The sequence below is a fragment of the Nelumbo lutea genome, chromosome 6 (genome assembly GCF_056320005.1).
Source record: "Nelumbo lutea isolate HS-2025 chromosome 6, American lotus-T2T, whole genome shotgun sequence".
In the NCBI taxonomy this organism is placed as follows: domain Eukaryota; kingdom Viridiplantae; phylum Streptophyta; class Magnoliopsida; order Proteales; family Nelumbonaceae; genus Nelumbo; species Nelumbo lutea.
Window position 1 is genome coordinate 31,638,500 of NC_142689.1, and position 72,089 is coordinate 31,710,588.

At 38.0% G+C, this 72,089-nt stretch overlaps 3 protein-coding genes across 3 annotated transcripts; 1 reads left to right on the forward strand and 2 right to left on the reverse strand.

Annotated features, from left to right (window-relative positions):
* The first annotated feature begins 14,861 nt into the window (after positions 1-14,861).
* LOC148848354 (Hyaluronan / mRNA binding family) lies at positions 14,862-19,668 on the forward strand. Its single transcript, XM_088952285.1, has 7 exons — positions 14,862-15,604; positions 16,492-16,789; positions 16,912-16,977; positions 17,137-17,263; positions 18,041-18,199; positions 18,302-18,358; positions 19,294-19,668. The coding sequence occupies exons 1-7, from the start codon at positions 15,421-15,423 to the stop codon at positions 19,477-19,479; spliced, it is 1,077 nt and encodes a 358-aa protein (XP_088808411.1). The 5' UTR covers positions 14,862-15,420; the 3' UTR covers positions 19,480-19,668.
* A 1,436-nt stretch (positions 19,669-21,104) lies between these two features.
* On the reverse strand, positions 21,105-29,122 carry LOC148848355 (GTP-binding protein YPTM2-like). The gene is made up of 8 exons (XM_088952615.1): positions 29,028-29,122; positions 27,530-27,602; positions 22,885-22,932; positions 22,755-22,802; positions 22,167-22,238; positions 21,912-22,067; positions 21,697-21,800; positions 21,105-21,447 (listed from the first exon to the last, which is right to left on the reverse strand). The coding sequence occupies exons 1-8, from the start codon at positions 29,039-29,041 to the stop codon at positions 21,351-21,353; spliced, it is 612 nt and encodes a 203-aa protein (XP_088808741.1). The 5' UTR covers positions 29,042-29,122; the 3' UTR covers positions 21,105-21,350.
* Positions 29,123-46,487: 17,365 nt separating this feature from the next.
* CTF2A (FAD/NAD(P)-binding oxidoreductase family protein) lies at positions 46,488-54,036 on the reverse strand. Its single transcript, XM_088952286.1, has 6 exons — positions 53,643-54,036; positions 53,354-53,500; positions 49,303-49,368; positions 48,979-49,141; positions 47,887-48,115; positions 46,488-47,285 (listed from the first exon to the last, which is right to left on the reverse strand). Exons 1-6 carry the CDS (start codon positions 53,885-53,887, stop codon positions 46,750-46,752), a joined length of 1,386 nt encoding a protein of 461 aa, XP_088808412.1. The 5' UTR covers positions 53,888-54,036; the 3' UTR covers positions 46,488-46,749.
* Positions 54,037-72,089: the final 18,053 nt, after the last annotated feature.

Here is a 72,089-nt window from a genome sequence, read left to right on the forward strand (position 1 = left end):
ATCTCAACTGGTTAACAAATCGTTATTTATTTTGAAATCCATCCACGCACACAGATCAATGTATTCACCAAAATTCCCCTTAATTAATAAATATTTTAAACTATTTTAGACCGTTCCAATTCAATGTCTGGACCATCCAATCTATTCATATTCGTTTTAATTTAAATTAGTTTCAAACCAAACCCCGTCTATTAACACTTACGCTATTATCTTATATGAATATGGGCGATCACTTAAGCATTGCAGGTAAATGATAGTATTGAATTGGGAAAGAAGCTAGACTCTTATTTATTTCTGAAGGTGTAGTAGTGTACTTAGATTCATGCGCTTCATTAGAGACAATCCCTGTAATAGTTTGACTTGAGTATGCCTTTTGTAATTAATTGGTTGAACCATTGCAGTTCACTTGTCCAACTGTGACATCACCATAATGTCATACATAAACTAATTAAGGATCAAGAGAAAGGAAAGGTAGAATAATAAAGATATCATCGGTCATGAAAAGCAAGTGAAGTAATTAACAGTTACCAGGTCTATATGACAATTCCTCACAACAAACTCTAATCATGGGATACAATTCTGTAAGAGTTGGGCCCCAATCTCCCACCGTATCATGGAATCCTTTTTTACAAAACATACATTCCTTTAGAGTGTGTTTGGTTTGAAGGAAAAATTGTATAGGTTTTTCTACTTTTTCCTTCATTTTCTTACTTTTTTTTTTTTCAAATCAAGCATGGCTTTAATACTTCGAAATAAGAGTAGACATACAATGTCCCACCACAGCCAAAGGCTGACTCAACAAATTCATATGGTCATCTCAAGATTAAGGGGAATTTCAGTGCAAACATTGATGACGTGTGTGGGTAGGTGCCTAGGGGGACTTTTGTTATCTGTCAAATATACAAAATCAATAACCAAATCCGATTTTATTTAGGGATAAGTGGATTGTAATCCACCTCGAAAATCTGAAATTGCAGCCCCTTCTAATCTACTAGTAGCTCTTCCTCCCTATAAACTGCATCCGGTCGATGGATTTGGCATCAATATAATTCACGGTCAGGATTCAATCCACTCCTAGAAATCTTAACTCCAACCTAAGAGTGGACTGAACTATAAAAAATTAAAAACCCCTTTCATTTAAATAACTAAACATTTGATTTGATTCGAATTTGAATTTGTGAAGAAAAAGTAGAAGAAGAAGAAGACCCGTTTATCATGGAGAATCGGAGATTCCAAGTCCATGTAATGGCAATTCATATCTATTTCTTGGTGGAGATTCAAAATCTCAAATTCCACCTAACTGTTGAGTGAATATTTGATTCCAACCTCCTACTCCTTTCTCCAACATATAAATGAAAATGCATAAGAGAAAGACCCCCAAGACCAAAATGCAATAGATGCACATCGACATACAACTATGGGGTTGAGTTACCATTTTATGATTGCATGTAAATGCTTAAAGGCATGCCCAGATCAATGTGGATGCAAAATCCGAGTGGTGGCTCAGTTGGTATGTAAATTGGGTAGTCCTAGAGGATATACAATTTCAAGCCCAGCTATCGGCTCCCACCATACCTTTGAGAAGAGATTTTAGATTATTGTTGAAAAATGTTATTCTATGCAAGTTTCAAAGTATCGATATGTATACTACCGTATCGTATCTTTTGGTCTCGATACACCTATTTATAGGTGTTTGGGGACCCTGGTTTATTTCAGTAAAAAAAACCATTAAAAAACATCTTTAAAAATCACATTTTGAAAAATAACTAAAAAAAAACCCATTGAGTGTGTATTTTTAAGTATTGATACGCCCTTGTCGATACACTGGAGCATATCGATACTTTGAACCATGGTTCTATGCCAAGAAAAAAAATGAAATACAACCCTTTTGGAGGCACAAGGTGATGATTCAATACCAAAAAAATTAATGTTGATAAAGGATTATATTATATATTAATGTAATATTTACCAATATATATAATAAATTTTGATATATAAATGTATAATTAAATATATATATTTAATATGTTTATAACATATTAAATTATATAATATATATTAAATAAATTAATATTATATATAATTAATGGTGCACGATCTGGTTGCTCCCAATTAGATGGCAGCTCAGACACTAGTTGCTTGGCTGGCCAGTCGAACTACAAGGCATGAAGGATCAGAGAACTTGGAGTGGCTAACCCGGCGTGGTCGCTCCGCTGAAAACTTGAGAGTATGAGAGCTAGTAAGCATTAAATCGCGTGTACCTTGTACTGTTGGGGTTGGTACCTTTATACAGATGGGATGTCATGCACCTCACGAAACACCTCTGAGATCCTCAGTGCATGCTGTTAGGAGTCCATTTGCACTAGGAAGTGGATATCGTGCTTAGCCGATAAGGCTTATCATGTCCTTCCAATCCGAGCAGGATGAGGATAAGACCTACGGTCATGCAGCGTGATCCCGAAGAACTTAGAGACAGTTGGCTTGCTTCTAGAAGTTTGCTACATGTCACCTCGGTAAGTTGGGCTACCACGAGCTGCTCGGTCCTTGATCTTGTCAAGGTGCCTTGATTTGTTGATGTGGCACAAGGTTTCAAATCATCGTCCAATTAGTAGGTCGCATCCACATGTCCTCTCAAGAGCAGGTTGGATCAAATCACCCCTCAATAATTGCCCCCCACTCCTCATGCCAAGAGTCCTAACCTGGTGCAAGGAGTTAATGATGAGGCTGGGTTGATTTGGCCCAGTTTATTCTTGGTTCGATGTCCGGTCCTATGGTTAGACTACGATGACCCAATTGGATCGATTGTAAAACTAGGTCACGTATCGAGAACGTGCAGATGTCACATGGATTACAAACTCCGTGGATGTCAAAATGTGCGCTCAACCAATTTCGGCCTCGATAGTTGTGTAGTCAATTTTTATGAGTCGTTGGATTGTGTTGATTTAGACCGTGCAAGATTGACTACAATGGTTATAAATAGGAGGCCTTAGGGGTCCCATGTCACCTTGTCTTATTTTGGATTCTGCGATTTGGAGCTCGCACGCTTGATTCCAGGTCAATGGCTTTTGTTTTGTTTCTGAGGTCATTTTCTACTCTTGCCTTAGGTAAGCCTCCTTCTTTCGCCTTCGTTTGAGTTCGTCTTCTTCATTTCCATTATGTCTAGTAGTAGCATAGGTAGCCTGCTCGACATGAGTAGTGAGTCCGATGGGGCCGAGATGGGCACCTCGGTCCAGAATGTAGAGTTTGGCCTGGCCGAGATGGCCACATCCACCCGCAACCCAGAGTCGAGCCCATCCGAGGAGGGCACCTTGATTAAGGAGAGAAGATTCTGGTAAAAAAGCTTCAACCTTACGTCGTGTTCATCCTACTCGGATTCTAGATTGCTTAGGCCCTTCTGTTTTAAAATCGGAGAGGACTGAGGCGTTGGTCGCCCACTATAAATTCCCCGAGTACTTTGGTTACAACCTGCCCTTAGAAAATTTCCCTTGGTAGCACAACAATGATGAGACCACTGTCTTCGAGGAATAGCTGATCGTCGGGCTCTGGCTTCCTCTACATCCCTTTATCGTTGAAGTCCTCAACTTCTTTGGTGTCACCATAGACCAACTTCACCCGAACTAAGTTCGCACTATGGTCGGCACCGTCTCCTTGTTTCATGACCGCGGCCTCCTCTTGGACCTTGATACTTTCACCTCCCTTTGCTTTATAAAGAAGAACCATGCCGGCTCCAAAGGGGTCGACAAGTTTAGTTATTACATAACTTACCGGCCTAGGTACAAGTTGCTCCACAACTACCCTTCCGAAGTGTTGGCTTGGAAGACTAACTACCCTTCCAAAGTCCTAGCTTGGAAGACTAGGTACTTCACTATGATTGTTGAAGGGAGTGTCCTTTCCAAACTCAATGGAGAACCGTCATTAGTAACCCTGGAGATCTCCTTAGTAGGAAGATGAAAAAGAGGATGCGGAAATTAGTCAAACTCAACTTGGACATGGACAATTATCTGACTGAGGACAAGCTTGTCAATGTCAGGTTAAGTCCTTCGGGTAGGTCGCCACCTTGGTATACGCACACACTTTCCTTTTACATTCCTTCAACTAATTTGGTGCTTGCTTTTTGTAGGTATTAGGTCGAGCGCTCCAATGGCTATCCTCTTCACTGGCATGAGGAAGAGGAAGAAGAGAAAGACGTCATGGGATGACTTTCCCCGGGCACCTTCCACCGAATCGGTTGCTCCTACTCAACCTGAAGACCCTCCAATCATCAACTTGGTCGAGGAGGACTAAGAGAGGAGTTAGTTGCCTCACCGACTTGAGTCAGTCCTGCCATCCCGACCTTGGACCATCCATCCTAGAGCTAGCTCCTTCGGAGAAGGCACCAAATTGGTCCCAAGCATCATGAACAACCAAACCAATCTGATAAAAAGCAAGGAGGTGGCCCTTCCTGAGGAGATTATCAAGTTTGTTGAGCTGCCTTATGTTCAAGCGGGTGCCAAGGCAGCGGGCATCGTTATGATGGTATACTCTGAAACTTGATACTTGATTTCTGCTCGTTTTGTCTTCTATACTTAGCAAATTTTTCCTCTTTTCTACTGGTGAACTCCATGATCCACACCCTCATGTAGCAGCTTGATCATTACACTGTGAGAGCAAGGGTTGCCGAGACAAAGGCTGAGCGAGATGAGGATACAATCATAGAGTGTCAGACCAAGATGTTGAAGCACGTTGATTCTATTCGAGAATTGGAAGCCGTGGTACTAGCAAGGAAGGAGTGGATCAAGCAACTAGAGGAGGAGACCGAAGAGCTGAAGGTCGCTTAGGCCGAGCGCGAGGCCGCTCTTACTCAAGGCATTAAGGATGCTGGAGTTGCTGCTGTCAAAGCTTATCAAGTCTCCCCAGAGTACAACAAGATGAAGGAGAAGCTCGGTATTGATGCCTTCCAAAAGGGTTTCAAGCTCTGCTGCTGGGTGACCAAGTGCAAGTTTCTTGAACTCGACCTCGAAGTCACCACTTATGTTGGGGTTACCACCGAGATGGTATTGAAGGCTGCCAAAGAACTAGACTTTTGATGAGGAGGTGACAAAGAGCTCAACGAGGGAGCAATGGAGAAAGACCCGGATGTCACAGCCGACGAGGCCATGGAGGCTGATGAGGTTGCTGCAATAGACAAAGTTGTAGCAACCGATCTAGTTGGGACTCTAGAAATGTTGAAGGTAGGGGCGAGGAGCCCCTATGAAGATTTTCTGCCTCTTTTCTTGGACCTCCCTTGTACATACTGTATATACCGGGCCTCTGAGCTCAGTTCAATAGACTATCTCCCTTTTTTGTTTTTTTCTTTTTTTGAAGAATGTATCAGGCATTTCTTTTGGAAAAGCAATGAATATCTTTTTTGTTGTCACTTCGTGTACAATAACCTAACTTGCAAAATTTTCTAAGTGTGGGTTACCCCGAGGTGCTAAGCTGATGAGCTAGGCACAATAAGGAATGACCCACAGTCAATGTAAGTCGAGGTGAACAGGCACTATAGGGTATGGACCCAACCTTCCTGTGCACCGATGAAGCGTGAGTTGAGTTCGCCTATGCTGCCCAGTTTTATTTCTTTTTGGCACCAAGGTTGCTATTGACTCAACACCGTGGCCCTTAGGCTTTGGGAAAGACTCATAGTCCACTCTCTAAGGCATCCTTTAGTCGATATGCGGCCTGACCTATTTGCCTAAGCGAGTGGTCATTTAGACATAGAAAATATTTTGCAGATGCTTGACTCTTAAGCTCACATATAGTATCTTCTCAAATTTTTGACGTTCCAGGCATGAGGCACTTTCCCCCCCTTCCAACGTCTGAAGCTCATTCGTCCCTTCGCCAAATACTCATCTCACCCTATATGGACCTTCATAGTTTGGCCCGAGCTTACCTATGTAGGGCTCAGGTACCATCACCTTCTTGAGCACAAGGTCACCAACTCGAAATTGGTGTCGCTTGACTCGAGCATTGTAATACCGAGCTACCTGTTGTTGGTAGGCTACAGTCCAAATGTAGACTAGGTCGCGTACCTCTTCGACCAAATCAAGGTTCATGTGCAACTCATCATTGTTGGCCTCCTCGTCGTACGCCTCCAGCCATAAGGTTGGTACTTCGAACTTGGCGGGGATGATAGCCTCCGTCTCGCCCATCACAATCTTGATGGTGGTCCTGTAGGCCCACAGGACACTGGGTAGCTTGTCGAGCCACAAACCCTTAGCTTGCGCTAAGCGAGCTTTCAGTCTGTGAAGAATAGCCTTGTTCGTCATTTCAGCCCGTCCACTCGCTTGGGGGTGTGCCACCAACGTGAAGTTCTATTGGATCACCATCTCGGTTCTCAAGTTTTGGAACTTGATGTCCTCGAATTGCTTCCCGTTGTTTGAGATCAGCACATTTGGTAGTCCGAATCGGCACACTATGCTCTTCCAGAAAATGTTCTGCACGTTCCAGGTTGTGATCATCACCAAAGGCTTAGCTTCCACCCATTTCGTAAAGTAATCGACTACTACGAATAGAAATCTTCTTTTCCCGGTTGCCGTGGGAATGGATCAAGGATATATACTAGGCAAAAGGCCACAGGCTGGTTAGATACTTCAGACCGGTTGCAGGTTGATGAAGGATGTTGGTGTGCCTCTAGCAGTTGTCGCACTTCTTCATAAGCTCAAGTGCATCCGCTTTCATCACGGGCTAGTAGTATCCTTGCCTTAGCGCTTTTTGGGCGAGCACCCTGCCCCCCCAGGTGTCCTCCCCAAAGACCTTTGTGGATCTCATGTAGCACACGGTCTGCTTCAGAAGGCTATAAGAAATGCATGTAGGGAAGTGTAAAGGACATCCTATACAATCGCCCGTCGATAGGGACAAACTGAGCTGATTGACGCTTTACCCTCCGAGCTGCATTGTGGTCTGTTGGTAGGATCTCGTGGAGCAGATAATCAACAAGTGGGTCGACCTAGCTCGGTTCTATTTGCAATACGGGAGTGACCTCTTCTACCCCCCCCCCCCCCAAGAATGCTAGGTCAAGGTAGGTCTTCTATATACACTGTCCTCATAGTGTTGTCGCTTGTACTTGCCAATTTTGAGAGTGCATCGGCCTCGATGTTCCCCAACCTCGGTACTTTCTGGATGAACCAAGAGTGGAAGGTGGACAAGAGTTCCCTCAGATTGGCAAATAAGCCATCATGGCGGGTTCCCAAGCCTCATACTCACCATTTACCCGATTCACAACCAACTAGAAATCGTTGCATACCAAGACGTGCTTCGCATCGACTTCATTAGTGAATGTTAGGCTGGCAATCAATGTTCATACTCCGCTTCATTATTCAATGCGTCGAACCTGAACTGGAGAGCATACTCCAACTTCACTCCGCTTGGCCCACATAGTATCAGTTCGGCACCACTTCCTCGCTGATTAGATGATCCATCAACGTGGAGGATCTAGGGCTCCTCGTCCCAGGTCAGGTTTTCCCTGAGCATTGGTTGACGCTTCGACGTGTTGGTCGGCTTAGCCACCTCAAGGGTCGGCATGCTGAACATGCACTCCATGACGAAATCTGCCAATACTTGAGCTTTGATAGATGGGTGTGGGTCAAACCGAATGCCGTACTCACTCAGCTCGATGGCTCATTTCGTCAGTTTGCCTGAGACCTCAGGCTTTTGTAGGACGTGCTTCAATGGACTGTCGATGAGGGCGACGAAGTATGGGCTTGGAAATACGGGCGTAGCTTTCGAGCGGCAATGATTAGGGCGTGGGCCAACTTCTCAATGTCGGGGTACCCTATCAGCTACCTGCAAAACTTTACTTATATAGTAGACATGCCTTTTGACCCAGTCTACTTCTCGGATTAGTACCGAGCTGACCACCTCATCACTTGTAAAGAGGTACAACCTGAGCTCGTCTCCTGGTTCAAGTCGGGTTAAAACCGATTTAAGGTGATTACCTGACCAGTTAGTCTCTATACTTCCTTTATGTTCTAGGGTGGTCTCATATCTAGTATACCCTTTATTTTTTTCGGGTTGGCCTTGATGCTGCGCTGGTTTATTATGTAGCTGAGGAATTTTTTCGACATGGCCCCAATGACATACTTATTCGGGTTGAGCTTCATGTTACACTTTCTTAGAATTTGAAAAACTAAATTTAAATCATCAATCAAAGAAGTAGAGAATTGGGTCTTCACTACCATGTTGTCTACATAACACTTAACTTTATTCCAATAATTGTTTCAAAAATTTTATTTACAAAACGTTGGAAGGTCACTTCAGCGTTTTCAACCCAAAGGGCATTACTTTATAGCAGTATAGCCCGAGTTCAATTACAAAGGCAGTCTTGTCCTGGTCAGTTAAGTCCATTCTAATCTGGTTGTAGTCGGAGTAAGCATCCATGAAGCTCCGCAACTTGTACCCTGAGTACGCATCTACTAGGTGATCTATTCTAGGAAGGGGGAAGCTATCCTTAGGGTAGGATTTGTTGAGGTTGGTGTAGTTAATGCACATGCACAACTTGTTGGATTTCTTCACGAGCATAGGGTTGGCTACCTAGCTCAGGTACTGGACCTCTCTAACGAAGTCTACTGCGAGGACCTCCTCATCTACTACCCTCTACCATTCTAGGGCAAGGATGTTTTTTTTTTGTCTAACTGGCCTAACTAAGGGGTCCACGTTTAACTTGTGAGTTATTATACTAGGGTCTATGTCAGGCATCTCTACACCCGACCAAGCAAAAACATCAAAATTACTTGGTAAAAAACTCACCAAATGTGACCGATGCAGTTCGTTTAGGTGAGCACCGATCCGAAGGGTCTTCATCAGCTCGGCATCTGAGACCAGCACCGTTATTGTCTCCTCCATGGGCACAACTTGCTCCTCGGTGTGCTCGGGAGGTTTCTCCAGTTTGACATCATCTACTAACTTTACCTTGCCATTCAGTGCGGCCACATAGCACTTTCGTGACTCTAGTTGGTCGCCTCATACTACCCCTACTTTATAGCTCGTCAGGAACTTCATTGACAAGTAGTAGGTCGACACCGCCGCATGTAGGACATGCAAAATGGGCCGACTTGAAATTGCGTTGTAGGGGGATGGAGTTGCAATCACCAAGAACGTGTGCTCGAACCACACCATGTTGGGCCAAGTCCCTACTAGGACTAGAACTATAACTCTACCGAGTGGCTTCACCACATCTCCACTAAACCCAACCAGGATGGCTGCAAGTCTTTCCGCTCAAGCTTCAGCTTGTTGAATGCCTCTAAGAATAAGATATCTGCAAAGCTGCTCTAATCAACTTGTATCCACTTCACCTCGAAGTTGTTGATCACCATATTGACCATGAGCGTGTCGTGTAGGTACTAGATCTCGTGAGCTTCATCATCGGTGAAGTAAATCACCTCCTCAACGTGAAGGCGCTTCGGCGGGTTCTCTTCCTCATGTGTGAGCTCCCAAACTGATGCCTTCCCCATTGCCATACTGCACCCTGCAACAATAGATCCTCTGGTGATCATGTTGATCACCTCGTGGATCGGCCTGACCTACAGTGGTGGTGGTTGCCGAGGTGGTTGCTGATCGTTCCGCCTACTTGGCTCTGGTGCATCTCTCTATTGGTTGGTCAACAAGTTGGTCCGCTAATTCCCTGTCTCCGTACTTGATGAAATGCTTCAGGTACCCTCAGCAAATCAACTCCTCGATTTCATCCTCGAGGTTGCAACAACCTTCAGTGTTGTGCCCAACATTGCGGTGGAAGTGATAGTATAGGTTGGGGTTTCTGGTTGTCGGGTCTCCTCGCATCCTGGGTGGCCACTTGACATAGCAAAGTGTCTTTTATCGCCATCAGAATATCACCCCGCTTCGCTTTTAGGGCTGCATAGTTGGACCTTTGAATGTGAGGTGTCCTAAATTGCCAATCTGACCTAAAACCCCGAGGTGGTGACTTCTTTAGCAACTTGCTTCGCCTACGTAGGGACTTGCTTTGCTTTGGTGACTTGCTCTTTCGTTGCCGATGCTTGCTGTTGTTGTTACCTTCATCTTGTCTCTTCTTCTTCTTGCCTTGGTGTAGCTCTAACTGGGACCCAAGGGCTTCCTCTACCTTGGTGAATTTGTCGGCATCATCGAGGAACTTCTCCATAGTCTTTGGAGGGTTAAACCCATGATCCCAATGAAAATCGGTATGGTGAACCCCCTTTTGGGCCGTAGTGAGCTGCAAGGTGTGGTCGAGGTCAGGTATTTGCAAACTTTCTACATTGAATCTCTTGATGTAACTTCTAATAGACTCGTTCTCCCATTGGACCATGTTCAAAAGGCTTGTCGCGGACTTTAGGCACTTCTTACTTGTGATAAAGTGAGTGGTGAGTAGGTCCACAAATTGTGCCCAACTCTTGATCAATCCCGGTGGTAAGTTCCTATACAACAATTTGGCCATGTCTTTGAATGTTATCGATAAGGCCATGCGTAGCCTTGCTTCATCTACTTCGATAAGTAAAATTAGGGACTGGAATCTATCAACGTGGTCGTTGGGGTTAGAGTTCCCATCATATGTCTCCAAGGCGAGCATCTTAAAGCCTCTCGGCCGTAGGGCTGAGATGATTTCTACGGTGAGGGGGAAGGCTAGTTCAACAAGCCAAGAGCCGGCTATGCAGCCACTGAGCTCACTTCTTCCCTCCCCTTTTCTCTTGCTACTGGTATACTGCTTTTAGCCGAGGTGCAACGTGCTCTGTGATGATGCCGCTTCCTTGCTGCATCTTGGTTAGTGTTGTTGACTTCAGTCTTGGCCTGAGTTTCACCCTATTATTCTCTCCATCTTGAACATTGTCGTGAGGAAGAAGCTAGTCTCTATTGCTAGCATTCTCGCAAGGATGATGCTGACTGTTGCGGGGGTTAGAGGGGTCTCAAACTAAGTATGCGCCTCTTACCTCGGGATGGTGGTTACTGACCTGATGCTCCTCAATATAGTGTTGTTGTTGATCATTCTTGCTTTTGAAGGTTGTTCTGGGGGCGATTTCGCTAGTCCACCACTTGGCGAGGTGGTGTGTGCCAACCTATTGCTAGGTCCCGATGTGGGGTTTGGCCCCGAGGAGGGGTGGGGACCTGATATGGCCTCGCATCCCGGGGAGGAGACTAGCGCCCTTTTTGTTGGTTCTATGTTTGGTTCTGATTCTGTGGAAGAGGAGGAACTGTTGTTGATAGTATTGCTAGTATTGATAGTGCTAAAACTATTGAATCTGTTGCATCTGGATCTGCTTGATTCACACACTCTACATCAGCTCATGGAACTGTTACGCTTTGACCTTGGGAGGAACCATGAAAGGTAATGGGACTGGGAAGGCGGCACTCACATGAGGCAGAGGTGCGCTAATCGATTGGGTGTTGAAGGTCTGGTTGTAGATTGTTTGTACGCCCAAAATGGTGAGGGGGATGGTGAACTGGCCAATCGTCACTGAGGGGGTCTCAGGGTTCAGTGCGGGTTGGTCGTGCCCCCCAGTAACACCCATGTCTATGCACTTGTCGATGTTGCTTGATGATGCCATTAAGTATTGGAGAAAGTAAAGAAGTAAAGTTGGAACTTAACTTTTGGGTAGCGTTTTCCACAAACGGTGCTAATTGATGGTGTGTGATCTGGTTGTTCCTAGTTGGATGGTAGCTCAGACATCGGTTGCTTAGTTGGCTGGTCGAACTGCAAGACATGAAGGATTAGAGAACCTAGGGTGGCTAACCCAGCGCAGTTGTTCCGATGTTTAAGTTAGTAATTGGTTGTGTGTGAGCTGAAAGCTTGAGAGTATGAGAGCTAGTAAGCAGTAAATTGCATGTACCTTGTACTGTTGGGGTTGGTACCTTTGTATAGATGGAATGTCGTGCACCTCACGAAACACCTTCGAGATCCTCAACGTGTGCTGTTAGGAGTCCGTTTTGCACCAAGAGGTGGATATCGTGCTTAGACGATTAAGACAAGACCTATAGTCGTACAGTGTGATCCCGAAGAGCTCGGAGATAGTTGGCTTGCTTCTAGAAGTTTGCTACATGTCACCTTGGTAAGTTGGGCTACCATGAACTGTTCGGTCCTCGGTCTTGTCGAGGTGACCCGAGGTGCCCTGACTTGTCAAGGTGGCACAAGATGTCAAATCATCGTCCAATCAGCAGGTTGCATCCACGTATCCTCTCATGAGCAGGTCAAGTAAAATCACCCCTCATCAATAATATTTTCATTAGGTTTATTATAATCGGATCCATCGGGTTAGACCTTATTGTCTTATGAATTAATCAGTTCAGTTCTGGGTTTAAAATTATACACCCTTTCAAGTTTGTTTTAGTTCCAGGTTCTTAATATTTCTTGTAAAGTCGGTTCTAATTCTAGCAGGATGCAATCCATTGGTAGCCCTATGTTCAAGACATTCCAATTCAAGCGATATTGCTAATGAATTATTCAAATTATGTCAAATCTCAAATTCGAATTCTGAGTTTCAAATACGATTTAGTTAAAACAGCTTAACCCATCACCCATCTAAGTTTATAGGTTTGTTTAACCTGAATCATTTATTTGCAAAAATCCTTAACTCAACCGATGTCCAATGACCCAATGATTAGATCAGCATGTAATGGGTTGCAAAAAACCTTAACCCATCACCCATCTAAGTTTCATCTTCTTAAAATTTTTCTATCATTAATAATAATTTTCGTTTATCATAATTGATATATCATTTTTACACAAACTTCTATAATTTATCTTTTTACATTTTTATCTTTTAATTGTATAATTAATAATCAAAAAATTTAAGAAAATGAGAATCATGTCCAACCCATAACATGCTGATCTAATCATTGCGGTAATGAAAATTATATATTATTAATGATAATATTAATATCCTAGAAAATGAACCATAATTTTTATTTTGGGTAAATTTCTTAACCTACTTTTATGATTTAGTTAATTGACTAAATGTACCATTACTGTTTGAAAATTGACTGATACTACCCTTACTATTTCTAACAATTAACTAATACTTTTCTTACCGTTAACATCTGTTATTATTCTGTCTAAACCCGTATATATGTAAGACTACATGGTATTTAAAATTCTTTTAAAACCTAATATTACTCCTCCCTCGTCCCAATTCCCATGGAACTATAGAAATCAGCATTCCTGAGAACTTAAAAACAAAACTATTTTCTGCAATCTATATAAGTTCCTGGAGAACTTAAACAAATCTCCCTTATAAACAAAACCCGTAGGCCTCAAGATATGGAAATGGAAATTGTAGTGCACAAGCGGTACGGCCCTGGAAACAGAACTATTTTCTACAAAATCTAGCTAACTCTAAAACACCTGCTTTCCTTCATCCATAGAAGGCCTCCTTCTCAGTTTGCCGCTTTCCTTCAATCCCATCTCTGGAGCACCCGCTTTCCTTCAATACATAGAAAACCTCTTTCTCAGTTTGCCGCTTTCTATCAATTATATCTCTGAAACACCCGCATTACGATTTTCATTTTCTGCTAAACCCCCATTCAGCAACGATCATGAACTCTTTCTCATTTTGCCACTGCTGAAAGGGGGCTAAGCGTACACACAGATCTCCCTTATAAACAAAACCCGCAATGTAGGCCTTGAGATTTGGAAATGGAAATTGAAGTCCATGAGTGGTGCGGCCTTGGAAGCAGAACTATTTTCTTAAAAATCTGGCTACCTATCTCTGAAACACCCGCTTTTCTTCGATCCAATAGAAGGCCGAAAAGGAACAAAGTTTTTTAGAATTTTATTGTTTCAAAAGTTGATTTGAGAAACCCAATTGAAAATTCTTAAAGTGTCAACCAATTCTTGGAGCTCCAACAGGGTTTGATGAACCAACTTTTTTTTTTCCTTTTCCTGTTTTATTTTGAAAATTTGGAGAAGACTTTAGGGTAAAATAGTCTTGTTTGTCTTTATGTGAACTGGTGCTAAGAGTGAGGGAAATATTAGTCAATTGCCAAAAACAGTAGGGAAAGCGTATTTTCAAAGAATAAGGATACACTTAATCAATTAGCTAAATCATAAGGGTAGTTTAAAAAATTTACCTTTTATTTTATTTTTTTACATTTTATCTTTTAATTGTATAAAATTTATGATTTGTTTTCTACGATATTAGTATCAAATGTTGGGTCATGATCCGGTTGTCTCATTAGTCAATATTGCAACATCCATTTATTTATTTAAACAGTTGGTAATTAAAAACATCGGGTAAAATGTAAATTAGTATTTAGGGATGTCAATTAATCGGGCTAAATGGTAAATTTGGCTTGACCGACCCTATAGGGTCAGGTTAAGGTTTTGATTCTTTAACCTGGGTTAAGTTTGGGTTTTGGCTCTCCCAGTCCACCCGGACATGATACTCCTAACATAGACATAAGTATTCTTGTAACATTTTGATTTCTAACTAAAATAGTCTTAAAGTTTAAGTTTTCTTTACAGGTTGATTTTGATTTTCTTGTTATTATTCTTCTTAAAAAAAAATGATATGTTAAAATATATAAAACAAAATCCTAACTTAAATTAATAGCTTTTTGAGTTTCAAAATATTTTACAAAAATACAATCGAAATGGTAAGTGTTGGATGGGATGATCGGGTCAAAAAAATTATACATTTTTTTGGTGAAGACGGATCAGGTTTAGGTTTGGACATTGGAGGGTTGGGTTGAGGTTGAGACAAACTCGTGCCAAACCCAACCCACTGACATCCCTACTTGTACATTGGGTCTAATATTACTTTAACATCCAAACTTAAAAGAAGTGGAAGTGGCATTATAGTAACTGAAAAAGGATTATAATGCATAAAATGAACAGTAACGCCCAATCGGAGTGATATTTACATGAATTGACATTTTAAAACCAAGTACAGGATACAAATATGAAACATTTTCCCCAACGAGATGCTACTGATCGTGAGGTTGATATTTAACCACCAGCGGAATGCTACGGTTTACGGTTTAGATTTTATCTACTGGCTATGATCAGTTGAAGAAAGCGATCTATAAAATTAAACGGCTCTGATCGATCTCTTCTGGAATCTGGATAATCGTACAATGGCATCTTCATAATTTCCCCCCAGAAGAGGAGGCAAAATTGGATAAAAATATCAGGTGAAGCATTTCATTTCACACATAAATCCACAAGGAGGAGAGAGAGGGAGCGATAAATAGCGGCTTGAGATTAGGTTTTATCAATTCTCTCTCTCATTTCTTAGCTCCCCACTTTCACTACTCTATCGTTCTTTCCTGTATTGCGGCTAGGGTTTCTGGCTGCCTCATTTCTAAAAGAAAAACCCTAAAACGAGGTCTTGGTGATTGTCTGCTACGGATCTGTATCGATGGAGTTGATGAACAACTAGGGTTTTGCGGTTCCTATCGCAGTTTCAGTCTCTGTGAGTTGGGGTTGTTCTCCGTCGGGACATAATGGCAACCGCTAACCCTTTTGACTTGTTGGGAGATGATGACAACGACGACCCGTCGCTGCTGATCGCTGCCCAGCAGCAGAAGGTGGCCGCGAAAAAAGCCCTAGCTCCGACGCAAGCCGCCGCCCCCCAGCAGCCCAAGCAGGCTAAGCTGCCCACCAAGCCCCTCCCACCAACTCAGGCTGGTAACTTTTCTTCATTCATCCTCTCACCGCCGTCTGTGGTATATGAAGCTATTTTTCTTTCTTGCTGTTTGTTTATTCAATCGAGTAGGTTTATTGGCGTCTTATGTGGATTCCCCTTGCTGTTTACTTCCGTGGTTCGTACGATACACATTAGAGTGGAAGCAACGCGTGGCTGTTATTGTTATATGGAGAGTTTTGGGAGAACACTTGGAGATGATTATGTATTTATTTATGCTGACAAGAGTCGCAGCATCAGAATTTGTTCTCATCGTTGGTGTCTTATTTATTCTAATTCCTCTCTTTGACTTGGTTTAGAGGCAGTATCCACCTATTCTAGTCCGATTCAGAAGCGTCTCATTGTGGGTTATTGTTTTTAGATTTTGTTTCATATGTTAGTGATCATTTATTTTTATCTTCTGTTCGACTGGGATAAACGAAGATGTAAACTTGTATATATGTATATTAATGTTTATAGCTCTGGCCAAAGAAGTTGAGCCAGTTGTTTAGTTCTCCGTGATTGGAACCAGAAAATACTGAGCTCTCCTGTTAGGTTCTTTTTTTTTTTAAATTTTTTTATCACGGTTTCATCCTTGGGTTCTATAGAGCCAGTATTTCGTTATTGCGCAATCTCTTCGTCCTCTACTAGTAGCTAGGCTTTTCATGTCCTTGGAAGAGTTTAAGTAGGCAGTTTCTTGCTTAGATCTTAATGCCATTTTAAGTTTCATTATTGTGTCTTTATCTTACACAATGAGCTGGTATCGGAAGTTGGCAATTTAGCATGCTGATATTGTGTTGAAATAATTTCTTCTATGAATATCGCATACCTGTATATCCGTGGCTGTGCATACATGTTTTATTTCTCTTATTTTCCTTTTTTTTTTGAGTAGTAAGGGAGTCTAAGAACGAATCTTCTCGCGGAGGCCGGGGTGGTGGACGTGGCCGAGGTGGTGGTCGTGGATTCAATAGAGACTCCAATAATGAGAATGCATTTAATAACAATGGAGTCTCTGGTGGATATGGTGCTCCCGAAGATGGAGATACTGCAAAATCCTCAGAAAGGCGTGCCTACGGTGGACCACGGGGTCCTTACCGCGGTGGTCGGCGAGGTGGATTCAGTAATGGAGAAGAGGGTGAGGGGGAGCGCCCTAGGAGGGTATTTGAACGTCGTAGTGGGACTGGACGCGGGTGAATATTCCTTTTACATGTTTTACATATTTCTGTATTAGTAGAGCATGCGCAATCTTTGTCTTCTCGATGTTTCTTTGTGTTTGTCCTCATTTGTTTTTCAAATGTCGTCATGCTTGCAGAAATGAGATTAAACGTGAAGGAGCTGGTCGTGGGAATTGGGGAAGGCAAGCTGATGAACTTGTTCAGTAAGTCTTTTAATTTCATCATCAGCTTACTTTCATGGTTCTGGATATCTCTGTAATGCCATCCCCTCACCCTGTTTGAGTTACACTTTTCGTTTTTCTTGTTTTCATCCTTTTTCCGTTGATTGTCTCTTATTTCCTTTTATATTTTCCCCGATTTAGGGAGACTGAGGAACTTTCAATTGAGAAGACTGCAATAACTGAGAAGCCAGTGGGAGAAGAAGAAGCTGGTGATGCCAACAAGGAGAATCCCACAAATGAACCAGAAGAGAAGGAGCCTGAAGATAAGGTGAATGATTTCTGTTACCTTAGTAAAATTGATTTTGTTGGAATGGTGGATGACTTTTGTTATCTTTTTCAACAGATTTTTTATCATCATATTAGATTAGTAGATATCTTTTTTTTCCCTTGCAAACCAACTCCAAACTACTTTATAATGCATGGTTTTCCTTACAAACCAACTCCAAACTAATTTTGAGTCTAGGATACAGAAATATATTCCTGTGCTGAAAATGTTAACATTCTTTTTCAACAAGGGCCTATAGATTTGAAGTTGGTAAATATTTCCTACAAGTGTTGCACATTTTGTAAATGCCTGGTGTCTATTATTCCATGTATATATTTTGTAAGTAATGCAAAATTCCAACAGGCATAAGAAATATGAAAAATTGTTTTGGGTAATTTACTTGTGTTCTGAACTAATATAGTATGATGTGTTTGAAATATAACACTCTCCAGTTGCTGATGAAAAACATGCATGACAGTACGTTATTATTTGGGATATTACCAAATTCCTGTCATCTATTTTTTTGTGGTCTCTTCAAACCCGCCCTTAAAATGGTCAGGGGGAATGAGCGAATAATGTGTTAACTGAACCTTTCTAATCATTATTAGTTTATAGGCCTTTTTTTTTCACTTAATATTAACAGGTGAGAGTAATCCATTTTTCTTTTATAATCAATAGTTCTCTTGTTTCTTGGTTTGCCTTTCTTTTTAAGTGAACCTAGCCTCTTGTTCATTTTGCATGGTATAATAGGTAATCATGATCTTTGTTTTTTGCTGATAGGAGATGACACTTGACGAATACGAGAAGGTACTGGAAGAGAAGCGCAAGGCTTTGCAAGCACTGAAGACTGAGGAGCGAAAGGTTAATCTCGACAAAGATTTTGAATCCATGCAGCAACTTGCAAACAAAAAAGGAAATGATGATGTCTTCATTAAATTGGTGAAGCCTTCTACAACCACTTATATGTTTTGTTCCACTCTTAAAATATAACCAGGTTGAAAGCTAATGTATTAATTTGTTTGTCACTTGATTTCATTTTAGGGCTCGGATAAGGACAAAAGGAAGGATAATACTGACAAAGAGGAGAGAGCCAAAAAGGTAAACCCGTTTCTATATTGTTACTTCTGTATTCTTCTTCTTTTCTAATGTGCTTGAGGAGTTGTGGTCAAATTTTTATCTTAGATAAAGTTGATTTGTCCAGCTTAATATGGCTTACTTGAAACTAGCCTCTGGTTCATTCTCCAGGGGGGGCATTAATGAAGTCCCTCAAGTTGCTGAATATTAGGTTGACAGTGTTTTTTGGGGTACAACAATTTTAGGTTAACAGTATATTTGGGGCATTAATGAACTCCCTCGAGTTGCTGAATAAAGTCCAAGGGGCCCAGATTCTCGGCTACTGTTACTCTTTTTAATCTTATTTTTCATTACGTACATTTCATTATTATAGGTTGGTTATCAATTTAATGAGAATGGATTTGCTGTATTTGATAACTGTTTTACGGGATGTTGGATCATATGGGCCATGCTAGCCATAAAGTGCATATGGTCCACAATTACTCAATCTCTTGTATCTATGGTTGTGGTGCAAAATGGTTGGTCCCACAGCATGTAAAACTGCTATCAAGTTACAGCTAATCCGCTCTCTAATAGGGATTGGCTATACCATGTAATAGTATGTGTTGTAGGATTTGATCATACTAGTCTGACTGTTCTAGGTTTTGAACTTCTGATTCACAAGATTTTATTAATTCCTTTTTTCCATTTAGATAAGATAGTTATCACGGAGTGCATCAGAAAATTTAGGGTTTTTTGAATACTAAGATATCCCTTTACATGGGAGAGACGAAATTCAACCCGTCTAATGGATTATTGCTAGATGTTTCTCAAGCATTTGAATCTTGAGTTATGGGTTCTAATTGACCTGTTAAAATGCGACTTTTATCTTGTTGAAGTTATCTAAGAGTATACTATCGCAAAAGATTCAATCCTCTTTATCATATTGATGGACTTATTACTCAAATTTGTTGATGCAGTCTGTGAGCATAAATGAATTCCTTAAGCCCGCGGAAGGGGAGAAGTACTATAATCCTGGAGGCCGAGGCCGTGGCCGTGGTGGACGAGGGTCTAAAGGTGGATTTGGTGGAGGCAACATGACGAGCAATGTAATGGCTCCTTCAATTGGAGATCCCGGGCAATTCCCAACCTTAGGCGGAAAGTGATTTTTTATTCTCTACATTCCATTCAGTCTCTATCTGCCTTTGTTTTGGGGTCTTCTGTTTTGATCTACGAGGAGTTGGTGAGTGACACAGTATAACAGGAATAACGAGTTTTTGCTGTACGAAAAGATTCCTTGAACGTTTTTTTAATTGTAAATTTTAGGTGTTTTAACGAGTTCATTTACTGTGTTATCTACTTTTCTTCATATGATGATTTGGAATTCTTGATGCCCCCAACTTTTGATATCTAGCGCAAATTGGGTATTGGCGAGGAGAAAATGAGATGTCATCTCTTGCTATGAGCTCCGGTGGTCGGTCGGTCTAAGGCGTTCCGAAATGGTCAGTCATAAGGGGATGTTGAAAGTTGATTACGCTCTCCTTCGCCTTCGGGTATTTATTACTTTGTCCATCAAACCCATATCCAAAGATTGAAATCCTCTTGGCTCAGTCCCAGCATGAGATTTTAGATGTATATTGACCTTATGGGTTTAGAAGATTATCCTTTCCTATCACACGAGGTTATTTACTTGTGACAGTCGTAGAGACCGATAAGTTTCTCCCCACGTGATTATTTTACTGTACTGTTGGTCATATTTTCCAACTCGAGTTCTCCAGGTCGTACGTCGTATGGAAGGAAGCTATAAGCCTGGAACACTTGCAGGGGGAACACCGGAACAGAACCGGCCCAAAGGATGGATCTCTTAATTAAACGGTTTACCTACCTTAGCCTCAAGTTGGATATGCACCCCTAGATGGATAAACATGGATAATGGTTGAAAATCTGCATCTTCCTATGTCTTTATGCATACGCAAAAGAAAGTGATAAATAATGTTCAAGGAATATGCTTGGATGTGCATGCGTATATATTGTTGTGGAAGGAACTAAAATAAATAAAAAACCATTAATTTGAAGATTAACTAATTATTTTACTTATTAATATTTTTTATTTGATTTATATTATCATATATCGTAATTAATAAGAAAGGTTGATGAAAATGGCTTAAAAGTTGATACTTAAATCATACGTAACTTTGAAAAAATGGGCCCCAGTAACTGACTTGTTAACCATGCAAGTATGCAACATTTGAAGGTGTTTAGTTTAGTTGTATTTTGAATCACCTCAAAAGAACTTTTTTATGTTTAATAAAAACCATACGAATATCACCAAAAGAGATCAACATGAAGAATAAAGTTACGAATATTCTATTTCTATCACAAGGAATGGATTGTACGCTTCTAGTTCTAGTAGGTGCTCAATGAAGGGCAAGTTTTATGGTATAAAAAGGTTTGCAACCTACTGGGATTAATAACTTGGCTGGATTTATTTTACTTGGTTGCATTGTTAACGCTTGACACTAATGAGACGTGTAGTCACCACGTTGTCAAATGATTGGGTCTAGTTGTCATGCTGCCTCTCATCCTGGTAACCACATTTAATATAATTTTTTTTTTCACTATTTTGTGCTTTTGTTTTCATATCAGGAAATCCGTTTCTTCTATCCTGATCTTAAGACAAGCCACAAAAGCCAAGCCACAGGTCGACGAGCCCAACCACTAGTGATTGGCATCCACCCATGTGCCATACATATTAGGCCGTGCCATGTAAGGTTTCCAAAAGATGATATAATGATAGAAAGATGCAACACAGAAAAGAAATAACTGCAACTAATATTTCTGATTTGTACATGCCTTCTTAGAATCAAGTAGTTGAAAAGAATGGATTTTACCAACAATCTGAAGCAACCAAAATGAAAAGCAAATCATGATAAAGCGGGTTGGGAGTGATCAGTCGTTTAGAATTCAAGTAGAAAGAAAAGACAACTACTTTTACATGCCATTGAGCAGGGAACACAGTACCAATAAATACTTGAATCTAAGAGGAGCAGCATCCAGTCTTCTGAGCAACAGGTTGTCCTTGGAGCTGCACCACTGGAGGCCTGGCATTGTTCATGGCCGGTTGGCTTGCCATCCTGCAGTAACCAAAACCAAACAGGAAATGAAATATATAGGTAGCTGATACAAGGTCATCCACATAAACAAATGCAACTGAAAGACCCAGCTGATGCTGGACTAGAAGTGAGAAGTCACACCGACGGATGATAATCATAATACTCGCGAGAATGCAAATCAGTGTACCAATTTCATATACCCCCCTACCCCCCCGCCCTATTTGATATGTGATATTATTCCAATGCATAGAAAGCAAGTATAAGCAGTACCTATTCTTGATTTCAGCAGCCATAGCCATGAAGGCTTGTTCCACATTAGTTGCATTTTTCGCACTGGTTTCCATGAATGGTATCCCAATTTCATCAGCAAAGGCCTAAAACAACAGAGAAAATATGAAGAAACCATTTTTCACATCTCCAAGAAGAACAGGAGTTGCTTCAACAGAAAAGTAGTCACCTAAAAGCATGGGAATTATCAGTAATACCTTAGCTGTCTCATAAGAGACAACTTTGTTTGCTGTAAGGTCGCACTTGTTCCCAACCAGAAGCTTGTTGACGTTTTCACTAGCATAGCGGTCAATTTCATTCAACCATTGTTTGACATTGTTAAAGCTCTCTTGATCTGTTACATCATATACCACCTGCCCAAGAAACAACCAAGTTTGAGATAATTGAATTGCAATGACAAGTAGAGAGAGGGACTATGCAAACAAAGGAAAAAGAAGTGGGAAATGACTGACTATAATTCCATGAGCACCACGGTAGTAGCTGCTAGTTATTGTCCTGAAACGTTCTTGCCCAGCGGTGTCCCACTGCAAATAAGGTTCATTACATGATCATGCCATGAATTCCAGAGGGACAAGCAGAAGCTATCCACCCTTTCAATGGAAAACACACCACAAATGTGAATTAAAATAAAAGGCTCTATCTAGGATAACCCTAATAAAAAACACTGGCTCAACAATATTTCATGGGGAGGGCTGTGCAATAAAATTATCTGGGGCAAAAACAAAACAAGGTTGGCTGATCATTAGACCCAGGACCAGAAATTCTCCTCAATCTTGAGCAGTTGGATCCTTTCAAGGTAATCTATTGAAATTTAGTTCCATACTTTCAATATTTCTCTTATCCCACAGCAAGGGCAGAACCAGGATTGATGAACATTTCTCAAATAAAGTTCAGAACCATTAATTAAAAACAAACAATATCATATAAGTCTTCTAGGCCATAAGGAACACAACTATTTGGTATGTGCTACACTGCTTACAGCCATTGTCATATAAGCAACCAAGAATAGATAATGCATCTAAAATTTTAACTATACTCACAATTTGAAGCTTAATTGTCTTCCCGTCCTGCTCCACAGTACGTATTTTCTATAAATAAAAGATGGAAGTACAATTTAGCACCACGCACCTATGTAACAAGGAAGATTTAGTACTAGTAATAATCACTTACAAAGTCAACTCCAATGGTGCTGATGTAACTCTCAAGATATGAATCATCCTGTTTGAATGATCAAAGAGGAAAAAGATGATTGAAGAGCAATGAAATTTAATTCCATAGGAATAGTCACAGTAGCTCATATTTAAAAATGCATAGACAACATAAAAAGAAATCTTCAACCAATGAGGCAAAGATGCCACTACAGACAGAGTTAGCATCAATTAAAAATAAATAAAGACAAGCCACACCCATGCCTAAATTGTATTAAAACCATCAATTTTAGTTTTACTCAAATTAACATGTCTGGCATGAACAATTATCAGGATATATATATATATATATATTTACATTAAATAGATTTCAAATTCCAGATACATATCTTGACAAATCCTCTTTCCACAACCATAGGATAATACTGATGTTGTTCCACCCCCCCACCCAATCAAAAATAACAAAATAAGGAAAAGAAAGAGACAATAAACACCACAGAAACAGAGAAAAAAACACAAACCACAACCTTCCAAAGACACTCAAGAGCACATTTGGAGTCAGCCCACTAAACCTCTAAGTGTAAATTATATTGTTTATACATTCACACATAATATATACATATGTATATAATTTTTAAAAAAATTTTGTATATAAATATAATACTCAACACAAATACACATACACAAGCTTTTTTTTTTTGTATTTTTTCTGCATTTAAGAATGCAATTTATTCTTTCATCGCAAATTCATATATTTGTTTCTTTGTTAAACATTGTTTTAATATGTATCCTATGATTTTGAAATTTTATTTGCTATTTTGCTTTGTGCCTGAACCTTCCCTTTATCTAAATCAAATAACCCGTTTACTTAATTTGCATACTTCCTAGTTTATCCATACATATGGATATAATTTATTTCTTTACTCAATTTATATATTTACTTTTTATTAAATGGAAGTTCTTTTTAACATGATATTGTTTTGTTTTTTACATTTATATCCTTTTTGTCTAATAAAATAATATTTTTACTTAATTTGCATTTAATCTAGTCTATTTTTTAATGTATACTAATTTGTAATTTTTTAAATGAATATTTCTCATCATATTCAACTTCCTTATCAGAACTAAAGGGCTTGTAAGTGTCAGTGGATAAAAAGGAGTTTGAAAATTTTGTTTGATTTTATTCTATTAATAATTTCTATTTTATTTATTTTTATTTTTTGATTTAAAAAAACCATAACTACCAATTTTAGTTTGTAGATTCATCGGTCCCATTTTCAAGTGTCATGGATGAATATATGCAAGATCTTTTTAGTCCAGCCAAATAAACAATCAAATTTTCTTAAATTTTGGAGAATATCATAGACTAATATGCTTTTAATAATTTTTTTTCTGAAGTATAAGGTTGTATAGATGAGGCATGCGCCTCATCCAATCTGAGACCTAAGCCTCTCACTATGTATTCAACGAGGTTGAGGCAAGGCAGTTTGGCTTTGCCTCACCTCATGGAGTACATCTCACTGCCTTCTAAAACACTGCCTACTGCTTCCACTCTAATGAAGCTTGGAACATACATCAGTCAAAACCCCCCCCAAAGAGTGGGAAATGCCCTTGTGACTGGGAAACACCTCAAATCTCTGAAGGCCTTGGTTTCCCCAATGAGCAATCAGCAAAATTAAACTTGATTGTGTCTTCAGGAATCAACAGAGCTGAAACAGAACCTCTCCACTCTCTAATTGAAATCTCCAAACTCCTTTGTGGTCTTCAGCCAATGAGCCACCCTGTTAGTAACAAGATCAATTGATACCTTTTTGTTTTTGTTTTTTTTTTTCGTTTTATTTTTGAAACTGCAAGGTAAAGTATTTCATTATAAGCCAAAACATGATACAAGGGTAACCCCTGTACAATGAGATTCTGTACAAGGAAAAACCAAACTGACCCAATTACAATAAGCCCAATAACAAACGAAAAAATCTTACAGGTTCCTGACAAAAAAGAAAATCCTGATAAAAAAAAGAATTTATGTCAGATTTTGAATATAGAGTGATTTGCCAATCAAGAAAACACAATGCCAAATACTTTTTTGAACACCTCTTCTTTTGAACCCTGCCTCCCCATGATAATTCTGCTATTTCTTTCACATCACACTGCCCAGAAGACTGCTGTAGGGATGATGCTCCAAGCTAACTCTGGCAGCCTTGCTTAATCTCCTTAAAAACCGGGAAGCACATCTTAACCCCGAACACATCCAACATTCTTCCCCAAATCCAGTACACAAAATGCAACAAAAGATGCTTAGAGGATTCCACACTTCTATTGCACATGATACAACCCACATCCGCCACCTCTAAACCTCTTCTGACTAAGTTGTCCCTTGTCAGAATCTTATCAAGCAGCACTGACCAAACAAAGAAAGCCAATTTAGATGGCAATTTCTGATCCAAATCCTGTCACTTGGGAAGTTAGATGCATCTTCCCTTGTCAAACTGTTGTAGAAAGAGTTAAACAAAAAATTCACCTGATTTCTCTAAGATCCACTTGCTTATGTCTTCCCTTGCACCATTTGTCCTTAGTATACAAATTCTGTAACAAACCGATCAAGGAACTCACCTCCCAATCATTTAGGTTCCTCTGGAACTGAGGATTCCAAACACAACACCCATTCTGCCTTTCCATACATTCAGCCATTGTTGCACTATTGTTTATTATTATTTTTTGATAAATATTGTTGCACTCTTGTTCACAGCAATCTCATAAACTGAGGATGAATTTTCTGAATTGCCTTCCAGAAAAGGACCCTTTGTCCATTACCAACATCATATTTTACACCCATTCATAAAGGACCCTTTGTCCGTTTAGTTTGTAGTCAGAATTGGAATTGGAATCAAATCCTTCAGAATAGGAACCAGAATGGTCTGTTCCCATAGCCTGTTTAATTCAAACGGGAAAAGGAATCAGCTGGAATGAAATCTCATTCCCAAGGGAGGGGGCAGGTATGACGATTCCCTCAAATGGGGGAATGCCCTTCAACCAGGAATGGGAATGGGATCCTGATTCCGTCCAACCAAACAGTTGGAATAGGAATGGGCCATTCCAATTCTGATTCCACACCCCTATTCCCACAAACCAAATGGGCCCTTACATCTTCTCTCCCAATCTCTTCTACTAGAGCCATACTTGGGAACAATTAGCCTCCTCTACAAACTTTTCGGCTGCTCTTTAAACCTCCACAACTATTTCCCTAACAGGGCATCCCCAGACCCCTTTAGCATTGGATTTGCAAATTGTCTTGCAATTTACCATTTGAGAGGTACTGTCTTCCAGGAGGCCAACTTTCTATCAACTTTTTCAATAATAGGCTCCCAAATGACTTTAGATTTGCATTTATCAACCATTCGCATACCAAAATATTTGGTCGGAATTCGGAAGTTTACCAACTCTACATCCCCAACCAGGCACCAGCTGTCCATTCCTCTAGATCAACAAATACTTCTAACGAGTGCTCCTTTCTAATGAACACTTTTGCATTTCTTTCTTCCCAAACCAACCACAGAATTGGCTCTCACACCTATAATGCTCAGATATGGATACAGACTTGGACATGGACATGGGAAATGGGAAAACAACCGTTTCTTAAAATTCTGGACATGGGTGTCTGTTGGTTGGGGCTTCTTCTATCATTTGTGGGCTGGTTTGGCTTTATTTTGCTCTTTGGGGCTGGGTGATCTCTCATCACCTTTGTTGTATTTCCTCTTCTTTCTTAAATAAATTTCATTTTTTATTTATCTTAAAAAACACCAACACTACTGATTTGAAGATTTTCAGGGTTGACCTCCAAAAAGGCATTGCAGGGAATCTGGAAACCTGTAGAATTTCAGGAAAAATCAATGGTTTTAGTGGTATCTGGACATTTTTTTTGGAGGGGAGGGGATTGGAGTGGTAGTAGTCCTTTTAACTCATTCTTTGGATAAATGTCCTTGCTCAATAAGATTACTGAGAGTTGTGCACTTGAAGCTCTGTGCTTGGAGGTCAATCTTTCATAAGTTGATCTTTAGTAAATCACATATCATGAATTTGATCTAGAAGGTAGAAACTACTTGTAAAACCATAAAAATAACAACTTTCCAAAACTTATTTACATGAAGGGCCTCTTAGTTGATTCCATGTACATATTTTGTTTCTTTTTATGCATTTTACTTTGAGGCATCAAAACCAGCAATATCTTTGGTAGGTAGCACTGGACAATGAAAATGTTTATTGTTACATCAAACGTTGACATGTATGGTCATTTCCAACACTTAATAAAAATAAAACGATAACAACTAAAGCCTGTAGTTATATAACCAAGTGCATATTATAGACACGATTGTAGCACACAGTTGTGATTAATTTAGTAATGTATTTAAAATAAAATGAAATGTAATACCAAGTCAAAACTATTTCATTGATGACAATTTCAGAAGTATCTGGTTGGAAACATGAAATTTTTGCTAGGAACACCATTGCTGATATTTACTAACATGAAATATGGGAGATTGGGTACAGATATTGCTTGAGAGGATGGCTCATGAAGACCAACTTATTGGGAAAAGAACAAATTTTCTATACTTTACAAAAACCCTATTGAATTAAAGAAAAGAAAACTAGATTGCATTTTTTGAACTTACAGCAAATCTCAGAAGGAGACATGATTTGCCAACACCAGAATCTCCGATGAGCAAAAGTTTGAATAGGTAATCACTACAAAAGAGACCAGCAGAAAAGATAGGCTTCATTATAAGTCATAATTTAGTTGCAGCAGGCAAAGACACGTGCTGTCTAGTAAAATAAACTTGCAAAACAGTAATAATAAAGTAAGTCCATTCTATACAGTTTATATTTTCTTTGGACAGTTCAAGGGTGTATTGATCATTACATAGGAATTTCTTGTCATTCTTTATAACCTTTAAAGGTGTATGACCGTATGGCCAATGTAGGTTGTTAAATAGACTGGAACAAAACTTAAAAGCAGCAACTTAGTTTCTATGGAGTAGCTCAATTATGATTTCATTCACAATACCCTTAAGTATATGCACAATCTGAAAAAGTAGCCCTTATGTAAATATACTGCAGGCATGCCCATGCATTACTGCTTTGGGACATGCACTTTTCAGACTAGTTGAGTGGCCTGTGCAAAAGGAAGGTGAGAGAGGTGTTGGTATAAATAAATTAGAATTTTTGCATGGTGATCTGGTCATAAAGCCAAGGTAAGTGTTGACTTCACATCTACGTTATTGCAACATGCATTCCCAATCCAAAGTAGGGAAATAAACATATACACACGTAACCAAGCCATGTATGAAAGAATGCATAGAGTAACACGATTCCAAACAAGATTTTTACCTTTAACAAAATCGTCTTCAACTTTTCAAAATATTATTGAAAGAAGTAATCGGCCCTTCTATTGGACCCAAAGAATCCTATACTCAAATACCTTGGTTTGGATACCAAATGGATTATAAACCTAGAATAGCAACACCGAACTCTCACGAAGCTTGTGAGAGTCCCAGACCATATTCCCCATCCCAACACCTAATCTGATTAGCAAAAAACCAAGATGATAGTAATCATGTGGTGATTAGACCTTATGCAACCAGAAATCTTAAGGGCATCAAGTTACAAAATTCAAATTCCCATGAACAGTGTGCTAATTGTGTTCCCATAAGCAATTCATCTAATTATTATTGGTGAAAAGACAAACAAAAAACGAGAACAACAACATACTAGCACAAGTTATCTGGAATCTCATGGAATAAGCAAAATGAAGTCATGCACATGAATATACAGTTCAGACAAATTAACCTCACTAGCTACTCCAAAAACCATCAATCAAAACCAAACACGGGATCTGAACACCTGGATCTAGGTATTAACGTCAGATCGCCACTTAACCGAAAATAACAAAAATTAATGATAAATAGGCCAAATTTCATAACAAAAAAAAAAAATAATAATCATAATGATAAGTCTACCCTGGGTTAGAAAGAAATCGTCACAGATCTAGTAAAATTTAACAAAGCTCCTCAGAAGCCCATTAAGAGGATCCAACCTTGAACAAACGTGAACAGTTCTGAGGTAAAATAGATGCTGGACAAGTTTTCAGAATTGAGGATTACTAGAACTTACTATTCCGGATTCATGATTGTATATCGCTGAGACCGACCAAGCTATACCGACAACGGCGATTTTGATGGGCTTCTGTGGCTTTTCGCCAGGAAATCAAACGTAACTTTGGATTCTTCACCGGGAAAAAAAATGTGAATGCGAAGAAGAAGATTCAAAAAAAAGGGAAGTTTGAACAGAACACGAAATGGAGAAAAGAAGAAAAGAAATTAACGAGGCGAGAAATCCGAACTCCGAATAGCCAAAAAGCTAGAGAACGGGCGAGGCCGAATGGGAGGAAGTACAATTGCCATTTTACCCCTAAACGCGTGTTCAATTTGTAGTTTGACTTTCTCATAGAACTACTTGAACGCGAAGTGGAAAGTACGTAAAATTGTAATTTTATATTATTCTTTTGGCGGGTTTTTGTCTTATAAGTTTTCCTGGGTGGGCAATCGGAATTATGCATGGTAAAGCGTCTTAGAAACGGCCACGTGTTTGGCAAAAGACTCAAATTCAATTATTCGTGAGTTTGATTTTTTTTGGGGTAAATTGATGAAACGTCTCCTATACTTTCTATAGTTGCGATTCAGTACCCTGATTTATGCTAGTAGCACTGTTCACCCCCTGAGCTTTCTGACATTTTTGCATCTACACCTCCTCCTTTATCTTATGCTGACAGAAGTGGGCAAAATTACCAAGATACCCAACTTTGACCGCTTAAATGGTAAATTGGCTTTTAAATTTGCCATTCCCTATTACATTCACCATAAAATTCATAAAATCTGTCTTTTTTTTTGCAAATTCATAAAATCTGTCTTTTTCTTTTTTTTTTCCTTTTTTTAACTTGAGATATATAATTATTTTTTGAAAATTTTATCATTTTATGTATTTTCTACAATTCTAATTTTTATGGTTGAAATATATTTTTGAAAATATCACTTTTTATGTTTTTTAATTTTGAAAATTTGGCCTTTATGTTAGTATAATTTTATAAATCTTTATTAATTTTTTTGTGTCTCCTACATTTTTTTTTGTGTGTTTCGAGAAAAATATTGAGTGTGGTGGACATATGGTTCAAAGTGGGTAGGCTGAGGTGGGTGTGGGTCAGGGTGGGTTGTAACCCACTATTCAAGTAGGATGCAATGACTCTTTTCAAGGTATTTTGGTGAGTATAAAATCTCATGTTTTCATCAAGGGCAATCTTGACATTTAAAAATGTTGAGATGGTGACATCAACAATTTTTGTTAACATTTTAACATTGATTTCATGGAGGGGTGTAGATACAACAATGTCAAAAAGTTGAGGGTAGCTTTCAGCAATTTATGCTTTTTTTGAGAAATAATTTACCCAAACTCTGATTTTATTTTTGAGTAATTACTTGTACCTCGCCTCTAGTTTTCAGTTAAGTATCAGATTTACATTTTAACTTGTACCCCTTTGACCACAAAAATGTAAAAGGTTTGTTAATAGAAAAAGACCAAATAAAGATAGAAATATATATTTTATGAAAAGGCCTATAATAATAAAATATTAATTTCCCTTCTAAAACACATATTTTGACAAGATATAAATATCCCAAATTATAAATATATATTATTATAAAGCGGATACTTCCCTTGATTTTGGTGCAATCATTAGTTGGTGACCGTTGATCTCAAGCTTAGATGAAAGAGGAAGGATGCATCAAGTTTGGCAATTGGTACTAAAACTTTTGTTAAATTCTCGTGATCAAGGATCTTGATATATTTTCTCATGTTCCTTTGGAGTGCCTCGACACTCGATAAAACGAAATGATAAAATATAATAAATGTAATTGACCCCATATAATTGGAATAAGGCTTATGATGATGAAGATGATGATAATGAGTAGTTGAATAGCACATGTAACTTTTGCATGTATAAATGGATTAAAGAAAAGGTGATCTAGACATGATGCTAAGGTAACATATCTGCATTATACACAAAAATTTAATTCATTAATATTTTTGGAACCTGGTTTCAACTTTTCATTCCTATCTTTATGTGATGGAAGAAAAATGTACTTTAAAAATATAAATTAGTTTATTTATCAGTATAATATGCAAGAAGGAGCCAAAGAAGATTAAATTTGCTTTTTTAAAAACATTTAAATGTCATGAAGGCACATTCCATCACTAAAACTAATGATGTGTGAATTGAGGGTGGAATGAATAACAACCCAAAGCTAGGGGGTGGGGGGCGATTAATATGTAAACTTGTTTATAATAAAATTTAAGGTAGCCACTATTCCACCTATAGTAAGGTGGCGTTTGATAAATCTGAAAAGTTAAAAAAAAATATTAAGTGTCTGAAATCTGAAACGAGCTATGATGATTTTCTACTTTTTAGATGTTCTGAATAGATAAGGCTGTTTATGTTAGATAAACCATTCAACATTTGAAATTCAATGATTTTATTATTTTACCCCCAAAATAGACTATCTGATAATTTTGAGTTCAATCTGTACTATTTCATATTAAATAGTTTATGAAATTCAAAATAATATGAATAAAAAATAATAACTAACACATTTAAAATTATTAAAAATAATTGATAACTAATAAAAAATATTAAGGTAATTAATACTTAATAAAAATTAAAATAATTAATAATTAAAAAATAATTAATGACTACAAAAATAATTATTTAGTAATAAAAATAATTAATAATTAGTAATTTACACAAATAAAACTTTAAATAATTTAAAAAAGTAATTACTAATTAAAAAATAACACAATTAAAGTTAATAAAGATAACGAATGAATAATAAAAAATAATTAATCGGTTTTGGGCATTGTTCATCATCGTTCTTGTTGCGAAGGCCGAACTAAGGTGGTGGTATTCCTATTCCCCCCTCCTCTCTCCAGTTATTCTCCCTCTAAACTCTCTCTCTCTCTCTCTCCCTCTCTCTCTATTACCCTTTTCTCTCCTTCTTCTTCTTCTTCCAAACACCCAGATATGTTGTTCGCCTTCTTCCTCTTATCACTGAACAGAGAACGGCGGGGAACTACGGTGGTAGCTCCATCAATTTGCTTCTATCGGCTAATCCTAGCAACACTAGTTTGCTCTTCTTGGAGTCGCACCTACAAGGGAGGATGTTCGAAGCTGAGGTGGATCAGTTTTGGGCACTATTGATCATCGTTCTCATTGCGAAGGCCAAACATGGGTGACAGTATTCCCCCTTCATCTCTCCGGTTATTCTCCCTCTAAACTCTCTTTATTTCCCCTCTCTCCCCTTCTTCTTCTTCTTCTTCTTTCAAATGCCTAGATATGTTGTTCGTCTTCTTCCTCTTATCACCAAATAGAGAGTGGTCGGGAACTATGACGGTAGCTACGGTCAGTTTGCTTCTATCAGTCGATCCCAACAACAGGGAGGATGTTCGAAGCTGAGGCCTATCTTTGTCTTTTAGTGCCGTCTGAAATGCATATGACCGTGTTAAGAGGTTGACTGACCTCTTTTGATTCAGATTTTAAATGGAGTTTCAGACCCATATTCAAACCGGATTCCAAATGTGCGTAACTCTTTTCAGAGGTCTAGAAAGAGTTATAAAGCACACCCTAAATTTGGGGTTAAAAAAATGTACATATGTACAATGTAAAAAGAAATTTGCACATATTTTCAATTAATTCTGCCCCCAAATTCGGTCATAAAGCCCAAATAAATGATGGCTATACAAATATATTCATAACACATTGGACCAACCTGCCCAAGTCCAACTAAACCCATCCCGATCTAAACTTGAGCCCAGGCCTGCTCTAAGTTGTGTTGGGTTAATCTCAGGTTGGCCCTATATTGGTAAATTTGGTTTTGACCTCAAGTTGGTCTAGGCGTGAACTCATGATTTACACCTTTGGCTCAGTTTGGAAGGAGTACAAATGCAAATATGTACACTACAAATACATACAAAATAAGACAAAATATAAGGTTTTGCACTATAGATATTTGTATTTTTACTCCTTTCAAATTGAGCCACTGGGCTGGGTTGACCCTTAACCTGCCCAAGTTGCACTCCTATGTATGGAGGTGTAGCCTTTAGCATTGGGCTTGGTTGACCCTCAATTTGCCTAAGTTGCACTCCTATGTATGAAGATGTACCTTAGTAGAAGCTTCAATAAAAAGCCTTTTTTTTGTTTTTAATAAAGTTGTGATGCTAGAAAGGTGTGATATAGGAAGAGCTTTGACCAGTCAAACCAATTGTGAATTTTGATGAATACCACCTGATTGGTTATAAGTTTCTCCTATATTATGGTAAAAAGACAAGAAGTTTGATCAAAGATCAAAATATTGATACAATATTGGGCGTGTTGTATCTGTATCCAAGTTCATGGATACACTAATATGCATAGGGTTTGGGGGCTTTGAAAGCTTGGGATGATAGAAGGCATCCCTTTCGAGTTGATTAAAAAAAATTAGTCTATCAATATACACCAATACCCAATTTTTGATATCACCATATTGTGTATTGATATTTTGATCCTTGATGAGTTTGATGAGTACATTTGTTGCAACTATAATCTTATGTGACCCCAATGAAACATGGATGTACCAAACATTTGAAATAAAAAGGAAAAAGAAAACAATTGAGGTGATGTCACTGCTAATATTGACATGTTTGTATTCTATTGAAGGGTCACAAGTCACAAGGGAGTATTGGGACCATGGTGCATAGCAGATGCGAACTCACAGAATTTGGCTTTTTGGGCTTTTGACCAAAAGCACTTAATAGGCTTTCTAAATTGGGCGTTAGGCCTTTAGCAATAATTTTGTTACGATAATATCCCATGCTACTAGGAATGGCAATGGGGCGGGGTGGGGACGGGGATGGGGAGAGAAATCTCTATCTCCATCCTTGTCCCTGTTCCCATCCCCATCCCCACTAATGGGGACAAGGTTATCCCCATCCTCACGGGGATCCCCATTCCTCGAGATTTTTTATAATGTTAATTATTTTGTTTTTATTAATTATTTATTTTTTAAATAAAAATAAAATAATTAAAATTTACAATCCTATTAGAGAAGATTCAAACATATTCAACCATATTTTAAAAAATATTAACATATAGATGTATGTGTACATATATACATATATAATGTATGCACACACACACACACACACACAACACACACACACACACACATATATATATATATATATCGAGGAAATGGAGAAAATTGCCATCCCTACATGCTACCTCCAATTAAATAGAAAAAAAAGTTAATAAATACCTAAATAAATTATTTGAGATAATTTGAACAAGCCAAATTTTGGTGTAGGCCCTATTATGAAGTGGAACCCATCCAATTTTGAGCCTTAAAAGCAATAGTAGTTGGAAATATGTCCCAATACCAAATGAACAATTTTGGGTTACCAAAAGAAATAGCCAAAAAGTTGGACAAGTTACAAAGACAGTTCATTTGGAATTCAAAATATAACAATAAAACATTTGTTCTTGCAAACTGGGATCTGATTTGCATGGATAAGGCAAAAGGAGGCTTCGGAAATAGGAGGTTGACAGAGGTAAATCAAGCAAATATGATGAAACTAGGACAAAATATTATCAAGGACAATAACAATCTTTGGGTTCAAATTGTAAGGAAAAAGTAATTAAGAGATGATAATTTTCTAAACCATAGAGCATGAAAATCAAGCTCATGGGCATGGTAAAAGACCAACTTGGAAAAATTGAACTTAACCAAAGGAATAAGATGGAAAATTAGAGATGGGGCAAAATGTAGATTTTGAGAAGATGCTTGGGTTGATAAGGGACCCCTACATGGGCCCTTTAAACAAAGAGGAAAGGGTAAGCAATTATATTGACTTTAGAAATATAACTTGGGACAAAAATAAATTGGCTGAAAAAATTCCTCAATAAATAATTCATATCTCCCTATCCAATAAGGAGGATATGATGATCTAGGGCCATACTATAATCTCCTTTGTGAAAATAATAGACTCAGTAAGGTTAATAAGATATTCAAGAAAATTAGTCTGCCCTAAAAAAATAAGGCATTCCTATGGCTGTTAATCTTAAATGAGATTCCAACTAAGAAAGATCTTGTAGACAAGGGGCTAAACATTGATAAGAATTGCTCCTTTTGAGGTAAAGTGGAAGATCTTTTTTTTTTTTTTGAAGCCATAGGGCAAGAGCTTTATTTAACTTTCAACTTGGAGGTTACATCTCATCCAAAACAATAGATAGGATACAATCTGGAATAGATGACAAAGTAAATGATCTGTTTTGTCTTAGAGCAAATTGGGCAAGCCCATGGGCTGCTCTGTTATAGGACCGAGGGATGTGATACCAAGCACAGGATGAGAAGGATTTTGAGATGGTTTTACAATCCAAGGCAACTAACGACGAACTCCAAGATGGTTCCAGATCCGAAGAGAGAACTTGAATAGCAACTTTTGCATCACTTTCTATGATAATCGGGTCCAAGATGAAAGATTTTGCTAGTCGAAAACCCTCTGGAATTACTTTGAATTCAGATTCAATGGGAGAAGAACTCTTCACCAACAAGGCTCTGGCAATCAGGAGAGATCCAAATTCATCTCGATCAATGACACCGACTGCAACTTTTGATGGACACCATGCTCCATTAGTATTGATTCTAGTGTGTAGATGAGGAGGTTTAATCCAAACTGATGATGTTCTTTGAAGAGAAGGAGGAACAAATCCCAAGTCCCAACTTTTCTGGCTGGGTCAATAAAGGTCTTTCACCCATTTTCACCAAGTCTCCAAGGTGGGCATTTTAGTGAATGAGAACGGCTGAATTAGTGAATGGCTTCTCATTATAATAGGTTTGACATCTAGCCTTCCAAATATACCACATAAGAATAGTGCCTCTAGTAAATAGGGAGAGGTCGGATTCCTCTTCAATAATGTTATCCATTTTCCTCCATTCCTCTAACCAGAAAAGAAAACTTGATCATTGCAAATGTTGACTCGCAAACCCATGGATGAGGCAAACCAAATTGGTTGAACTGCTGGGTAGTGGAAAAATAAGTGGTCCAAAGTTTCAAGATCTTCATGGCAAAGGCTAGGTGGGATCAATGTGATTCGATCTCTTGGCAAGGTCAGCAGACACAGGAAGGGCTCCTTTGCAATAGCGCCAAACAAAGGTTTTTATTCTGGGTAGGATGAATTTTATCTTCCAAAAAGATTTCCAACTCAGTCCTGGACAAACAAACCCACATAGAGTGTGAAGATTCTGGAGAATTGGAAATAAATTTGTATCCTGAATTGCAAGTGTAGTTACCATGGGGAGAAACTGCCTTAAGCCTCTTCTGTAGAAAATTGTCTCTCCATTTCAAAATGCTTTCTTACTTGGGAGACAGATAATTGATAATGTTGTGGTAGCTCGTGAACTTAATCACTCAATGAATAAAAGAAATTGCCGAGAAGGTTTCTTTCTATTGAAGGTGGATCTGTCAAAGGCCTACGATAAAGTGGAGTGGCCGTTACTCATTCAGTGTTTGAATCTATTGGATTTTATTGAATCTATTTGCAAATTAGTTAAGGCTTGCATTGCCTCTAACTCTATGAAAATTTTGATTAATGGAAAGCCAAGCTATGGTTTCTCTCCTGAAAGGGGCTTAAGACAAGGTTGTCCACTTTCACCCTATCTTTTCATCATATATTTAGAAGTTCTTTCTCGAATGTTATATAATGCCTTGGAGGCTGGCATGTTAAAAGGCTTCAGATTCGACAGGTCAAATGTGAAAATTAACAACTTGATGTTCACTGATGATTTATTATTAGTGGGAAGAGATGAAATTGAAGAAGTCTAGCACTTGAATGCCATTTTAAAAAATTTTGTGATTGGACAGGTCAAGTGATTAACCTTGAGAAATCATCGATTTTTTTCAGCAAAAATACCCCTTTATTTACACAAAAATCAATTAAGAATTTGTTGGGTGTTGTTGATATGAAAAAGGAAGATACCTACCTTGGTGGTCCACTCATCGGAGTTAGTAGAAAATTCTCTTCTTGGTAGTTTTTGTTGGACAATATTAAAGCTAAACTCAAAGACTTTAAGATGGGGGTTCTCTCTCATGTAGGAAGATCTACTCTCATTAAATCTACCCTTACCTCAATGCCTATTTACCACATGCTATCTTACTCTCTGCCCTCAACCATTTGTAAGGATTTAATTGCCATCTGCAGAGACTTCTAGTGGGGTGTGTCTCGTGGGAAAAAACCTCTTTACCTTAAGGCTTGGAATTCTTTTTTACTTCCCACTAATAAAGGTGGTCTAGGCTTTAGACATTTTGGCTTGGTCAACAAAGCACTCATAATGAAGATTGCTTTGCATTTCTTAAAGTAAAATAATTCTGTATGGGCCCAGGTTCTCCATGCAAAATATCTTCTAAATGGTTCTTTCTGGTGTCAAAAGAAAAAACTTGGTTATTCACCTCTTTGGACTACTATTCTTGATTGTAGAAAAGACTTAATTGAAGGGTATAAGTGGATTATCTATAGTAGGTGGAATGTTAACATTTTTTATGATCCTTGGCTGCCAAATGGTCTTATTGACAAACCTGCAACTTGGAACCAGCCCATAAACATGGTGGCTAATCTTATAGATCAACACTCTCATAATTGGAGTGATGCTATGCACACACAGGGTTTCAATGAGAAGACTGTTAATACGATTTTGAGAACTGGTATCCCGTCAAGTGGAAGATCGAAACCACATCTTAGCAAAGTGTCAAATAGTGCATAGTTACTAGCTTTTGGTTTCTTTGGAAAAATAAGAATGCAAATTTATTTAGGAACCTCTTTGTAGGCCCTCAAGAGTTAGTGCATAGGACTTGGACTTACCTAAAGTTAATGGGGAAGTAAACCATCTCATCACAATGAGAAAAACTTAAATTGGATAAGATGGACCCCCTAAGTCCAATATCCTAAAAATCAACTTTGACGCCTTGGCCAAATCAGAGGGTGGGTGTGGCTATAGATGTATAGCCAGAAATTAAATAATCTTGATTGGTATAATGATAAAAGAAAAATGGGCATTATAAGCAAAACAACTTTCTGCTCTTCCTCCCTCCTCATCTAACTTTAGAGTGGAAGACTCTCCTTTAAAGTAGAATTCCAAAGTATCTGACGTTTTTCTATAGTCATAGGTTGTTGGAAACTCAGGGTTTCTATTTCTCTCCTTATTGTAGCAAACTAGCAATAGATTAAAATATTGATATGCTCGATGCCCAAAATTGGGTATTGATATCACCAATTCCCTCACTTTTAATATTTTTATTTTATAATCATCTTTGTATGGGTTGCATTTATGCACATTTAGGTACACCAACATGGATATTCTATGCCATGGTATATGTATTGATACTTTAATCCTTGATCTGCAAGTTGATTTTTTTTTTTATAAATGTACATTCATCTAACATGAATATTTCTTTTCTCTCTCTCTCTCTATGTGTGTGTGTGTGAAGTTTGAGATTAATGTTTTATAATGTTATGGTAGGGAGTTTAGCCTTGTAAGCAATCAATTTGAATCTCATCCAATTATTATGTTTTTGAAACCTAGATCTTTTGTTGGGAGAATGGCTTCTTTCACAATCCATGCTTCCACATAGTGGTGTCAACGGTATTTGAAAATCAGATTTCGAATTCAATATTCAACATAATTGAATTAAATTCAGATAATTCAAATATCTAATCAGTTGAATTCAGATATGACCTGATTCGATAATTTATAGGGGTGTCAACGATATATAAATAATTTATATATTTATATCAATAAAATATTTATTTTATATATTTATTAATTATCTAAACTAATTAATTAATCGAATTCAAATCGAATCGAATTGAATATTTGAATATTTAATCAGATTTGAATTTGGATATTAATTTTCAATATCCGTTAGATATTGAATTGAATTCGGATATCGAATTTTTTAATCGGATTCGAATTCGGATATTGTTTGGTATGATTCAAATTCAATCCGTTTATAACCCTACTTCCACAACACTGTAGAGTCTATGACATGGACTCCGGTCTATAAGTTCATGGGACCTAGTGTCATAAAGTGGCATGCCCGCATGCATGCTAATACAAGGAGAGAGGACTATGTGGTCACAGTTCATCCCTAGGGCATAAAATGTATGGTATTTTCTGATACTATCATTTACTATAAATTATACATAAGTTGTGAACAACCAAATTGACATGATTAAGTCTGTTCATGATTCATTTTTTGAACCATGATATCTCAGCATTGATTGTTTGATTCATGTATATATACTTTTACTATTTACTTTGATTGTACAATCATTATCATCATCATCATCAAATAGAGATATATTATGACTAGAATCATAATGGATGAGGCACATTGCATAACTTCTTTGTCATGCTTACATTGATGAGCCATGTTTCCTGGTTGAGAAAGCTATCAAAGGTTGTATTAAAAAAAATGGTCATTATAACCATGGATTACTGGTTTTGGACCGATAGCATACAAAATGCTGATTTTGTTTATGAACTAAATGAAACATGAACATAGAACCACAAACTGAATACTCTCAATTGTTGACCATCTTCGAAATGAAACCGCATTATCGAAGAAGATTTGAGTGGTCTTGGAGCCTAGAAAAGTTTCAGAGACAAAACATAATACTTAAAATATTGTGATTCGTAGACAAAACATAATCATGCATGGACTAATTAGTAAGATCTCTGGCTGGTTGTATTGGAGACTAAACCAAGGTTGGGGGGTGGGCTATCTCTATGAAGCAAAAAAATAAAAAAAATAAAGAGAGAAAGAGAAATTGTCTAAAATTCACCATGACTTTTTAGCATTTCTCTTAAATTCATTCTAACTTTTTAAAACATTTAGAGAACCTCATGTGAGGAACTTAATGTTAAACATACTAATGGGTGTTAATAGATTACCATTTTACCCTTTCTTATGTTCAGTCTGTCTTCCAATATTTCAGAAATGTTCATTTTTTTTTTTGTTTTTTTAAAGAAAATGACAAAAGACTGATTTATCATTCATAATTCTCAAAAATTAATTGCAGTTATAGGCTAGGCGGTCATTTAGAAGGTGTTTGGAACCGTGGGTGTTTATTAAAAAAACACTACAACATAGGCATCACTTCAGCATTCCTCCATTATGTGAATTTCATATGCATAGGGACTTACAAAAGTAGGCTTCCGTTTATGTGCACTTCTACCCTTGGGGAAGCTTCATTTTAGCACTTCCCCCAATGGTAGATGTTTATTCATTATTTTGCTGATGCCGGACTAATGGCACCTAAATGTTAATAAATAGATTCGTTTTTATTTTTTTTTTTCGGTTTTTCAAACAAATAAAGAACAAAAACGTTTAGTCAATAAACATCCACCGTTTCAAACACATACTTAGTATCATCAAAATAACCATACGATCAATATCAGGATAGTAGGACGACAGTATCTTCTACGCCTGAGACGAAGAAGATAATCACCACCGGAGAAGGTGATTTGGTGGGTTCACCTCTGATAAATGCATACTTTTTCATCAGTAACACGAGCCTTTGGGCGCAAGCCATCCATTCTCGTCGGCAGTGCCACTTTCCTGGTCGATAGGACTCTTGGTGGCGTTGCTTTCAACTTATACATGCTTATATTAGGCCGTGTCTTGCTTGGAGTTGGGGTGGGATTCACAGGTTTGTGTGGCGGCATCTCTGAGATTTATACTGAGCTCGAGTAACCTCGGCATCTCTCAATAAGTTTGTTGTTGGAACAGGATGGAGATGTGACGACATCTCTGGTCAGATTTATCACTTTTGGAGGAAAATATAGGATATGGGTTTGGAGAAAAAACTTGCCACATGTAATTCATTTCATTGGATGATGAAGCACCTCCCAAGTAACTCCGGTGTATGACCCACCATTAATTTGATTGGCTGAGCTCAACTTTTTAATGGTTGTTAGAGAGAAGATAAAATTAAGTAGTAATTAATCTTCTTATATTGTGCAGCCGGTCACATGTATCTGTCAGAAATGGCTCCGCCACAGTACAGAGGGGCTTTTAAGTTTAACAATGGCTTCCAGTTCAGTGTAGGCATCGGAGCCTTATCAGAAAATCTCATAAACTTTAGTATTGAAAAGATTAGAGGCGGTTGGGGTTGGCATCTCTCTCCGGCCCTGGCTGGCTGCAGTCCCAGCTGCTTCAATCCTAATTATTAAGCTGGTGACATGCATCTCTCATGTCCGCTGTGATGAATGGAGTTGTGGCTATTGGGTTGACTTTCATATCCTTGCTGATAGTAGATAGATTGGGCCAACGAGTGTTGTTTGTAATAGATGGAGTTCAGATGTTTGTCTCACAGTTGATGGTCGGAGAAATAATGGCTACCAAACTCGGAGATCATGTTGGGTTGAGCAAGGAAGACACTTAGTATTGACTTTGATTGGTATATACGTAGCTGGTTTTTGGATAGTCTTGGAGTCCATTGGGGTGGTTGGTTTCAAGTGAGATTTTTCCACTGGAGATCAGATTAGCAGTAATAGACTATAGAGTATCTACAACTTAACGGCCCCTACAGCCTTGGAAGCCTAGAGGACAAGCTGAGGTTTGAGGGAAGAGAAGCTCATGGTCAGCCCCGCGCGCCATTCTGGAGATTGAGAGTTGCAACATTCTCCTGCGTCATTCGGGAGAATGGAGAGGGAAGAACACAACAAAGGCTGACTCGTCATTTAGGGCAGTTTGGTCATGAAAATTGTATTTATGTTGACTTAACATTAAGTTGATTTGTAAGAAGATTTGGGTGGAATGGAAAAAGATAAGATGGGATGGGAAAGTGTATTGGGATGGAAAAGTGTACAAGGGGACCAAAATGGCACTGTTCATCTTCCTCCTTCGTTCGACGAACAGTGGCGAATCAGGCGACGGCTACCCCTTTATCTCCCACCTCTGAAATGGCACTGTTCATCTTCCTCCTTTGTTTGAGACGAACAGAGGCGAGTCAGGCGACGGCTACAATGAAAAGATTCCAATTTCAATAGTTTCTACGTATTTACAATTTTCCTTCTTCCTCTTGGCTTTTCACGAAGGAAGTTTTCACACAAACAAAAAATTCGTTCTTGATTGCGAGCGGAAAATTAAGAAAGGAAAAGATAAAGGAAAAATTTAACTTAAGTCGCTGAAATTTACAGACTCCAGGAAAGGAAATCAAAGAGAGCATAGTTGGATACCTGATCAAACTTCCATCTATCCACCACTAATTATTTACAGAAAAATATAAATAAAAAATAAAACAACTGAAAAAGAAGTGGGGAAAAAATGAAAAGATGGGAGAGAGAATAGAATTTAGAATGGGTGAAGAGTTCTACTCAACCCGTTCACATTAGCAAAGAACCCAACGAGATCGGGCCTGTATGGAAGGTATTATTTCCGCCGATCTCCCTCCTTAACGCTCTATTTTTCACGTAGTGAATTTCATTAGCTGATACTACGTCAGAGACTCCCTTGGCTTTCGATTTTCTGGCTACCTTGACCTCAGTAGAGTTTCTCCTTTCCTTCGAAACCTTAGGCTTCTCAGGTTTGTCGTCTTTTTTCTTCATCTTGGAAGAGTTGCTATTGGAAGGAGTCAAGAAAACGAAGGTATCCTTCCCGTCGCTGTTGCTTCGATGCAGGAGGTCCTTGAATTTCCAATGCTTGGAAGATCCAGTCGAGTTGCTCTTCTTACATCTCTCCGGCGACGCTTGAACCAGTTTCGGTGTCCAAACACAGTAAATACTGGGATGTAACCCTTCAGATTCCTCGGCTTTGGACGAGGAAGACGACGGAGGATTAGGATCGCGTTCATCAATCAACAGCTTTCTCAAGGGGAGTCAAATGGACGAGGCATGTGGGAGGGAGGAAGGAGATGGAAATTCGAGTTTTCTTGAGTTTTTTCACCGGGGTTATACTGTTTTGGTGCGACCCCGAATCCACGATTTTGGAATCTTCCATCACACCTTTTTTTCATCCCATCCCCTCTTTCCCTCAAAACAAATACGAGAGAAAAGGGAATATTTTTGACCGTTTTTTTCATCCCATCCAACGGAGTAAGGGTGCTTCAACGGATGGTGAATTTTGAAAGGGTTTCTAGCATTTTGCCCTTAATATATAAAAATAATAATATATTTTATATAATAACCGAAATGAGGTATCTTTTCCTAAAAAATATCAAATAAGGGCATTCGTCTTCCTCCTCTCCTCTGTATTTGGCTGGCGAATGCCCTTCGGTTAAGCCCAATCATCTCAACTGCATTATTTTTTAGAAGTGAGAAAGTGAATTATGTTCCTATGGATTTGAGGTCGAGGAGGCGGAGCTGGTCGAGGTGAGCAAGTGAATCTTGACGTCGGTGCAACGGACGCCAAGCCATGAGGCAGAGCAGGCGTCGCCAGTGGTTGCTGTGCGCGTCGGTCTGGGAGTGGAACTCTCAGGTAAATCGATGCACCGCCTCTCTTCGCTCAGGTCTCCAAAAGGTAGATGTCGCACCGAAACTTTGCGACAATTTCACCGGAATCAATCCCCTACATCCCCGAAAGCTCCACCTCGTGGTCAAGTTGTACGCGAAGCCGCGGATCAAGTCCTGGTTGTCACAGCCAAAGGGCGAACTCGATGGAGCAGGACCATTATCACTAGCTGACTGAATTTAAAATTCAAGAGGAAACCAGGGTGACAGTCATAGAAACTGTTGATCAAAGAAGCTGGAGCAAGAATTCTCCACTTGAAAGAGAAGTTGTTATCGGCGTTAAGATATCTCATTTCGCCGGCGAGATGAGAATGCCCTTATTTGACCGTGTTCGTCTTAAATTTTCCGTTAAGCCCTTATTTGCTACCGAAGAATGCCGTTAAGATGATTGGGTTTAATCGGGTATCTCATTTCCGTTAAAATAAGGGCATTCGCCAACCAAATACAGAGGAGGAAGATGAATGCCATTATTTGATATTTTTTAAAAAAAGATACTCATTTCTGTTATTATATAAAATATATTATTTTTATTGATATTAAGGGCAAAAAGTTGCCCTGGCTAGAAACCCATTTTGAAAACAAAAACTCGTTAACATGGGTTTTGTGCATGTTTTAAAAAGTTGATGGTGAGTTTAAGAAAAATGGTAAATAGTCATGATGAATTTTAGACTTAAAAAAATAAGAAAGGCTTGATTATAATACTAAAATATATAATATCAGAAAATTTTATAACCAATCAACTGGCATGGTAATGGTAGTAACCAATCATCTGAATTTTCATAAAAAATTCATGAAAGTTGTAATTGGTCAAAACCATTCCTGTATTATGTCTTACCAGCATAATAGAATTTCCCAAAAATGAAAGAAAAAAAAAAGTTTTCAACTCTGATACTGGAATGATATGTTATGGGAAAAGCTTATGAACAATCAGGCTAGTATAACAAAAAAGGTGATCGACCAAGTAGTATTATGATTGGTCGAAACTTTTCTGGTACCATGCCTTTCTGGTATAGATTTTCCCTAAAAAACTATATCCAAAGTAGAGGGGAGGAATATTTGAGGCTGGTGTCAGCCAATGGTTTGGATTTTGCAATAAATCTATTGATTTTCCACGTCAAACATTCCCCCAATAATGGTTTCCTAACCACAACCTTCTATACAGTTACATCTAGCTCATGTAGGGTGGGATCCATGAATGTAGGAATTAGGATAAAGGCCACGTGGACTCAAATAAAAGTCTCTAGAAAAAAAAAAAAAAAAGAGTTTGGCATTGAGACAGTCAAAACAAATAACAAACAAATTCTCTCATCAATGCCACTTTTATTGCTCGCTTACACTCTTTCAGAGCCAAGGCTATATTTCAGTGGACTCTGGCATTTTTCACGACCCCTCAAACCCATTTCTCCTGTTTGTTTTTCCTTTCTTTTGAACCCCAATCCTTGTTCTCTTGCTTTTCTGATAAAGAGAATATGCACAGATCGGCGAGCGCAACCCGAGTCTCAGATGAATTCTTTATTCAGCACTCTTCACCGCCATCGTCGTCCAAGGCTTCTCAAACTCACAATGTCAAGACAGCCTTCGATGACATCAATGAGTTACCCACATATAATCCACTCTCAGATGCAGCAAAGAAAGAGAAACAACGTATTAAATTTGCAGAGAATGCAGTTCATGTGATACCCTTCGTCCTACTTCTATGTGCCTTGATTCTTTGGTTCTTTTCCAATCCAGGTAATATGTCTAGATCTCAATGATTACTTGTTTACTCTTCCTTTTTCATTTTCTTCTTCTTTTGCATTCCTAGGGAAAATACTTGGTTTTAGAATCAATCTTTGCAACATATCTTTACTGTTTTTTTTTTTTTTAATTTATTCTGTATACCTTTTTGATTAAGATAATAAGATCTCTGTGTTAATTTCCTACGTTGTTTCATACGTACTTTCATCCAAGGCCTTATTTGGTATAATTGTTGTTTTCTCAGAAAAAGCAACCATGCCTTAGAATTGATAAAGTACTCCAGGTTCTGTGCATACTGTATAATATTATTTGGTGCCTTATAGAGGCACTACGAAAAATGAGAGAGCCTTTTCTCCATTGCAAGAAATGTCAAAATGACATTTTCTTGAATGTTACTTTCACATAATTCAAGATACAAGTGTTGCTTGAAATGGTTTGGAAACTCTTAAAAAAAAATACTAAATTTTCTTTAGAAGTTGCTTTCATATCAATCCAAGGTACAAGTGTTACTTGAAATGGTTTGAAAACGCTTAAAAAAATGCTCTACCAAACAAAAAATGTAGAAGAGAGGACAAAATGCAACATGAAGGAAACGGCTTGGAGAGATGACAATTACCATTGCCATTAGCCTGTTTTTACCTGAAAAGTTTTGGGTTGATTAAACCAAATTGGTGAGAGATGTGTATTGTCGCATCACATGTGAGAGTTCAGCTAGAATGATTAGAAATCACTTCCCTAGAGCAAGAAACCCCAATTTTATGTTTCTGGAAACAGCCTCTAACACATGCATTTTAAGGCATGCTTATTTCAACAATAAGTAGCCTCAGATAATAATTTTTTTAATAAATGCCTCAAATAATAACAGTATACCAATTTATATTGATCAACCAAAAACGTTTCAGGTAGAAACATCCTATTTTCTTCAGATGATGAAATATAGGTAACATCCAAACTTTTATCACCTTATTGTTCTATTTGATCTTGACCCTTTTTCCCCTGGAACATATTTGTCATTTCTCTTGATTTCATTTCTAAGATACTTGAATATCATTTATTTTGACGATAGTTGTTGCTTTCCCATACAGAAGTAGACATGGTGCATAAAGATAATTCAATTCTTTCTAGAGTTGAAGGGTTGATAATAGATGGCAGTACAGATGCTGATGAAAGTCAGATTGGCTTGCTATCGACCATGGAGCTGGACAACTTGGATCCACAAAAACAAATGATAGATCTCAAAGCCAGAAGATTTTTGCGAAACAATGTTGAATAAATGATCATTGTTTTCTGTTAAATGATGAAGAGTTCCATCAAGAGTATCCCATCTAGATTCATTCTTTCATTGATACATAATTTCTACAAGGGGAATACTGTCGAGAAGTATAGATGAACCCTTTGTATTTGTTTCGATGTTTTCGTGACTGAAACTTTTATATTTTTGCATCCCTGCTAAATTTTGAATCATCTCCTCATATAAAATGTTGATGCACTAGGCTCCCTCCTTCACAAAACTAATTAATTGGGAACCTGTTTCCCCTTCTTTCTAGAGGTTCGCAGTTAAAATTTGTGTGTTCTAACAATGGGCCAAGCTTAACCAGCTTAGGTATGATAATACTATTTCGAACAGTACATACCACTGGATTCTCCCACTGCAGAAGTGCTCCAACAAGATTTGCACGTATTGTTAATGGAAAAACACGGGTCCATCTCTCCTTGCAATAAGAGCTTAGAGCATCATCAAGTGATGCCAGGCCAACCTCTAGTGCATCTGCGAGCTTTCTTGACAGAACCACAGCATCCTCTAATGCACAACAGGCTCCTTGCCCGAGATTGGGAGTCATGGGGTGCCATGCATCACCAGCAAGCACAACCCCACTAGTTGATCCTGAAGGGCTGACAACAGGCCACAACCATCGGTCCACTAGTGGTGTCCTAATGATTGTGTCATCTGGAGTTAAGTCTATGATATTTAACAGCTCTGAAGGCCAGCCTTTGATCATTTTTTGAGCTTCATTCTTCAACACAGATGGGTCTATGATCTTTTGTCCTGTAATTACATAAATGTTTCACTTTGTCAAACAATTTTGCTAAATCTTGTGTATTGGTAACAACTTTCAGGTTCTCATTTATTGGACTTTTTGGCTCAACATGTACCAAATTCTATGCTGATTGTTGTGTGATTGGATAATACAGATGTAGATAAGGCAAGTCCAGGCAAACTAGTTAGGTAGGTACCAGGACTTGGAAAGCAGATCTCCTACATTAGAAATTAAAGCATTTAGGTGATACAACTCAATGTTTAAAAATGTAGGGGCATGACATGAGGCAACAAAACCTTTCAAATGTTTGAGGCATAAACCTAATGAGTTACCACTTGTTTAAGAAAAAAATTAAACTAAAATGATATACATACGATAAACATATTTTTATGTGGTAAAAGTACAAATATAAATATATACTCACATAAACAACAATTTAAGAATATTAGAAGCTTTGGAGAAAGCCATTACATCCTTAAACTATTTAATAGTTATTAAGAAGCCCTAAATGTTAAAAAATACCACAAAATGGCTTTAATATGTTAAGACCTCATTTTACCAAAAAAGACCTTATCGAATTAAATTCTAAATAAACTTTAGTAGGCATACCAGGAGATGAGCTATTGAAGCAGATAAACCAGTAAACTTTTGTGGGAGAAACTGGAACATAACCAGCACGCAAGCCCTTTCCATAGATATAGTTTACTTTAGGTTCAAATGGCTGGCCATTAGGATAGAATCCGAGCCCGCGAAAAGCACAATGTCCAACATATCGAGGCTCTGTGAATCCCATCCATTTTGCTATTGGTGACCGGATTCCATCACAACCAATTAGGACCTGTTACATTGTAGAGTCAAGAAATAATTAGATCGAATAATGACACAGTATAAAGGAACTATCAAATGGACAATTTCATTGTTAGCTTTGTGTGTGGACATATAAAATCAACATATAAGCAAATAGTTTTCATAAGAAATGTAGAAAGAAATTGATATGATTTGGATTATGCCCAACCAATATTAATCTTCTTCCCTAGGACTGTTTTGTATGCCTTTTTTCCTTAATGTAAATCTATGGATAGTGATGATCATCCAATTGGGTCAATTATGATCTAAGAGATATCCCGAGTGACCATTACCTAATGCTGGTCCCTCCTGTCCAGGGTCTTGGGAGGAGTCAATTGGATATGAACCTAATTTCTGACGTTTTAGCATGGTTTGTCATCTTAAACTTGAACTTGTGTTCTTAGATTTTTTATCCTGAGGATTTATCATTTAGCCAAGCAATGGCCCCTTGGGAATCTTGGTGGGGTTCCATTAAATAAACGAGTCTCATCATCCTTCATTTTTGTAACAGTTACCACTACGTAAATGAGTCTCAGACTTGAACATCACTTCTTAGATTTGTCAGCTTGAGGTTTCATCCTCCAACCAAGCAATGGCCCCGAGGAGATCTCCCAGGTTGGATTACTCTCATTCCCCTTCATATGTGTAACAGTTACCACTACATAGTTGAATATCCCCATAATCTAAGCTTTTACCTCAGAGTTCTGGTAAGACATATAATCATCTACAACTACATCAAACATGTTATCCATTATCTGTGAATATTATGAAAAGAGAGGGAGAGAGAGAGAGAGAGTGGTTACTTTTCTCATTTCATTCTCTTTCCTTGGTTACTCTGATGATAGAGCAAGATACCTTTGCTAGTATTTGGGTCCCATCCAAAAGTTGCAAAGAAGTTTCACCATTTTCATTCTTTTCAATCTTTGCCACTTTAGAAGAAAAACGGATTGCATCTGAAGGCAACTGATTAGCTAGAGTCTCCAAAAGTATTCTCCTCTCCACAGCACGGACCTCTTGGCTATTGCATCAATTAATTTGTGTAAAACAAATGGGGAGAAGTTTCAATCCACTTGGGAATTAAAGAAAAAGAGAGAAAGAGAATGAAGTGAAAGAAGTAAAGCTGAACTTTGTGGGATTTTCAAAGTTCATGGGTACTAGAAGATCGCAAAATTTAGTTACCCTTCAGCTTCATCCTTGAATTTGAAGGAGCGCAGCTCCCTGCCATCTTCTGATTTTACAACCATCCTGTACAGTTGATAGCGTCAAGACTTTCAGAAGAAGAATAAGGCCCTATAACTCCATTTTATAAATGGCATTCATACGCAATGCATGTGTTCAATGAAATGACTGACAAAACTGAAACTGTATAACCCTTTTAGATGATGTGAAGCACTGAAAGATTGCATTTTTTAATCAATCATGAAACTTAGAGCTGGGATGAGAAATATAAGAAACTCGGGTACAAAATTACAAACAATTGGAATAAGTGTTGGCAAGTAGCTGATATTCATTTGGAAGAGTTCATAGAAGATTCTAGATGTAGGAAGCTTCCACTTAAGACCAACAAACTGAGATAAGCTCAATCTGGAAGTAGGAAACTTTTGGCTTTAAGCTGGTATTGAGCACAAAATCCTAATCCCATCCCCTAGTTAAAATTGGGTTTGGTTTGAAGCCCTGGGAAAATTGATCCCATCAGAACCTAACAATATATAGTATTTATGCATTACACTTAATTCTATCTAAAACTGTAGACACTGATGGTGCATGATTTTTGCCTAGAGCATTGTATTATGTGTAGGAGGATGATTTCAAGTCTATTTCTTTTTAAATTAAAATATGTTTTCATTGTTATGCACTACACTTAATTCTATCTAAAACTGTAGACACTGATGGTGCATGATTTTTGCCTAGAGCATTGTATTATGTGTAGGAGGATGATTTCAAGTCTATTTCTTTTTAAATTAAAATATGTTTTCATTGTTATGCACTACACTTAATTCTATCTAAAACTGTAGACACTGATGGTGCATGATTTTTGCCTAGAGCATTGTATTATGTGTAGGAGGATGATTTCAAGTCTATATTTTTTTAATTAAAATATGTTTTCATTGTTATGCAAGCCTAATTGAACCTGATCAAACCTCACTCGGGTTAGGTTGATTCTCAAAGTTGGGTTGGGTTATAGTTATAGGTAAACTATTGAGTTTAGAGATTCTTGCTTCCCGAGGTACAACATTAAGGAAAGTGCCCATACTATTATCTCATGTATGTAAGCACACATATTGCAAGACCTCCACATTCTAATCACCATTATCCTTAGTATCCTTGAATAAAAAACCACTTTAGTGAATTAGATAGCCAAATTAGGATTTTGTTTTTAAATGTTTACTATAAAACTGGCAAGCCATTAACCATGTAAATTGTACCCTTCAACCCCCTCTCCTCCCCGAATTCTGCTTCAGTCAGGGCAAAGCCCATTCGGGCAGCTTTTACTGCCTTGCATTGATAATATCTCCGTACTTGTGTGCTTTATTTCATGGAGAGATATTCTCAATGTAAGGTTGCAAAAGGCTGTTAGAATTGTGTGGGCACAGATTTGCCCTGATAGAATCCGATCTCCTCCTCCCCTCTCTTGGTTGATAACCAATAAGATTGAACTCTGATGTTTTACTTTTACTAGATGATACCCTTCCAACCTTAAATGTAGAAAAATATGCATTTAGAAACTCCAGATTATGATGCCTCATTATCAAACCTTCAATATTCAACAACTATAAGCAAAGTAAATCAGAAACCAACATGGATAAACTTGTTAAGATTCTACTGAAGGTGATCTGTGGAGCACCATCTCGTAGTGTTATGTTTTTACTGAAACTCCTAGTTCAAGTAAGAGCTTAATTGTGAAGAGGTGTAATCTATCTAGGATAGGACTTTACACACTTCTTAATGGGTTAGGAGTGCAAGGAGGTCTATATAAGGAACTCCTTTTTTGGTTCCTCCTTTTGCCACAACTATTGGAGAAGAGTTCCTATCACTCATCAATTGAAGGAAAAGGAGAGAAGGCAGGAGAAGTTCTAACAAGGCAATGCAGTTTCCAATATGAGATCTAGCAGTGGAGGATGACATAAACAATATGGACACAAGTAAGTTTGTTTTGTTTCCTATATGCCAGTACTACTGTGATTATCAGGGCGGATTTCCTACCTGTTTTGGTTACTCAAAACCATCCAGATTTTGAACATCTATTTTCTGTTTTCACTGCCATCTCAAATAATTATTCACAATGACAGCTCACAACTGAGCCATATCATGCCAGTTTAAAACCCAGTACCAAGTAATTACCCTCTATGGTGACTCTACCATATTAGCTACTAGCTGCAATTATTGATTAAATACTTTCTCCACAAAGCACAACTTCATGTTTCTTATCTAACTCAAGCAAGATGCATATGCCTTTATGAAATTCATTACCAGGTATGAGATTGATCTTGTTTATGGAGACATCTGATAAAATTTGAATGATACAGAGAATACTAACATGGCTGCAAGAATTGCAGCTGCACTTTTGGTTTTCCCTTGTCTTTTTAAGAGATTCATACTTGAACCAGATCATTCTTCATTAATGCAGTCATAGGTCATTGTTTGCATTGTTGTGCACCAAATAAGTATGCTAACTGGGAAAGAAAAATTTTGCATTTATATATCTTCTTGTTACCAAAGCAACTGAAACCTCAATATCGAATCCACATAATTACATTTTTATTTTGCAATTCATTTGGACTAGTAACTATCAAACACACAAGCTTGTTTTTCTTCTGTGTTCCAAGTCTCATACTCTATATTCCTGGCATCTCTGTATTATTTTATTACCTCCTTGTATAGGAAAGTGTCCAGGTGTTCTTGCCAGCTTCTGTATTTTGTAGTAGCTTGTGTTTCAAAAGCAAAGACGCCAAAAAAGCGCAAGGCCCTTGCGCCAAAAAAATAAAGAGGTTAAGAGTTTACATGCTTGAATATGTTTTATATGTTATGCTTGATTTTATTTTAAATTTTTCATTTTAAATATGTTTTGCACGTTATGTTTATGTACTTTAATTTGAGATAATAGGTTTATTTTAAATTTTAATAAAAAATATAAACTTAAATTAAGAAAAAACCTATTATCTCAAATTAAAGTACATAAACATAACATGCAAAGCATATTTAAAACAAAAATTTTAAATAGCTAATGTTAAACATTATCACTCTTGATTCTATGAGCTGCCTTTGTAGCAATCTCCTCAAGGAAAGTCCAAACAAGTCCATATCAGGGTCTTAAATTCTTAATCCTTATAAAAAGTTTGTATACCTTTAAGTGTCTTTTAAAAATATCTTTTATTAGGATAAATGAATGAGTAACATTGACCCTGATATGGACTTGTTTGGGCTTGCCTCAGGGGGGGCTTGGTCAGGGGTCTAGCTCCTAAGCATAAAAGAACAGAAAAAAATGCACAAATTTTCAAAATGTGCTCACCTGGGATGAAGCACAAGGTGCACACCTAGGCGTACCAGGTGCATGCCTTTCAAAAGTGTTGCACCTGTGACCTAGCTGAGGTGCATACCCTAAAATGTGCCTTACCTGTGCGCCTAGGTACGCCTTTTAAATCATTGGTAGCAGCTGAATCCATCTTTCTAGACTGGTAGGTGTTTACCATTCTCTTTTCCCACTTACTACAAAGAAATGGGATTCTATAAAGGGATAGCTTACCATGACAATGCAAACCTATCTTATACCTAGTTGAGTGCAGGCATCTTGTAATGACCCTACATCTTTTTGCAACTGAAACTGTGAGTCAAGTATCAAGATCAACGCCTACTTGGACGAACTCCTGGTGATATTATTTGGGTTGTAGGTACGATGCAAACCAAATACCTAGTTGTCAAGTTACCCTAAAATTGAGGTGACACAATATGCTTTTAAATGAAGCTACAAGCCTACAACATATTTATTCGTTTTGCTTCAAGTAAATATGTTTTAAGTATCAATTCGCAAGTGCAACAACTATAACTACAAGGTTTTCTGTCATTTATCACTTAATTAGTGGCTCAACTAGACCTAACTACTCCCTCAAATCGTCTGTCACATTCTATTACCAAGTAAACCCCTAAATCCAATCAAATTTTGGGAAAAAAAAAGGTCCTTTTTTTCTAATGTTATCACTCTTAAAATATAAGATTGGAAGGGGATTTCTACCCTTGAATTTCAAGAAATTGGGGCCTCAGTTCATCTCCAACTCCTAGTGCATCCAATACGCTCCATCCATTCTTGAAAAGCGTCAGGGAGGTTCCACTGGTCCGAAGCGACTCTGCTTGTTCGAGCACCAAAGACGGCACTCCAAGCCTGAAAACAGAAGAACTCGTAATTTATGAGAAAAAAGAATCTACTGAAATAGTGATTGATCTGTACAGAAGACCAGGAAGAAAGAAAAATGAATAAACACTAAGGTAAGGGGAAATCATTTTAATGGGTTTGGTTCATCAACCTGTGAAGGGACAATGCGGTTGCGAGACCAGCAATTCCAGCTCCGACGATGACAATATCCTCTTTTCGAGCATCAAGGCTAGCTTCAGAAATTGATAAACAAATGGGCTTTGTTCTAGTTTGAGCTACTCTAAGTGAAGACTGTCTTCGTAGAAGTGTTCTCGTCCAAAGGCGAAGTGATTGAGTTGAACAGCAAGGTGAGAGGGGCGAGTGCAGAAGCAGAAGAGCTGAAGAGGTTCTCGCCATTGGTGAAGGATGCTCTGCTGTCCAGTAGTGCTGTGATCACATGGTATGGCAGAGAAGCAGAGAGACAGAATGTGTATTCTGCCATTGAAAAGACGCGGTGGAGATGAGGCGATCTGCATTAATCAGAACCAGAAATTTGCCGGGAAGATAAGAGGGTGGGAAAAAGGGTTAATTTATAAAGATACCTTTGAAGAGATGTGACACTTTAGTCCCTTTCACTATTTTTTATGGCACTCAACCCCTCATAGTCTTTTATATCATGATAAAAACCCCTTTAGCATTCTTTTAAATGAGCCAATGGTACATGTTCATGTTCATGTATACATTATGTGCATTGATAAACTTCTCTAAAATTATAGAATGCTCGTGTCTATTTTAAAATATAATTTTGGTATTTTTTTTCCATCTATACCCATTTAATATCACTAAAAGGAATATATTTTAAATTTTTTAGCCATTTAATTGGAATCTATAAAGGCCACTAGTTCCTCGTTTTCACGGTCTAACCGTCCGGTAAGGGTCTCAAAACATTTATGTCAGTCATCCAAATGATGCATTGATATCCAAACTAATCTAGGCCATCCAAAAAAAAAAAAAAAAGCACCGCATTAACACAAGAACTTAGGCTATCAAAGTGGTCTCTCCAAATTTAGGGTATGTTTGGTTCGAGGGAACAGGACCTTGGAATCGGAATGGGTCATTCCGATTCTGGATGTTTGGTCCACCAGAAAGGGAATGAGGAATCAGAATGCCATATGGGGGAATGGCCATTCCCAACCCCCTCCCCCGGAATGAGATTTCTATTCCGCTATTAGTTTTCATTTTTTTTTCTTTTTGGACAAAAAAACCCCTCTAATCCAACTTGTGATTGAGTTGCGGTGAGAAGGAAGAAATCCCATGCCGTTGTTGTTGATGCCATCAACCCCATCTCCGGTGAGGAGGTCGATCTCTTCTCTCTTTCCTCTCTCTTTTTCTTCTTCTTCTTCTTCTTCTTCTTCTCACATTCCCTCCCTCTGTTCTGTCCTTGCCGATGCAATGGTCATTGTAGCGGCAGATTGGACCAAAAATCCCTCTCTTTTGATCTCTCTTCCCCCATTTTCCTTTCTCATTCTCCCATTTCCCCTATTTTTTCCTGATTTCCTTTATAATTCCTATCACTCTTTCAGTGAGCAAAGCACAACATTTACAGATACTTATTCATCGTCTTCCCCGACGAAACGACAATCCAGTAGCGGCGCGAGTCCAGTTTTCTTGCATATATTCAACGGTTTTTTGCCATTTCTGGGTTTACTTTCGTCTACGATCGATTTTGTTAGTTTTCCAAGGACTCCCCCGTTATTGTTCTTTGTCACATGTTAAGAAAAACCACCTATAATGAAAATCGCTTGAGAGAATCCATCTTTCTTCCAGAATTCAAGCAGAGTCCATGCCAATGAGGTTGTCTTCTCTTATGAATCGCCCCCGTCCACATTCCTGATTGTCATTGTGGCTCACAACAAACAACCTAAGGTGAAAAATCAACTGAAACTCGTCCTTGCTACATTGATCAAGTCCAGGCCAAATCCTAACTCAATCAACTACGACTTTCACTGCGTTTTACTTTGATTTTTTTTTTGAATTTGCTGTTTTTTTCTGAATTTTGAGTATTTTCATGCTTTTTTCTTAATTTGCTGCAAAATTATTGTAGTTTTTGCATTTTTCTGCAAAATTTCTGCATTTTTGGTATTTTCATGCATTTTTTGCTTTTTTATTTTTATTAGGGGCAAAATTGAAAATCATGGTTGATTTCGATTCCAACCTCTTGATAAACCAAACAACATCAATCAGAATCCGGTTCTGATTCCTGTTTGAACTAAACAGGTAGGGGGAATAAGCCATTCCGATTCTGATTCTGATTCTAATCATGAACCAAACGGACCCTTAGAATTAATCTTAGCCACTAGAGTGATGCAACAAGGTTTCAAATAATCAATGTCCATTCAAGTAAATCACCAAATTTTATAAGAAAAACAAAAATCCAAGCCAAATAAGGTGATATTCCTATTATCACCCAAAATTTGGGCCATTAGTATTGCATCATAAAACCAGTCAACTAGAAGGATTTCATCTAATCTAGCTTTATTTATGTGCTCCATATTTTATCTTGGAGCTGCTTCCAATCCATCAGTTGTTCTTGAAGCTTAGTTGATGGCCCAACAAGGTCAACCTTGGGCTTGGAGGAAACCTACATAGGGGCAACGGATGATGAATTCTCATCTTGCATACCCTAAAAGATGATCATAAGGTCCATCGATAAAGAGTGTCACTATGCTATATGTATCGTGTGGTGTTTTTATTACTGTGATTATTGTGATATTCCTCTCCGGCTGTGGGGAAGCTTGTACATAGGTGAGGTATTTATTTATGACAAACTTAAGTTTAGGAAATTGACTAATTATACCTCAATTTTCATTATTGTCTTAAAGTATCCTTATTGTTTTTGACAATTGTCGCAGAATTTCCTTTCGGTTAACTCTCCATCACAAACCGTTTACATGTGACCTCACATGTTTGATTTAATATTAAATTATAGCCAAAATACACTTTCGTGGTAAAAAAATGCCCTTTTCACTTACCACAAAGAGAGATCTACTGTTCATTCTCCCCTTCCTCTCGACCACCTCTCTAACTCCAAATCCCCTATTTGTCCATCTCCCTTTCCGGTCATACACTGTTTCTTTCTAGTCATACACTCTCTACATCCATTGTCTGGAGAGAAATGGATTGCACTCCGCTATGGCGCAACTAGTAGCTTCACAAAGCACCTCACACCTCATTTCATCTTATCCAACAGTAAGATCTAATATATTGTAGAAAGAAAAGGATAGGAAAATATGTTAGAGAAATGAATGGCAACAAACCCAAAAAACTGAAAATGTAAGCAACCCACTTTCTTGCAGTGCTCCACTTCTCGACTTCTTCTCATTTCCCTCCAATTGGTGTCGGAACCCTAAGTTTTGTCTCTATAAATTTAGCCATGTCTCCCAAGTTCGACCCCACCCAAGTCATTGATGTCTATGTTCGCATCACTGGTAGTGAGTTCAGTGCCGCAAGTTCTCTTGCTCTGAAGATTGGGCCACTCGGTCTCTCTCCCAAGAAGGTCGAAGAAGATATTGCTATGGATACCACTAAGGAATGGAAGGGCCTTAGGGTGACTATGAAGCTCATTGTGCAAGACAAATAGGCGAAGGTCTTAGTTGTGTCATCAGCCATCACCCTTGCTATCAAAGCCCTCTAAGAGCTTGAACACGGTCTGACGAGATATCACTTGAGACGACCAATTTCAGATGGAATATCACTTGAGAGTTAGTTCTCCATCAAGTCCAAGTCAATTAGTTTTGGAAGTAATCCAATGACATGGGGAATGTCACCAGACAAATGATTTCTATTGAGGTTCAGAGAAGTCAATGACTTCCATGAAACTATATTTGATAGGAGCTTGCCCAAAAGACAATTTCCATCTAATGATAGAGTTGTAAGATGGTATAGGGCCGTTAAGAAGGAGAAGGAGAGAGAGAGAGGCCGGACCGGAGATACCGACATCTCCTTTTTGATTACCACCATCGGTCTCATCACCACCACAAATAGCGAACTACTCTACCTCTGCCCTTCTCTCTCTCTCTTTCTCCTTCCCCTTCTTCCCCTTCTTTCTCTCTTCCCTATTTCATCACCACCGCAAATAGCGGACCCCTCTACCTCTGCCCTTCTCTCTCTGTCCCCTTCGTTCTCTCTCCCCTACTGATCTGCTTCATCCCCTTCACCCAAGTCCTTCAAATGCCCATATGCTTTATCCTTCAAATGTCGAGTTGTTCCCAAGACCTAGTCTCCATTCTTGAGCACCAATGTTGTTGCTTGGCCCCCTCCACCTCAATTTGTTCTACATCTCTAATCACAAACCCTAAGATTTCAAGGCTGGAGGATCATTAGCATTTATCGGAACCAAAGAGCTTGAAGATCATTAACGATGTCTTTTGTTGAACCAGAAGTTGAGTTTTAAGTGATGGGCAAAATAGTATTTTTAATCCTTCTGTTAATGGATACTGACAGTAAGGAAGATTTAGTCAATTGTTAGAAATAGTAGGGGTACTTTAAGAAAATACTGAAACAGTAGGGGTATAGTTAGTCAATTTCCTAAACCTTAGGGGTAGTTTAAGGAATTTTTTCATTTGTTTATCATGTCTAATGATGAACCGTAAATTGCTTGGAAGGTTGCTTTATTCCTTGCTTTCCAGATGAGATAAAGTATGATACATATTTTGCCAAAGAGTGTTGCTTCTACTTCTTTTGAAATTAACTTTGAGGGATAATGTTCAATGATAATGAGAAATAACTTGATGTGGAGCACATTGAGCTGCCTTTGTTTTGGAATTAGACCTGTTTGGACGTCACACCAAATTGTTCTTGAGAAAGGGCAAGTGAAGAAGAGATGATCAATGCCTTTGTTTGTTTTCTTACGAAAAATATAAAGCATATGCTATGGTGGTAACCATCTCCAGCACTTGTCTTTTGTAAGCACATATGCCTACCTATCTCTATATACAGTAATCTATTTTTATAAATGGGGAATAAGATACCAATCCCCATATGCCTACCTATCTCTATATATCAAAAGGGGAATTTTACAAATGTGCAACCAAGTTTCATAATATATTTTTTGTTTATGACATATCATAATATTGATTTATTTATTATTTTTAATGAAAATTTATATAATTGGCTTGAGCCAAGTTGAGCTAAGTAAATCACAAGTATCGAGTCAAGCCAAATTCGAGTAGAAACTCAAAACTTGATAAAGCTTGAGCCACCCAAAACTTGATTCGATTCAGCTCAATTACACCCCTAGTGGTGGCATAAGCTTCTCGTTTAATGACCTTAAAATGGAGGTGCACTAAAGTTGTAGGTGACATGGCCCATCATAGGTGAAATAGCCCATTGCAAATCCTCATTGCAAGTGAGATGGACACCTTAAATACTCATTGTAGGTGAGATTATAATCACAAATCTTCACCACAAAATAGAGGTGCGTTGAAGTCACACCTCCTCCTCCTCCTCCTCCATCTTCTTCTTCTTCTTCTTCTATAGACCTTAAAATTGAGGTGTGTCATAGCCACCTGTGAGATGAGATAAGATGACCATCGCAGGTGATATAGCCCATCGCAAATCCTCATTGCAAGTGAGATATACATCACAAATTCTCATCGTAAGTGAGATGGCCATCGAAATTAATCCTCACCACAAGTGAGTTTTCCATCACAAATGAGATTGTCATTGCAAATCCTAATGACAAATGAAACCCTTTTTTCCTATTTCAAGAACCCAATTGGTCCCATGCGAAAAAATGATTTTCTCATATGTGTGATTTGAACACTAGGGTTTTGTGAATTTTTGAAATTCTCCCTCTCTTATTATTAGTTATATGTTTTTAATGAATTTCCTATCAATCTTGAATTCCCTATCATTTAGGGAATAAGAAAAAAACTTTTTTTAGTTTCAGCAATAGGAGATGGGGAAAAATGATTAACATGTGAAGTGATTTTGAAATTCATCACGTCTTATCTACCAAGTCTTTTATATAGTTCTTACTATTTGGAGTGGTGTTAATCTCCACCTCTTCTAAGTACTGGTTGTGAGAGAATGATGACCATTTCTTCCAACCCAAGGACTTTTGAAACTTCTAAACAAGATTGATTCTCCAAGTACATGTATATAGGGTTCCCCTATAAACACAAAACATTTCATTGATTCACGAAAAAGCATCATTGATAGCTACAAATAAGATCAACCTCAAAAAAAATATATTTGCCTACCAAGGTCAGATGATCATGGGTTTTAGTGGGAAAAGAAAGAAGAAAGACTACACATTGTATAAGAAAAAGGTTTGGGAGAGAAAAAATTAATTCATTCATTGATCTTGGCAGATATATATATATATATATATATATATATATATATATATATATATATATATATATATATATATATGTGTGTGTGTGTAACTAACTAAGTCCACTTGTACAAGACAATTGTACACATGGAAGCATCTCCTAACTGATTTAGTTATCTGTAATACGCGCCCTCAAGTTGGAGCATGAGGATGATGGATTCCTAACTTGGAAAGCAAGGAGAGGAACCGGTCACGACCAAGAGCTTTGGTAAGAATATCATCCGGTTGTATGGATGATGAAATGTGTGTTGTAGCAATGATCTTGGAGAGTAGCTTCTCATGTATGAAATGACAGTCAATCTCCACGTGTTTCGTTCTTTCATGAAATATAGGGTTGGCAGCAATATGAAGAGCAACTTTGTTATCACAGAATAGTCGCATGGGCTGAGGATGAGGGAGACCAAGATCCGAAAAGAGGCGTTTAAGCCATAACAACTTAGCAATTGCAATTGCCATGGACCGATACTTAGCTTTAACAGAATACCATGCTCAGGGGATCCCTTAAGGTATCGCAAGATATGCATGGCAACATCCTAGTGTTGTTGGCGTGGGTCTCCCATGAATTGGCTCAAGATGTGAACTGTATATGTTATCTCTGGATGAGTGATTGTCAAATAAATGAGACGGCCAAATAGTCTTCTATATTGGTGGGGATATTTAATAGGTGGACCAGCATCTTGTCCAAGATGATGTTGTTGCTCTAAGGGAAAAGCACTGGGTCTACATCCCAACATGCTACAACCTTTGAGGATATCCAAAGTATATTTGTGCTGACTCAAGAAAATGCCATTAAAGTCTCGAGAGACTTTTATCCCCAGAAGATACCGAAGTGTGCCAAGGTCTTTCATGGGAAAACAATTATGGAAATATTCTTTGAGAGTAGCAACCCAATGGATCATTTCCAACAATAACCAAATAATCAACATAAGCAAGAGTGGCCAAGAAGCTACTAGGCTGAATGCATGTAAAGAGAGAATGATCAGTCGATGACCGAGTGAATCCCCGTTGTTTGAGTGCATATGTAAGGGTCTCAAACTAGTTACGTGGGGCTTTTTTTAGACCGTAAATATACTTGTTGAGTTGACAAACGCGATTATCTCCTGCTGGAAGTAAGCCGAGAGGGGGGTCATATAGACTTTTTCGTGCAACTTTCCATGGAGGAAAGTGTTGTCCACGTCCATTTGGTGAAGTTCCCAATCTCGAGCAACCGCCAAGGCTAACAAGCACCGTACAATAGTAAGTTTAGCTATAGGTGCAAAGGTTTCATTGTAGTCCACCCCAACCATTTAGTATAACCTTTGGCTACTAGATGTGCTTCATAGCACTCAACTGAACCATCAGGCTTTCGTTTAATTTTATACACCCACCGACAGACTTTACCTGGTGGAAAAGGTGTTAAAGTTCAGGTTTGTGTTCTTTCTAGAGCTACAAGTTCCGTTGCCATGGCTTGGTGCCAACATGCAAGTTTGTTGGCATGAATGTAAATTGTGGGTTCAGTTGGTGAGTCTAGAAGTGTAATGGTGAAGGCAGATGTGAGATCCATGGTAATACAATGAGATATGGGATGAGTAGTGGAAGGAGGGTTGGAATTTGAAGTGTAGTCAATGGTGGGTTTGATGGTAGGACAGTGAAAATCAGCTAAGTGGGGAGGTGGACGTTTGGTGCGGGTGGGTCATGTTGTGGTAAAATGATGGATTGCAAAGGACTAGTGGGAGGCGAAGAGAAGGTGCCCTCTAGGGGTAGAGTGGTGGGAACCATTGCCTCAGTTTGATTTATGGGGAAATGAGCACCATCATCCATGGCTAAACGAGGAACCACTGGTGAGGTGTCAATGCTAGTGGACTAAACTGTAAATGGGAACTTGTTCTCAAAGAAGACCACATCACAAGAGATAAATATCTGTTGAGAGCTTAGATCATATAGGCAGTAACCTTTCTGTCCTGCTGGATAGCCAATGAAAACGCAAGAAACAATCTGTGGCGCAAACTTGTCTTGACCATGTTTGAGAGTACTGGCATAACAAAGACACCCAAAAACTCGGAAGTGCTCATAAGTATTGTTGAATAGTAATTCAAAGGGTGTCTTGTTACCCAATAATGGTGTGGATAAGTAATTTATCATGTATGCTACTATCAGTATGCATTCACACCAGAATTTAATTGGTAGATTGGCTTGAAAACGTAGAGTCCTTGCTACTTCAAGAATGTGCCGATGCTTCAACTACCATATTTTGTTGGGGAGTGTCGACACAAGAGTGTTGATGCATGATATCGTTAGTAATAAGATATTCTTGCATCAGTCCAGAAAAAAAATTAGAGTCATTATCGGACTATACATACTTGACATGAGCATTGAACTGAGTATGTACCGTAGAACAAAATTGCTTGAAATAGAAGTAGCAATCAGACTTACATTTCATCAAGAAAACCCAAGTGACTTTAGTACAATCATCTACTTCAGAAAATACTTGGCACCGAATAGAGATGGAGTGCGATAACTGCCCCATATGTCACAGTGAACCAGGTCAAATTTGTTGGAAGCTCTACTTATGCTTATTTGAAAGGGCTTCCTAGTTATCTTGGTTCGTAAGCATGTATCACAACACTTGTTTGGGGTTGATGTGATTTGCAAATCAAGAATCAACGATATACAATTGTAAGAAGCATGTCATAGGCGGGAATGCCATAGAATTGAGGAGGGATGTGTTGATGTAGAAGCTAATGATGTTGACGACGAAGCTGTAATTTTGGTGTGAGGTACAAAATGATACAAACCATCACGGACTAGGCCCACTCCAATCAATTTCTTGGAGGTCAGGTCCTGTATAGCACAAAAGGTAGGGAAAAACATAGCCACACAATTCAAATCAGCTTTGAGTTTACTAATGGAAATAAGGTTGCATTGGAAATCTAGGATGAACGGAGTGTCCTTCAAAACAATCTCAGGTGTAAGTGGAACATTTCCTTGGCACTGTATAGATAATAGAGTGTCATCATGTAGCTGCACCGGTCGTGTAGTGATTTGTTTTGTAGTTGTAGGAACTCATGGACCTGAGCCAAAGGGGACCATATGGTCTGAGGTTCCTATGTTTAATATCCATTGAGAATGAGAAAGAGTACTAGCAAAGTTTTCTAAGGCTCCCTGATTCTCACCATTGAGCAGATTCATCAGTTGATGGTATTATTTTGCTGTTAATCCATAGACCTTTTGTTTTGATCCCAGAACACTTGATGATGGGAGTTTGGGGTTTGACTTGTCCTTATCAGTGATTGAAGGCCTCCTGGATCACTTTGATTCCCAGCCAGGTAGGTAACCATGCAGTTCATAGCATCTGTCCTTGCTATGTCCAGGTTTCTTGCAATGATCGCACTTGATTTTGGGGCGACCTTTAATGCTTTTATTGTTGTTGGGTTTGGATGGTCCAGCTACATGAAGAGTAGCTGCTTCCATGGTCAAGCCTTGATATGAGACTAATGCTTGGTGTCTTTCATCTTGTGAAACCATGGCATAAACTTTGCTTACCATGGGCAGGGGTTCCATACTTAGAATGTAAGATCTGATGTTGCTGAAGCGGTCACTAAGCCCCAACAAGAACTGATAGACCTTTTCTTTATCTCTTTCAACCTGGAAATCTTTTGAAGCTTCACAAGAATAGGGGTATGAACAAATCAGTCCTGGTGTGTAGATTGAAAGTTCATCCCAAATTGCTTTCAATTTTGTGAAATAGATGGAGACAGAGAGATTCTCCTGTCATAATAACGCCAATTCCCGCTTCAGCTAAAAGATGCGGGGTGTGTTCTCCTGAGAAAACCACTCTTCAAGGTCTTTCCAAATCTCTCAAGCGCTTTCTACATAAGCCACACTTTCATGCATTTCTTTTGCCAAAGCATTGTAAATCCAAGAAACTACCATAGAGTTGCATTGCATCTAGGCATGAAGTTCTGTAGTTTTTGTCCCATTCAGTTTCTTGAGTGTGCCATTAATGAATCCAATTTTGTTCTTCGCCCAAAGTGCATTCACAATGGATCTTCTCCAGGTTGCATAGTTGTCGCCGTTTAATGGGCAAAAAACAAGAACCATTCCCGAACTGTCTGATGCACTCAAGAAATATGATGAAGACAGATCTGTGTAGGTTGGAACTCCATTACCTATTTCTGTTGCCATTCCTGCAGAGGAAGAGTAAGAAAAGAAAGAAAGCAATGGGTCATTTATAGAAGAGCAGGGGATTGTTTTCACGGAGTGTTGCAGTCTTCGTGAATGCCCCGAAGCTCTAATACCATATAAGAAAAAGGTTTGGGAGAGAAAGAATTAATTCATTGATTGATCTTGGCAGATATATATATAAATACACACACGTGTGTAACTAACTAAGTTCACTTGTACAGGACAGTTGTACACGTAGAAGCATCTCCTAACTGATTTAGTTGTCTATAATACATTGGTATTATTTATTTAAACTTTGAAGTTAAAAAGATCTATGAAGAAAAGGGCAAAGACCAAACATGGAGAACCATCACAAGTTGCATTTGATAGAAACAACACATGAAGCTTGCTTGTAATTCAGGCTTCCCATTCAAGTTTCTTGTTTGAGCCCTAACCTTTGAGCAAAAAAGTGAAACTGTTGGACAGATTTTTCTCCTTTAGACTTAAGATAGCAATAATAAATGGTGAAAGGGCTTTTTCTCGTTTGGTTTGGGCAGCACGGCAACAACAATAGCACAATAGCACCTCCTCTATCTCTCTTTTCTTGTTGCTCTTCCTTCTTATTCTTAGAAAACGGGAATGGGCACCTCTCTCTCTCTATTGTATGCATGTGACCGCATGGGTATTTCAATTTTGGGGTTTTCTTTTACTAAACTACTAATGTCACTGTATGACTAGGTTCTAGGTGCGGGCAAGTAGAATTGGTCATTCAAGTTTACTAACTAATAATAAGTATTAATAAAATAAAATATTAATTAATAATTAAATAACAATTTATTAATATTAATCAATTAACTAATTATTTCATTATATAATTAAATAATAAAATATGCAATAATATAAAATATTATTGATTAAATAATATTTAATATTTAATTAATTATTCATTAAATAAATAATTATTAAAATTAACCAATTAACCAATTAATTAATGAAATATTAATAATACTAATTAAAAATAAAATATAAAATAACAAAAAAAACATTGATTCTTTGACCTAAATCAAGTATAGGTTTTAGTTGGCACACCCTACTAGATCATGATTAAGAGGTGCAAGCTGTTGGATTAGGTCTAGTTGAGGTCAACATAACCCAACCTGAGTTGTAGAACCCTCAACCATAACTCTAATCCAACCCAAAAGTTTCGAGTAAGGCCAGGTTCATACTTTTCAGCCTTAATTATAACTTGAATATTAGCCCCACCCAACCCTACCTGAGTTTTTCAAAATGAGTTTTGAGCTAAGCCACCCCAAGTTGCAGCCCCTAGTCATGATACCTAGGGTGAGCATATTTCAATTAAAACCGAAAAACCAAATCAAAACTTCGCTTTCACTTTTTAGTTTGGTTTTTTGGTCATCGATTCAGTTTTGGTTCCTCAAATTTGGTTTTTGCAGGTTTGGTTATTACATTTTATAGTTCACTTCCCTCCCTCTCTCTATCTCTTCAACGGAAGACACTAAATCAGTGCACCAATACCACCACATATTCTCCTTTTTTGCAATTGGCATCTTCTCTCTCTGTGGCAATTGAGTTTATTTGCAAAAGACTTGAGAAAAGGGGATTCTTCATTCATTACAAAAAGTTAGGATTTAGTGGCATTCTTAGCTTGACATATTTAATCAACACCATATGTTAATTTCAATGGAAAATATTAAATGTATACCTATATATATAGGTGTTCTCTCTCTCTCTCTCTCAGCTAGTAAGATTCTTTGTAATCATTTTTATTTTTGCCAAAAAGCCTTTTTTTCCTTAAATCTCAATTTTTAGTATAAAAAAATTAAAAATTTTAAACTTAAAATAATATATACCACTAGAATAAATGAATCCACAAGTGAGCCATGTACTAACGGATGTTAAAAAACCACTATAGCAATGGATTACGAATTCCACCGATATAGTGTGAAAATAATACTTAAATCAATATTTTACTTTCATTGATATTGTATAAAACATATAGTGAGGGATGCAAATATTCGTCATAAAAGCCATCTATACCAACATATTTTTTATTATTAGTAAATATGTCTCCCCTTATATACTTTTTTGCAGAGATCCATAGCGTACGTCACATTGGCTTAGTTTGAAAGAAGTACAAATACAAATATGTAGAGTGCAAAACCTTATAATTTGTATTATTTTGTATGTATTTATATTGTATATATCTGTATTTGTACTCCTTCCAAACTGAGCCTTCCTCGTTCCAAATCTAATGTCAATCGTATCTAGGGCTGATAAAAAGAGGAAAAGAAAAACAAAAGAAATTAATAGTAGCAAATTTGTTTGCAGTGCAGATTGGTGTAAATGCATGAGAGTTATTTATCACATTTTCAACTTAATTGGTTAGCGGTTACCTGCAGGCAACTGCTTTACATGGTCTTGTAAGAGTAAGATTAACAAGTATACTCACTACTACATATTTTCCTTAGTAGAGAAGATCGATATAGTCAATCCTAGGAAACCCCTTTTTTTCTTATGGTATTTACGACATCAAAATAGTTGAGGCATTCAATGATAAATGTGACATATGAATTTCTCACATTATTATTTTTAAAAATGCTCAAAATAACTATAATTTATTTCAATTTCCATAACTTTGATGATGATCATCGAACTATGCCATTGGTAATTAACTGATTACCCTAGCTAATTTTTGATGTCAAATACGCCATCACCACGTGGACCTAGGACCCGTGGCAGCTGGCATTGCATTGCCCACATGGCTAATTTTTGCCTCTTTACATGTACTCATTTATGACGTGGTTCTCTATTATTAATACTACATTGTGTCATTAGAGTAATGTCTATCCAAGTTCATTCACCAAGTGCCATGCCAGCTTTGTTTGTCCCCCTCATAAATGGAGTGTTTTTGATTACCATAACTCAATTTGTTGAAAAGATAAATGTGGGTTAGGATTTAGGAATATCACTTCATATAAACATAGCCCATAGACTGGCAACATAAATAAGAGTAATGAGGATGATTTCAAATCACCAAACTACCCCTTCCCAAAGAATATTTTGTAATTGTTAGTCTCAGGGCACGAGGGTATTTCTGTATGTGAATGCAGATATGTAACGAAGCCGGATGAGTGGGTCGGGCTGTGGGAGAGATCATTGCTGCACCAAATTAATAAGGAGGATTCTGGAGAATAAATACAGCTGCAATCAGCTGCATGTACCTAGCTGTTTTTGACTATGATATCTTCAACAAGACAAGAGGTAAGTGCTATATATGTGCTGGTGCAAACTGAAAGACTGGTATAGGCTGTAAGAAATAGAACTAATTTTAGTCAACCCGTTTTCCATTTAAAGCCTGCAAGAAGAAACCCTTGGACTGTATGACAGGTCCAACAGCAGAAGCCAAAGCAATAATCTCTCCATTCCTTCTGAGTATGATTTTACTTTTCCCTCTTTTCTTTGTTTTTAGTTTGTCTGGTTCTTCTTCATTGTGACAGTACACTCTGGACGGTACTTAGTCAATAGTGAGTCCCCCCCCCCCCCCTCTCTCTCTCTCTTCTCATGCTTCATGATTTCATACGTAACATGGTGGATCTTTGTTTTGCAGTAGCTATAATAATTCTCCGAGCTATTTGCCCTTGCTCAGTTGTGCTATGGTTATTGGTTATGCATGATACAGTACTTTGACGATGGCGGAAGTGAACAAACCTCTGGGGAGTCCAAGGAGTCTGATGTTGAACCAAAAATGCAGCGCTACCAGCATCTTTCCCTCTTGGTTTAGAAACATGCAAGAGTTCTCGTCTGATCACCACCAACCAGCCAGTCATTCATCTGTAGTTTCCAGAAAACCTGAAACCCTGAACAGTGGTACCAGTTGTGCCTTCCGCTTCATCGGAGAAAGCAGCCGCAATTGCACTGGCATAGATCCAGAGCCATTTCTCGGACAAATTACGACTCCGCAGCTGATTCCAGTAGATAATACGAAAGTGACATCGGAGAGTTCATTGCCAACGTCAAGTAAGAATTCAAGCGTTGTTAATGATTTAGCATCTTCCTCTGGTTCCAAGACTGAGCGTATTGGTTCAAGTAGCGGCCGTAAACGGATTCTAATCGATCTAAATTTGGACCCAAGGCAGATGAGACAGTATGTAGCTTAACCCATAACTTCTTCACTTTTTTTCTTAATTAATTAAAGAGGATTTTGAATGAAATATTCATTGAAAAGCAATAGTATTAATAAAACTCTTGTTCTCATGCTAGAATCCTTGCGAATCGACAATACGCAGAAAGGCTACGGATGAAGAAGCGAAAATACGTAGCCGAGCTTGAGAAAACCAGAAATTTGCTGGAGGTAACCAAACGGTCTGAACTCCTAACTAACTTATTTGATTACTTCTCTCAATACTCTTTGACGGAGAATAATTAGTCTCTAGTTTCATCAATGGTTTACCTCCTCGTGTTGTTTCGATCTCTTGGTTAACGATCAATTTATAGGCAGAAGTTTCAGTTCTATGTCATCAAGTTTCGCAATTCGAGCATCAAATCTGGAGATTAAGGGTGGAAAACAATTCTATGAAGCAGAAGATTGCCAATCTCATGGGCGTGAAAATGTTACTAAACTGTAAGTCTGTCAGTCCATGTATTTTATATATAGGGTAGAGAACGAAAGCAAGTCTGTTGCTGAAATGGTAGATGAAATAATGAATGGGTTTGATTGTTGCAGCTCAATTCGATGCTCGAACGGTAGAAAGGGAAAGGTTGAGGCGACTTCTTGAGTTGAAACAAGAATAACAGTTGCACCTGTATGTAGCATCGAAAGAAGTAGAGGCTGTTGTTGCGGCATTAGAGCAGCAATCGAAGCTGCTACATAAGAGTCATTTCAGTTGCAAAGTAACAACACCATGGACCAAGATTTATGTAATAATGAGCTGAATCCACTTCTGTCCAATAGAAATCCTTTGAAGTTCTATATGTGATTTATAACTTTTGTGGTTATTAATTGATCGGAATCATTATTTTGCTTGGATATTTGGTTTCGTTTCATCTGTGTTATCGTTGTGTTGGTGTCATATATTATATTTTCATGTTGACTTGGCATTTGGGGATTCATTGCATGAGCCATGAAGGTTCTTAGAGAAAGAAACTGAAACTGAACCATCCTTCAATTTGAATTTAAATGAATTAGTGAAAGAGCTTTATATCATAGTATTGAGAATTATAAAAATCTACCATGTTTTTTTTTTTATCCTAACAAAGACTTCCTTTGGCTCAGTTTGGAATGAGTCCAAATAAATAAATATATATATATATATATATATATATAGATGGCAAAACCTTGAATATTTTGCATTATTGTGTATGTATTTGTACAAAATACCCAGTTTGGTGACAAAGATTTGAAGTTACCAAAATGGCATTATACCCTTAAATTGTACACGACTTAAAATTCTAACTTGACAGTAATTCTCTCTGCTCTCATTGGATGGAGTAAGGTAAAAAGATTGAAATGAAATAAAAAAAAAGCAAATCTATTTTTTCAAGATATTTTAATAAATGTATATCTGAATTAAATTCATCAAGAGTAAATTTTGTATTTTAAAAGTTCAATGCATTAATTCAGTATTTTCCGTCTGAAAAGTTATGGGAAAGGATGCATTTGCACTTTTTTTTTTTTCAAAACTAGGGGAGGTTTTTGTTGGGTCAAAACAGGGGATATTTTAAGGAAACAAGGGAATTTTTGGGTATTTTATACACCATCTCTATATATTCTCATCTGGGGTGCAATCTTTTGGTAACCCATCTGGGGTGAATTAGGGATATTAGTTTTGAGGAGAAACTCCCTTCTTCAGGAGCTAGCAAAAAGGAAGCTCGGGTATTAAATTATAGAGAATTTTGCAGGGCTCATTCATGGATGTAGGCCCACATTTATTTTTTTAAAGGCCGGAAGGCAGATTCATTTCATCAAAACTTTCAACAGCAGGCTAGAAAAGGTAACTACGTACGTAGATAGATTTTTCTTTTCTTTTTCCGTCAATAAGAAAAGGTAACTAGTAGAAAGAGTAGTGAAACTTCACATTAACCAGACCGAACCGTATGGTCGGATTAAAAAAACTGGGAATCGGTCACCTTCTTTTCACCCTAAAATTACTTTTTTGTCAAAAACCATTGATTTGGTCAGTGAAGCATTGACCCAGACAATTAAACTGTTGAACTGTAGGGGCAATGATTTTTGACTGTTTTCTACTTTTTTTTAATATTTTTAATTTTTTGTCAGAATGAGCCATCTGTTCCAACCGTTTCACATGAGAACCGGTTCCCAGAACGGTTCCCTGTCCGGTCAGGTGTTTATCCACAGGCAACATCAGGATCACTTAACCAAATTAAGAGGAAAGTCAAACAAACGGTCATTTCCTCCCATGGCTGACTGGGTAACTAAGTGAGCATCCTGGTTGGCTGTTCTACAAGCCCAAGCTCATGAACCCAACAATTCTACAAGCCCAACAACTCTAAGCTCATGAACACAACAATTCTAAGCCCAAGCTCAGGCATACAAGAGGCCAACATTACTATAGATAGGGGTGCAATTTGGGCGGGCTTAACCTGAACCGGGCCTGGCCCAATCCAATTTTTTTCAGTGCTTGGGTTGGATTTTTTGGGCCTCGAGTTGGGCTTGGGCTTGAAAAGGTGGGTTTTTATATTTTTCGGGTTGGGCTCGGGTTGAGGTGTTGGGTAACCCAAGCCCGGCCCTTTAGATTAATAATGATGGGTGTATTGGCAAGGTTTACATGATATTATTAATTTCTAATAGTGATGGGTGAAATTTTAGTTTGACAGCTCTTTAGATTAATAGAATTATTTTGTTTTATATTTGGTGATTGAAGTTAACACTAAACTTATCAAAATTCGAGATATCTTTTCTTTTCCCCCTTTTGAAATTAAGTTTTCAGTTTATGATTCAAAGAAAATTCCAGGTATATCTTATATTTTCTAGAGGAAATAATCTTCCTTTTAATTTTATGACAAAAATTATATTGCATTTTTTCTTTTCTAAATGCAATATATGTATTACGCATACACATAAATGTATGTTAATTTTTAATTTAGGACTTTGGGCTGATTAACCAATCCAAGTCTGGTCCAGGCCCGGGCCCAACCCAAGTGCCTGAAATTTTAGTGCGGGCTGAGCTTGGATTAGATAATTCGGGCTTAACCATGAGCTCGGGCTTTAGGTCCAATTCTTAGGGTTGGGCCTGGATTGAACTAAAACCCAGCCCAACCCGCCTAACTTGCACCCCTAACTATAGACCACATCAAAATCGGTAAACGAATTTAACAATGCAGATGAGCCAATTATTTACTGACACAAAATAACAATAATACTAATTTGCAAAGAGATACTTTATGATATAAATTAGTCTGGCACTAAGGGGGTGTCATGGACCGGTTTTGGGTTGGAACCGTCCAAATCATATTCATTTTAAATAGATTGAAGGAACCAATAAAATATATTGAATTAGACACTTAGTGGTCCAAAATGTTTATTAGATTGGATTTGAAACTAGTCCATCTGTAATGAATAAATATTGGATCGGGTTGAATTACCAAGTTTATGTTGTAACCAATCTAAATTAAAATCAATTTTAACAGATTAAATGGTCAAAATATTTAATTAGACTGATCCAATTAACACCCCTACTAATCAGGAGGCCCATATATATGCCCATATATGTTTTTTATGTTTTGTTCCCCTAGTTCTTCAAGTATTGTTGTCTCAAGGTATGATTTGTTAATTCAAGACCATTAAACAGGGCTGTCTATGTGCTCTTGTGGACGGCAGCTCATAACTTGACCATGCTCATTTAGATATTTATAAATAATTTTATGTTGTTAACGTTCTCAATAGGCCCATGCTCAGTTGAACCTGATTCAAATAGAACCGTGTTTAACTGAGTCTATCTTAAGGTCCGTTTGGTTTACAGTTGGAATTAGAATTAGAATCGGAATTAAAATCTCTTGGAATCAGAAACAGAATGGCCTATTTTTATGGTCTGTTTT

Excerpts from the sequence above, each read along its gene's own strand:
- LOC148848354 (XM_088952285.1), top strand. The coding sequence starts at position 15,421 with ATGGCAACCGCTAACCCTTTTGACTTGTTGGGAGATGATGACAACGAC. Across the intron at positions 16,978-17,136 it reads CAAGCTGATGAACTTGTTCA|GGAGACTGAGGAACTTTCAA; the intron begins GTAAGTCTTTTA and ends TCCCCGATTTAG. Across the intron at positions 18,359-19,293 it reads AAGAGGAGAGAGCCAAAAAG|TCTGTGAGCATAAATGAATT; the intron begins GTAAACCCGTTT and ends TTGTTGATGCAG.
- LOC148848355 (XM_088952615.1), bottom strand. Across the intron at positions 22,068-22,166 it reads GTGGTGCTCATGGAATTATA|GTGGTATATGATGTAACAGA; the intron begins GTCAGTCATTTC and ends TTTCTTGGGCAG. Across the intron at positions 21,801-21,911 it reads TCTCTTATGAGACAGCTAAG|GCCTTTGCTGATGAAATTGG; the intron begins GTATTACTGATA and ends CTGTTGTTTTAG.
- CTF2A (XM_088952286.1), bottom strand. The coding sequence starts at position 53,887 with ATGGCGAGAACCTCTTCAGCTCTTCTGCTTCTGCACTCGCCCCTCTCA. Across the intron at positions 53,501-53,642 it reads ACCGCATTGTCCCTTCACAG|GCTTGGAGTGCCGTCTTTGG; the intron begins GTTGATGAACCA and ends TTCTGTTTTCAG. Across the intron at positions 49,369-53,353 it reads CAATTTCTTGAAATTCAAGG|GATGGTTGTAAAATCAGAAG; the intron begins GTAGAAATCCCC and ends TCAACTGTACAG.